General features: G+C 36.9%; 3 protein-coding genes across 8 annotated transcripts; 2 read left to right on the top strand and 1 right to left on the bottom strand.

Moving 5' to 3' along the window:
• Positions 1–24,272: 24,272 nt before the first annotated feature.
• LOC110909804 (flowering time control protein FY) lies at positions 24,273–31,729 on the top strand. 6 transcript variants are annotated; one of them, XM_022154555.2, is made up of 20 exons: positions 24,310–24,473; positions 25,344–25,585; positions 27,154–27,381; positions 27,623–27,711; positions 27,836–27,904; positions 27,995–28,099; positions 28,400–28,495; positions 28,575–28,657; positions 28,746–28,817; positions 28,904–29,001; positions 29,090–29,149; positions 29,751–29,811; positions 29,889–29,976; positions 30,066–30,129; positions 30,211–30,289; positions 30,366–30,455; positions 30,532–30,620; positions 30,706–31,061; positions 31,140–31,292; positions 31,369–31,729. In XM_022154555.2, exons 3-20 carry the CDS (start codon positions 27,171–27,173, stop codon positions 31,468–31,470), a joined length of 1,965 nt encoding a protein of 654 aa, XP_022010247.1. In that variant the 5' UTR covers positions 24,310–24,473; positions 25,344–25,585; positions 27,154–27,170; the 3' UTR covers positions 31,471–31,729. The 6 variants fall into 6 exon arrangements, with proteins under 6 accessions (XP_022010249.1, XP_022010247.1, XP_022010248.1 ...); XM_022154556.2 differs by having other exon boundaries at positions 27,142–27,381; XM_022154560.2 differs by having other exon boundaries at positions 24,311–24,473; positions 30,532–30,608.
• A 9,580-nt stretch (positions 31,730–41,309) lies between these two features.
• On the top strand, positions 41,310–49,163 carry LOC110909805. Its single transcript, XM_022154561.2, has 9 exons — positions 41,310–42,041; positions 42,198–42,488; positions 42,582–42,884; positions 42,989–43,450; positions 43,552–43,620; positions 44,057–44,218; positions 44,728–44,944; positions 45,530–45,838; positions 48,729–49,163. The coding sequence occupies exons 1-9, from the start codon at positions 41,436–41,438 to the stop codon at positions 48,836–48,838; spliced, it is 2,529 nt and encodes an 842-aa protein (XP_022010253.1). The 5' UTR covers positions 41,310–41,435; the 3' UTR covers positions 48,839–49,163.
• Positions 49,164–54,949: 5,786 nt separating this feature from the next.
• Positions 54,950–56,999, bottom strand: LOC110909807 (guanosine deaminase). Its single transcript, XM_022154562.2, has 5 exons — positions 56,843–56,999; positions 55,968–56,027; positions 55,602–55,792; positions 55,330–55,434; positions 54,950–55,251 (listed from the first exon to the last, which is right to left on the bottom strand). The coding sequence occupies exons 1-5, from the start codon at positions 56,856–56,858 to the stop codon at positions 55,063–55,065; spliced, it is 561 nt and encodes a 186-aa protein (XP_022010254.1). The 5' UTR covers positions 56,859–56,999; the 3' UTR covers positions 54,950–55,062.
• Positions 57,000–72,089: the final 15,090 nt, after the last annotated feature.

Genomic DNA, 72,089 nt, shown 5'->3' with positions numbered 1-72,089 from the left:
GTGCAGTACTCGTTGTTTTGGTCAAAAATCACACAAGGATAATGTAACCAAACTTTATGTAAACGGGGTATGATGCTTGGTTAGCTATGAAAGTAAAGGATCACTTCCGTGATAAAGATACAAAGACACAGTGATTTATACGAGGAAAAAGCCCTTGATCAATGTATGATCTCCGGCATAAAAAACCTCGGGTGATGGCAACTACCGATCACCAACTTCAATATAATAAAAATGTAGTTACAACTTCGGATGATAATGAGCTGAGTACAAGGATCACTGAGTGTCTAAGTGTTGAGAGTTGTGTCGTATGTTGTGTGTGTGTTCTTCCGAATGAGGAAGATGGGTATTTATACATGTGTAGGTAACTTATTTTAGGTAGATAGACCACTAATCAGCTCATTACCCCTTTAGAAATAAAGATAATCTAGCCTAAATTGCTGCCCTAAGATCAAGCCATGTTTCCATATCCGGCACAACGTTCATCTTCAATTCAGCTCTTGCCATATTTGTAAAAGCGCGTCCCTGGATCATGATATGTAGGGCATATCCTGCTAGATATTCCTGCAAAATAATATTGTAGTAATCGAAAATGACCGTTAGTACTAGGATCACCTCAATGTCCCGTGATCCTGATCCTGAGGTCCGGCTGAGGATCACTGCCTGCCAAAGAAATAAGGATCACTGGTTAGGATCACGTATAAGGATCATTCATAGTAAAAATCCAGCCCTAACAATTGCCCCCAAAATATAAGGAGTTAATTGTAAATAGATGAGTTATATTTTGTTTTGAGCTTATCTCTAACGGACGATTCCGGTTTACTAGCCGTTGTACATGGACTAGCCGTTAGGATATTTACGTCACTGATGTGACAATCCCTGCGGATCATCATTATAAATAGGAGATAGGGTTAGGATCATTTTGCATTTAAATTCGAAGTATCTTCCTTTATAATCGTCACCGAAGGCTTGATCAGGTATCATCTTCTTCTTTTTCTTCTTTGCTCTGTTCTTTCTTGCTTTTACCCTGTTTTCATCTCGAATATGCTTCTTCGGAATTCACCGCACAAAGGCTCTAAGAAGGATAGTCCCTTGAAAAGCCAGGGGATTATCAAAGATTCTCCTACGGAGAGATGCTGCTTTACCGATATCCAAATAGACAAGATTCGCCATTGTTTCCCAGCGAATGTTGTTTTCAAACCCTTTGATCCTACTGCTCTGAGTGATTTTGTCTCAGATGTCTGGGTGGCTTTTCCTGCTACTCCCTTCCTCATTGGGTATTCATATCCTTTTCCGATGTTCACCCAATCTTTCTTCTCTCTTACCGGCATCTCATATATCCAAGCTATGCCGATGATCTGGAGGGTTCTATATACCTTCGAGAGGATCATCGAGCAAGAAGGGATTGATTTGGGGATGTCAGAGTTAGCTGAACTTTATGATCTCACCACCTTTGGTTCTCACCGGTACTTGTTGAAACGGAAAGCTGGGGAGGATCATCCAATTTTCAAAGTGACCAAGAATGATGCCAACTGGAAACGTAGATTTTTCTTTGTTAAGAGGGATTCCATCCCGGATGGGAAGGATCTGCCCAAGGAATGGGCCACTCATGGTAGGATAGAGGATCCTCGAAGGATCACTATCAGTTCTGTCTCATATGATGAGGATCACTGATGTCTTTTCTTTTTTTGTCTTTTTATGCAGCTATCTCCGTTGCTCACTTAAGGTTGACCCCTGCTGCCAAAGAAAGAGTGTTAGCTTTCAAGAAGCTTGATCCTGAAGTTCGAAGCTTTCAGATTATTATCCAAGATTCTCAAGAGATATCCTCTTGTTTTTGAATTGTGTAGGTGCCGGAAAGTCTGCCAGGTCTGTTAAGTCTGCCTCCATGTTTGGGATAAGTGACCTTGCCAATGTCACGTCTTCTAAGAAAAAGAAGGCTCCTGCTGCCAGCCCTTCAGTCTCAGCTCCTAAAGCGTCCATTCGGGGTAAGGGAAAAAAGAGGAAAACCTCTGATGAACTCCAAGGATTCCCTCTCCTTCGTCAGCAATTTCTTGACTATGTGAACGAGGTGAGGATCACTGCCCCTGTTGGTTATCTAGTATCTTTCGAGGATCACCTGATTCCGAGCTTGTCTTTATTTCTTTTGTTTGCAGAAACTTGCTGAGATTGAAACTTATCTTGGCAATGTTGAGGACCAGGAGAGCCAGATTGCCGATCTTCAGCAAATGGGTGTGTTGAAGGATCTCAAGATAGCGGATCTTGAGAAGGAACTCCAGGCCACCAAGGATGAAGCTGCTCAGAGGCTGATTGACATGGATAATGAGAAGCAGGAGATCATCCAGGATGCCAAGGTCTCTGCCGCAACTGCTATGTACAAGATACAACTACAAATGGCTGCGGAGGCTCAGGATCCTGCCTTTGACAAGAGCTCATGGGATGTTGAAGGTTGGAAGGCAAGGCTGGTAGACTTGGATGATGAGGAGGATGCTGAGGATATCCCAAGGCTGGAGGGAGGTGATGCTGGCAAGGATCATGGTGAAGATGCTGGTGGAGATGGAGCAGCGGAGAAGTAGGCTGCATGATTGGGCGATGATGGATATTGTTGACTAGGCCGGAGCCCAATTTTTTAGGTTTTTGGTAGTGGTTTGTGGTTGATGGTTTGTGAACAATTATGGTTTGTAATCTCTGGACAATAGTTTTTTAGGGTTAAGGATCCTGGATCCTTTGAACAATAGGTAGGATTACACATGGTGGAGGGATCCTCTGTTTGGGGGATGAAGCCGTTGTGATCCTGCCGCCTTCTAATTTCCCTGCAATACTTTTGAACCTATTATCATGGACACCCTTTACCTACCCCAACGGACGGGCCACGTATTGCTGGTAGAAGCTTTGGGTAGGTAATTTTGACAACTTTTTTGAAAGGGTTAATGATCCTTTGGTTTAATAATATAACTTCAATCTTTCTGGCTTATCTTGTGTTGTTATCCTTTTTGATTTTCAATTGTTTTGACACATGTTTGTTTGAAAAGTTTGAGCAAATTATGTTTAAGAAATTTAGGATATGATCCTGGATCAAATATCCTATAATCGAAAGTTTCCAAGATAGTTTATTTTAAGGATCATAGGTTCAGTTGTCAAGGTCTAAAGGTTATTCAAATGAATAATGAAATTAAAAGTAGTTAAGGATCATACCTGAGGATCCAAGTTAGGATCCTAACCTTTAATCGAAATTACCATAGGTAAAACTTTAATGGATAATAAGGATTAAGGATCCTTAATCGTTTAACTTCGAAAACCTGAAAAAATGGAATATAACTTGGGACTAAGCCAATATAAAAGATAAGTTAGTAACTGGGGACAAGCCCAAAGGATAACTGAGAATGATCCCGGAGGATCACTGGGGACAAGCCCAAAGGATAACTGGTGATGATCCCGGAGGATCACTGGGGACAAGCCCAAAGGATAACTGGGGACAAGCCCAAAGGATCGTATGTAAACTGGAGTATGGCCCTTTCTGGCAACTATCCAAACTTAGTGACATGAAAATGTCAAAACCTTAGCTAACGTGAAAACGTTAGAAACCTTAGGAACGGATGTATGGTGCGTCCACCATTATACGTAGGATCCCAAGTATAGCCAGTACGATGAGGTCGCCAGCCCCGAAAATGGGTACTGATCCCAAAGACATGAACTATATCAGGATCATCGTGCGCTGCTGGCGGAAACTGGGGATAATCCCAAGGATAACTGGGGTTGGACCCGAGGATCTGTGATGCTTTTGAAGATCTTTGATGATATGCTGGAGATACCTGAACTATCATAACTCAAATGGTTTGTGAGTAGAGGATGAAGGATACATGATCCTTATCCTTAGGCAAAAGGTAAGAAAATGCAATAGTTTTAGGATAAGCATATTACCTGAGTAGGGATCAACGATATCTCCAGGATCCTTCAAGGATATTTCAATGTAAGGATCACATGCAGGAGGGATCATGTTCACATGAAATATTTCTTTAAGTGAACAGCATTCCAGGCTCTTGGTAACAAGTTTCCTTCCATGGTTAGCAACCTGTATGCCCCTTTTCCTGCTTTAGCTTCAATCAAGTAGGGACCTTCCCATTTTGGTGCTAGCTTCCCGTCAGCAGGATTGATGGTGTTTTGAAATGCTTTTCTCAACACCATATCTCCGACTTGGAACTTCCTTATCCTGACATTCTTGTTGTAGGCACCAGCCATCCTTTGTTGGTAGCTTGCCATCCTTATCCTAGCTAGATCCCTGTTTTCCTCAATAGTATCCAAATCCTGAGCTAGGATTGTAGCGTTTTCTTCAGGATCACGAGCACTTGTTCTAGCGGTTGGGATCACCATCTCTGTTGGGATCACTGCTTCTGCCCCAAATACTAAAGAGAAAGGTGTTTGGCCAGTGGCATTCTTGGGAGTTGTCCTATCAGCCCATAGCACATAAGGTAACTCCTCTGCCCATTTTCCTTTCTTGGATCCTAGCTTCTTCTTCAGATTGTTGATGATGATCTTGTTGGATGATTCTGCTTGACCATTGGCTTGTGGATGAACTGGTGTTGATGTTATCATCTTGATTCCCCAACTGTCACAAAAGTTAGTGGTTCTCCTTCCAATGAATTGAGAACCATTATCACATATAATTTCAGAGGGGATGCCAAATCTGGTTATAATGTTTCTTTTAATGAAGGATATGACTTCCTTTTCTCTGACTTGAGCGAAGGCTTCAGCTTCTATCCACTTGGAAAAATAGTCAGTCATGGCAAGCATAAATACTTTTCCACCAGGTGCTTTAGGGAGCTTGCCAACTATATCCATTCCCCATCTCATGAATGGCCAAGAGGATGGTATGGGGTGTAGTAATTCAGCTGGTTGGTGAAGGATATTGCTATGTCTTTGGCAAGGATCACATTTCTTAGCATACTCTACAGCATCCCTTTTCATGGTTGGCCAGTAGTATCCTGTTCTAAGGATCCTTGAGAATAATGCCCTGCCCCCAGTGTGGTTTCCACAATCTCCTTCATGGAAATCCTTCAACACCTCTTCAATTTCAGGATCCTCGATACATCTCAAATATGGTCCTGCAAGAGATCGCTTATATAATACATTATTCAGAATTGTGAATTGAGATACCTTAATCCTGAAAGCTCTAGGATTTTCTCCCATCGGGATCTCCCCGTGTTGCAAATATCCCATGATCGGTGAGATCCATGATTCTGAATTAGGTTGGGCTTCTTCACTAGGGATCATTGCAGTATCCTCTTCTATTTCCATGGCCACCTGTTTTTCAATAGCAGGAGCCAGGATATGGATGATAGGGATACTTATATCTTCTGGAATCTTCAAAGATGATCCTAGGTTGGCCAATGCGTCAGCTTCCGTGTTATCCTCCCTTGGTACCTGTGTTAAGCTAAAAGAAACAAAAGAGAGTGCCAATTCTTTGACTATCTCTAAATATTTGGTTAGTTTTTCACCTTTAACAGCATAGGATCCATTAAAGTGATTGGTGATCAATAATGAATCTACATATACTTCAAGATACTTTACCCCCATATCCTTAGCAATTTGTAAGCCAGCAATTAAGGCTTCATACTCAGCCTCATTGTTAGTTGCCTGGAACTCACAAGCTATAGAGTGGGGTATTATGTCCCCCTGTGGCGATTTTAGTAGGATCCCTAGCCCTGTGCCTTTGATGTTTGAGGATCCGTCAGTGTGTAGGATCCAAGGATCCTTGGTCTCATCCAGCTGCTGGACCTCCAATTCTGCTTCCTTTTGTAGATCACTACTGAAATCAGCCACAAAGTCAGCTAGTGCTTGAGATTTAATGGCTGTTCTTGGTTCGTATCTTATATCATGGGCACTAAGCTTCACTGCCCACTTAGCCATTCTCCCTGACATATCCGGTTTCCTGAGGACATTCTTAATTGGAAAATTAGTTTTAACAATAATAGTATGAGTTTCAAAATAATGCCTTAACTTCGTGGATGCCATGATTAATGCAAGGATGAGTTTTTCGAGGTGTGAGTACCTGGATTCGGCATCAAGTAGACTTTTACTTACATAGTAGATAGGATATTGTGTACCTTCGTGATCCTTAACAAGGACAGCACTTACAGCGGTTGAGGATACCGCCAGATATAAGGATAACACATCTCCTTTTTCCGGTTTTGCTAATGCTGGTGCTGAGGACATATACTCTTTTAGGGCTTGTAAAGCATTTTCATGCTTCTCAGTCCATTCGAACTTCTTATTCTTCCTTAGGATATCGTAGAATTCTTTGCACCTTTCTGAGGATTTCGATATGAACCTGTTCAAAGCTGCTATCCTGCCTGTTAGTCTTTGAACATCCTTGGTATTGGCAGGAGACTTGATATTTATTAATGCTTTGATTTGTTCTGGGCTTGCTTCAATGCCCCTCTGGGTTACCATGTATCCTAAGAACTTTCCTGCCTTAACACCAAAATGGCATTTTGAAGGATTAAGTTTCATGTTGTAACTATCAAGGATATCGAATGCTTCTTCCATGTCCCTTAGGTGATCCTCAGCTTTCTTTGACTTGACCACCATATCATCTATGTACACCTCCATAGTTTTTCCAATTTGATCTTTGAACATCATATTTACCAGCCTTTGATAGGTTGCACCTGCATTTCTTAGTCCAAAAGGCATGGCAATATAACAATATAAACCGGTTGGGGTCATAAAGGCTGTATCCTCTTGGTCAGATGGTTCCATCTGGATTTGTTGGAATCCAGATGATGCATCCATAAAAGTTAACAGTTCATGCCCCGCTGTTGCATCCACCATGGAGTCAATGTGGGGTAATGGGAAAGGATCCTTGGGACATGCCTTATTCAAATCGGTGAAATCGACACATACCCTCCACTTTCCGTTTTTCTTTTGGACAACAACCACATTGGCTAACCATTTAGGATACTTTACCTCTCTGATCATACCTGCTCGAAGTAGTCTCTCTACTTCTTCTTGGATAATGGCATTCCTTTCTGGTGCAAACTTCCTCCTTTTTTGATGGATTGGCTTGATAGACCTGTCAATGCCAAGTTTGTGAGTAATAATATCCTTAGATATACCTGTCATATCTTCATGTTTCCAAGCAAAGGTAGATTTTCTTCTTTTGAGGAAGGATATCATGTCTTCTTTCATTTTGCCAAGGATCCCTGATCCGATATAGATTTTTGATTCAGGATCACTAGGATCCAAGAGGATTTCATCTACATCTTGTTCCCTTGCCTCCAAGACGTTCCTCGGAGGATACTGTAATTGCTATTGTTCCCTTGGCTTCGAGGTTGGCTTCATGGATGAGGTATAGCAATCCTTAGCCTCTTGCTGATCGCTGTCGATCTTGATTATCCCCCATGGGCTAGGGAGCTTTACACATTGATGGTAGGTAGATGGAACTGCTTTCATGTCATGTATCCAAGGCCTGCCAAGGATAACGTTGCAACAAGATAAACAGTCAATAACACAAAATTTCTGATAATTATGTAATCCTTCCACATAGATTGGGAGTTTGATGTCCCCCAGAGTTTTCTTCGTTTCTCCGCTAAATCCTACAAGCACGGAGGATCTTGGTGTGATGTCTGATTCTGGAATACCCATTTTCTTCAGTACATCAAGCTGGATAATGTTCACTGAGCTCCCTCCATCGATAAGGATCCTGCGGACAAAATGGTTAGAGATAAAGAGAGTGATAACTAAACTATCATGATGAGGATCCTGGATGTTGATGCGATCATCCTCATCAAATGTTATCATCTTTCCTTCTGAGATGCTTGAGGTTCTAATAGGCCTTTCTCCATTATCCATTTTTGATTCTTTTGCATGTCTTTTGGCCGCTGAGAAGGATGTTCCACAAATGTCTGATCCTCCGGATATGAAGTTAATCACTTGTGCATTTGCCGGAGGTGCTGGAGCCTTTTCAGGGATCCTTTCAGGATCCTGGGTCCTTTGCTTTTTTCTTCCCAACAATTCCTTTAGATGCCCCTTGCTTAGCAGGTATCCAATTTCTTTTCTTAAGGCTATGCAATCTTCAGTTAGATGGCCGAAATCCTCATGGTATGCACACCATTTGGACTTGTCTTTAGTCCCAGATGGTTTATCATTCTTCCTGGGCCACCTAGCCTTTTCACCTAGATTCTGCATTGCAAGGATTAGTTCGTGATTGTCAACGGAAAAACAATATTCTGAGATTGGAGGATATTCTTCATCATCCTCTTCTTGGTCGACAGCATGCACATTCTTGTTCTCGTTTCTATGGTAGGATTTGAACTTGTTGTTTTTGAAGGAGGATCCTTGCTTATCTTGTTCTGAGGATCCTACTTGTCTCTCCTGGATCCTCTTGTCATCCTCTAGCCGGATAAACCTGAGTGCTCGAGTTCTTACTTCATCTAAATTCCTGCAAGGTGTCATAACAAGATCATCATAGAATAATGAATCCTTAAGAAGTCCCATTTTGAAGGCTTCAACAGCCGTAGCCATATCCAAGTTGGGAATATCCAAGGATTCTTTACTAAATTTAGTTATATAATCCCTTAACGATTCGTTGTGATTTTGAGTTATCCTGTATAAATCGCTAGTTAATTTTTCAAATTTTCTACTACAAGAGAATTGGTTATTGAATAAATTAACTAAATTAGCAAATGAAGTAATAGAGTAAGGGGGAAGACTTAGCAGCCACTTAAGAGCTGATCCAGTTAGAGTGGATCCAAATCCTTTACATAGGCATGCTTCCTTTAACTTTTCTGGGATAGGATTGATTTCCATCCTTTCCCTGTATTGTGCTATATGCTCCTCTGGATCCGTCGTGCCATCATACAGCTTCATGGTAGGGATATGGAACCTTTTGGGCACCTCTGCATCACAAATTGGTGGTGCAAAGCGTGATACCTTGTGGCTTCCATCTGCAATTTCTGGGATAGGCTTGACTACCCCTGGAACACTTGAGATCATGTCCTTTAGTTTCTGTAATTCCCTGGCCATAGCGTGATTGGTACCTGTATCCTGCATGAATCCATGGTTAGTGGTAGGATAATTATTTAAAGTGTTACCTCCCATTGGGTTCAAGTTAGGGAATCCGTATTGCTGGGATTCTGGAATAACGGAGGGACCAGTGGAAGCAATGGTCTGCATTGGAATGAAGTCCCCTTGATGGACATCTAGATTCCCTGCTTGCAAACTTTTTAGGGATCCTGGCAGCTGTAAGGATCCTGGTATCTGGGATGATCCTGGAACGAAGGAGGATCCTTGAACCTGGGATGATCCTGGGACAAAGGAGGATCCTTGGCCCTGGAACGATCCTGGAATAAAGTAGGATCCTTGAAACTGCTGTGCCCCCGGATAGGCTCCCGGATTCATGAAGGATCCCATATACTGAGGATAGGATCCTGCTGGCTGAAAATACGAGCCCGATGTCTGAGTCATTGCTGCTGATTTGAGATGTAATCCTCTCGTCTCCCCTGTGATCTGTACGTCTGGGATCCCTGATGGCTGAGAGGTGACCATTGGAGTCTCAAAACTCAAGGATTTTGGCATCAGTGGAGAATGATCCTCTGCCGCTTTCTTTTGTCTTTTGAGATCTCCAATCTCCCTGAGGATCCTGTCATTAGTTTCATCCTGCCGCTGCATACGATCCTTCATCTGCAAAATTAAAGCAAACACATCACTAGTACTGGGAATAGAAGAATTCATAGCAGAAGAAGATGGAGGTTTAGAGAAAGAAGGGGTTGGTCTCTTCTCAGCATTTCTCTGGGATCCTGTCGGTGGAGGAGGTAGAGTGGTTTGTGCTGAGGTGACTGCAGACATCGCCGTGGAAGTGTTCTTCGATGATGAAGCCATGTAACTCTTTGAAATGATTTCGAACAAAAGATTTTCTTTATGAATGAAGCACCAATTGCCCCACGGTGGGCGCCAAACTGTTTTGGTCAAAAATCACACAAGGATAATGTAACCAAACTTTATGTAAACGGGGTATGATGCTTGGTTAGCTATGAAAGTAAAGGATCACTTCCGTGATAAAGATACAAAGACACAGTGATTTATACGAGGAAAAAGCCCTTGATCAATGTATGATCTCCGGCATAAAAAACCTCGGGTGATGGCAACTACCGATCACCAACTTCAATATAATAAAAATGTAGTTACAACTTCGGATGATAATGAGCTGAGTACAAGGATCACTGAGTGTCTAAGTGTTGAGAGTTGTGTCGTATGTTGTGTGTGTGTTCTTCCGAATGAGGAAGATGGGTATTTATACATGTGTAGGTAACTTATTTTAGGTAGATAGACCACTAATCAGCTCATTACCCCTTTAGAAATAAAGATAATCTAGCCTAAATTGCTGCCCTAAGATCAAGCCATGTTTCCATATCCGGCACAACGTTCATCTTCAATTCAGCTCTTGCCATATTTGTAAAAGCGCGTCCCTGGATCATGATATGTAGGGCATATCCTGCTAGATATTCCTGCAAAATAATATTGTAGTAATCGAAAATGACCGTTAGTACTAGGATCACCTCAATGTCCCGTGATCCTGATCCTGAGGTCCGGCTGAGGATCACTGCCTGCCAAAGAAATAAGGATCACTGGTTAGGATCACGTATAAGGATCATTCATAGTAAAAATCCAGCCCTAACACTCGTAAAGGATCATGAAGGTCAGCAGTATCCTGTTTATTATGTTAGCAAAAGTTTGTTAAATGCTGAAACTAGATATTCTCACCTAGAAAAACTAATATTGGCTCTAGTAATGGCATCAACAAAGCTTAGACATTATTTTGAAACACATAGGATTCATGTTAAAACTAATTATCCTGTTAAGAATGTGCTTAGGAAACCGGAGATGTCGGGTAGAATGGCTAAGTGGTCGGTAAAATTAAGTGCCTATGATTTGATATATGAACCTAGAAATGCAATAAAGTCTCAGGCTCTAGCAGATTTTGTGGCTGATTTCAGTAGTGATATTCAAAATGAAGTAGACCTAGAAGTGCAACAACTAGGAGAGAACTTAGAATCTTGGACATTATATACTGATGGTGCATCTAATGTAAGGGGTGTAGGTTTAGGTATACTACTAAAATCGCCACAGGGGGACATAATACCCTAGGCTGTTAGATGTGAATTCCCTGCTACTAACAATGAGGCAGAATATGAAGCTTTAATTGCAGGATTAGAATTGGCTAAGAATATGAATATTAAGAATTTGCAAGTATATGTTGATTCCTTGTTAATTACTAATCATTTGAATGGATCCTATGCAGTCAAGGGTGAGAAACTAATTGAATACCTCGGTATTCTTAAAAAATTAGCAGGATATTTCGACATTTTTACACTTGAACAGGTACCAAGAGAGGATAACGCCGAAGCAGACGCATTGGCAAACTTGGGATCATCAATCAGGATACCAGAAGGGACCCCGATACCGATATTACATATCCTGTATCCTGCAACGGATCCTCAGCATAAGGAAGTAGCAAGTATTCAAAATCCTGGAGTGGTGTATCCTGAAGAGGATCCTAAATCCTAGACAACTCCAATTATGAGATATCTCAAGGAAGGACATATCCCCGAAGATGAAAATCCTAAGGCATTTAGGATGATGGTATCACGATTCACTATTATAAATAATATTTTATATAAGAAATCTCTTGCAGGACCATACTTGAGATGCTTGGAGGATAATGAAGCCAAAGAAGTACTTCGGGATATACATGAAGGGGATTGTGGTAACCATACTGGGGGCAGGTCATTATTTTCGAAAGTATTAAGGACAGGATATTATTGGCTAACAATGAGAAAAGATGCTGCAGAGTATGCTCGAAGATGTGATGCATGCCAAAGACATAGTAACATATTGCATCAGCCCGCTGAACCGTTATATCCTATTGTTTCCCCTTGGCCATTTATGAAGTGGGGGATGGATATAGTAGGAAAATTACCAAAGGCCCCGGGAGGAAAAGTCTTTATGTTAGCAATGACGGATTATTTCTCTAAATGGGTTGAAGAAGAAGCCTTTGTCCAAGTTAGAGACCAAGAAGTGGTGTCCTTCATAAAAAGGAATATCCTGACCAGGTTTGTGGTACCAGCTGAAATCATCTGTGATAACGGGTCCCAGTTTATAAGTAAGAGGACCACTGATTTCTGCAAGAATTGGGGGATAAAAATGATAACATCCACTCCAGTACATCCTCAAGCAAATGGGCAGGTAGAATCCTCAAACAAGATAATTGTCAACAATTTGAAAAAGAGACTTGGGGCTAAGAAGGGAAGATGGGCAGAAGAATTACCATTTGTCCTATGGGCTGACAGGACAACTGTGAAGAATGCTACTGGGCAAACTCCATTTTCCTTAGTATTTGGAGCAGAGGCAGTAATCCCGACAGAAATGACAATGCCCACTGTAAGATCTACCCTAAGTGATCCTGAGCAGAATCCTGAAGCCTTGTGTCAAGATTTAGGCACTATAGATGAAAAAAGAGATGCGGCAAGGCTAAGGATGGCAGCATATCAACAGAGAATATCCAGGGCATATAACAAGAACATTAGGACCAGAAGGTTTAAGGTTGGAGATTAGGTGCTGAGAAAGGCTTTTCAGAATACTACTAATCCTGCCGATGGCAAGCTAGCCCCAAAATGGGAAGGACCATATGAGGTTGAATCAGAAGCAGGAAAAGGAGCATACAGGCCCAAAAATATAGAGGGGGATATGCTACCAAGATCCTGGAATGCTATACACCTCAAGCTCTATTTCAAGTGAGTTTAGAATTTAATTTCTAACTCAGGATGGTATGAATTCTACCTTTTTTAAATATGTTTGGTTTAATTTATTCTTTGTAACCCAATACTGACTTAAGCATCGGAGGGGTGTTAGCCAAGCTAACACCCACCTTAGTTTACAATTGTTTTGCAAGATATGTTTCAGGATGTAGCTCCAGGATATGTGCTCAGGATAACTCGAAAGATTAGAGGATTGGCCCCATATCTCACGTTTAAGGGATACTGATCCCTTCAAAGGTTTAAAGGTATTCACCTTTCTTCCGAATTGGGTTTAAACACCCCGCCTGGAGCGCAAGTTATTCAGGGATAGTTCAAGGTGGCGGGACCAGTCCATGTAAAAGTGGCTGACAATTTCGTCACTGTTGGCTATATCCTGAATCCTAAAGGTATATGAGGATTGATCACCCTCTCTCACGAAAGGGTATTTTCATACTCTCTAAGGTTTAAAGGTTTTCACCTTTCTAAGTCTTGGAGTTTATACACTCCCGCCTGTAGCGCATGAAAATTTGGGATTTTCCCCAGTATATAAGGATTTTATCTCCAGTACACCTTTGGGTTTTGCCCTTGGACACAAAAAAATTGCCTAAACAATGGAAACTGACATTCTGAAGATTTCTAAAGTATTTGAAGGCATTGTACACAGGGGACATTCCCATTAAGGTGGTGGTACAAAAGCTAAAAAGATAGGATTTGGAACTAATGCACTAAGTACCTTGCACATGGGACATCTTTATGGGAAGAATGGCAAAGGGATTGAAGTTTGGTAATAGGTCTATATCCTATTTCTGGTATGATTTTTCCTTTGTAAACATCGTTTAAGTTTTTAGTGACATTATGTTTTATAGAAAAGGCAAGTATCCTGATATATTCTCAAAGTCTTTTTCAGAATATTTGATTAAGGTGATCGAAACTAATGGTAGTTTGGGAATGTGATCATTTAAAAAAAACTGGGTGTTTATCGAAAACTTTCTACAAAGTGAAGCGATGTTTGTAAATTCTATCTAATAAAGAGTTTTACGATATATTGCTGAGGATACCAATCAGGATATTTTATAAGATAACAATATGTAATTTTTTGCAAAGCTAAGGGTTACACTAACCAATGCAAAGTAACAGAAAATAAGTCAAAAGATGGTTATATTATTAACAGGTCAAAAATTGTGCTTTTGGTTTCACCTCAAACCGAGGCCCATCCACCAAAAGCACAATAAGTTCTTAACTAGATTTACTTAACAGATCGAAGGTTTCGTCTCAAACCAAGACCCATCCGCCTTCAACTGTTATATTGTTCAAAATAACTATACTAACTGATAACCAAGGGCTTCGTCCTGAAACTCAGGATCCCTCCACCTTTGGTCATCATATTGTCTAAGTGCAGGAAATGTAAATTGTTCAAAAGCAGGAAAAGTAAATTGTTTAGACAAACACAACCATCAAATTTAAAAAGTGGGCTCCGGCCTAGGCATAAACATCCATCATCGCCCACTTCGCTGCTTTCAAGGGGCAGCTCCCTCTTCCATCATGTCCTCTCCGGCAACATCCTCTCCAGCATTCATCCCAGCCTTATCAGCAGCATCTCCACCAGCATCCTTCGTAGCACCAGCACCACCTACCTTCTCGGTCACCTTAGTGGATTCCTCTGCAGCAGGTTTTGAGGGGGGCTCCACGGGGTTGCCACCAAGATCCTTCAGTTTCATCTCCCAGACCTTGATGTTCCAGGAAGGGCATTCAAAGCCCAACGCCTTGGCCTCATATGCCATTTTTAGCCTGGCCTGGAAGAGGGAGATGACAACTGAGTTCTTAAGGCTCTCCCGGTATGAGGCCATATCCTGCTCATGTTGAACCTGGGCTGCGTCGTACTTGGCTTGAGCTTCTTGGGTGATCTTCTGGACGGTGGACTGATGGTCTTGAGTCATGGCCTTGTACTTGGCTTCATAATGCTCCGATTTTGCGGTGGCGATTGCTGCTTGGTCAGCGATGGTAGCCTCAGCCTTCTTCAGTTGGCTCTCCAACATGACGTTCGAGCCACATGCGTCCTCGTAAAGAAATACCAGGCGTTCGAGGCCCTGTAAGGTAGGTAAACAGGTATCAGTCTAAACTAACATTTATAATCAGCATATGATGCAGGATATAAGCCGGGATACTAACCTGATTAAGGAAACCTGTCATGAATTTGCTGGAATCCACGAACCCGTGATGCTCGTATGGGAATACATGGGGAGTAGGAGGATGGTCTGCTTCCTTCCTCTTCCGGGAGCTGGAGGCCCGGGTCCTGGACGCTGGAGGAGCTTTGGGAGCAGTGGTAGTCTTTGAACTGTTGGGCTTCGGAGTGTTGGTTGGCTTTGGGTTAATTTCTTGTTTGATGGGTGCAAGGCTGGAATAACTGTCCAACTCATCAAGCTGGAAGCCTTCGAGGTTGATGACCGGCACTGTGTCAAGGGAGAAATGTTTAATTTATGTTATTTATATCTTATGGTCAAATTGCTCATCTATAATTACCGGACATTTCTGAACTGGATTTCTGACTTGAGCTTGTGAGAGACAGGGAGAAGGTTCTTTCGGAGGCAGGAAGACGGTAAATCTCTTTGATCCTAGACTGTGATTCTGCACTTGGGGGTGCTAGGTCTCTGAAATTCACTGCATGAAAAATAGGATATCAGTCAGAATATAGTTAAGAATATATTTGGGGGTGCTCCTAAAACCCTGGATCCTACCCTTGGTTAGCCAACTAATTGGCAGGTCAAGGCCCCCGTCGATGGAGTCCCTCTTTACGAAAAAGAACTTTCGTTGCCACTGATCTTCGTTCTTGGTGGCTTTAAGTATTAGGGGATTCTTGGAAGTGGAAAACAAGAGAAAACGACTATTTCCATGAGATCTCAATCGGTATGCTATGGGAAGGTCTTCAATGCACAAGTTAGGGCAGTGGCGAGATTTGATTTGGTCAAGCACCATCAAAACCCGCCAGACCATTGGCATGGTTTGGGCGTAACTGAGACCGGTGAGCTCGAAGAAACGAGAAATAAAGGGTGGAAATGGATACCGGAGTCCTAAAGAAAAGGGGTAGGCAAAGACTAAAGGGTGGAAATGGATACCGGAGTCCTCAAACGTCATTTCATCATAAGTGCCTCGGTTTGCGAGACAAGATTTTCGAAATATATCCGTTGGATTGGTACACCAACAGATATATTTGGGGACAATTGTTATGGGTCATTTTCTAAGCATACATATCCTGACCAATATCATGCCTTTGTTTGTTCGCTTATGACCAGGATGCTGGAAGAGGATATTACTGATATCTTGGGTAATATCCTGAGATTTGTTAATTAACCACGCGCAGGTTGAAGACTAAGACTTACCAACGGTCGAAAGGACTTCTTCTCCTTAAGACTCGGACGAATTTGTTGAAGAAGAGACGTTGAGCCCGAAAGACCGGGTCTACAACGTTCAATGAGGGAATATCCGGTGGATCCCGCAAGTTTAGGATAGTTTGTTGGTTTATCTTTACTATAAATAGATGTGGTGGATCAAGTTTAAGGCACACACTCTTTCACCAATACTTCCGTACACTTTTTCTCTCTAGCTACTAGCAACCACTACACACAAACACTTGTATTCAGATTTCATTGTAACACTTAGTTTATCCGCACCACATCCTGCACTGTATCCTGATATTTAAAGCAATAGAAGAACAAGGCAGCTGCGATTGTCAGCTCCCGAGGTTTTATGCCGGCGATCTAGATTGATCAAGGGCTTTCCTCGTACATCTCGTGTCATTTACTTTACTTTCTGCTCATTGTTTGATCAATAATACAGCTCGATATCCTGAGCCGTATCCCGAATACTGTTTTCATAAACAACTTGACAAGCACATTTTCAACAACACTCTCTAGCACACTACCTCACTTAACTAATTTGATCATTAAATTGCTTAGGTAATTTTTGACCAAAACATATGGAACCCACAGGAAGCCCTAGTTCTTCACGCTCCACCTCCTCATGACCAATATCAACCCCATGGTGATCCGGGTCAATCCTCCTCACAAGGAGGCGGTTTTCCTAACTTTCAAAGTTTACATGATCTTTTGCAGGAAAACCTCATGTGCACCAGGAACACTTACAACCTTGCCAACAATACATACCACCGGGTCGGAGCTATCGAACGAAACATCAACGATATACAAGACGATATCGGCAGCATTCGGGAGTATATGGCGGGTCATGGGGATGGAGGTGATGACAGCGATGAGGACATGGACTAGGGGGTTGAAGGAGCAGGACCGGGTTGATGGCAAGCCCACAGGTTAAAGTCCCTTTATCTATCGAAACAGTTTGTGGCCTGCGTGCCAAGTGTTGAACAATTTACTTTCCTTAACTACTTTTATTTTCTGCTTTATTTTTCTTTTACTCTATATTTTGAACAATTAACTATGGTAATTTAGGATGTTGGTATTGCTTGGTGTGGCATTAAGTGATGAAACAGGTACAAACCAAGGCTTAGAGTGCTAAGCATTAGCACTCATGAAGCCAGGATGGAAACCGAAAGGAGGAACCTATTTTTCCGGCTTACAGACTGTCCACACGGGGACGTGTCCAGCTGACACGCCCCCGTGCTCACTTCCCAGACCTGCTGTTTGGTTACTTTTCTGCAGATTTTCGCCAGGCACGGGGCCGTGCCTAGCCAACACGCCCCCGTGTCCATCTTCTGTAAGTTTTCATAACTGGCAGTTCACCACGGGGTCGTGTCCAACGGACACGGGGCCGTGTCCAGACTGCCAGTAACACAAATTTTTGCTTTTAACACCATGTTACACATTCAATCAACCTAAAAATTTATTTTTGGGACACATTGAGGACAATGTGTAATTTAAGTGTGGGGGGGGGGATGCTAAAACCTTGAATTTTGCAAGTCCTAATAACAAGCCTTACACAAAACTCTATTGGAACCGCTAATCACCCCAATTTTTTTTTTAAATTTTCATTTTTTTTATTTGTCTAAAGTTTAAGTTGGGAATTCTAAGACTAAAAAGGGTATATTTTTACAAATTTACAACCGATAGCGTCGTGATAAAAAGAACCAACATAAGAAAATTATGAAACGGCATGACAAGCTTAGTTAAAATTCGATTATATATACTTGATCACATAGGAAAACCCATTCCCACAAAAAGTGAGTTTTGAGCCTTTATTGAGCATATAAATATACATCTTTAAGCTAAATGCTCATTTTTCGTTTCTTGTGTGAATAGCCGCTTGGTTCTTACGACTCTAGAACTTGCCACGACAATTCATTCCCGGTCCTTACCAACTTAAACCCAAGTAAGTAAATGATAGAGGCATTAGGACTAACCCTTTTTCTTTCAAAACCATTATTTTTATTTATCTTTTCACCTACCCAAAAACTCCCCCTAGTTAACCCCTTTGAGCCTAAACCTTTTCATTTCTTTACCCCCAAAGCCTTTTTACCCACCAAAAACCCTTTTTAATTTTTATCCTTTATTTTAGTAACAAGCTCGGTTTTCGTGTGACTAAAAAAAATGAAGTTAGAAATAAACAAGCAAAGCTCTTAAAACAAAAGCTTGTTTAAAGAAATACTTCATTAAGAATAAAAAGTCACTAAAACAAAATGTTCTACGAAAACCGACGCTTTTTACGATTTTCGCCCTTTTCTACTAACCACTAACCCAAATACCCACCTTTAGCCCAAGCCTTTACCCAAAAAGTCCTCTTGATATTTACAAAGGTAAAAAGTTAAAAAGGAGGAGGATTGATTGCTTGGCAAGCCTATGGTAGGAATAAGTTCCATGCCGCTCTCGAGTGATTCACTAAAAAAATACACCTTCGGCCGAGTGTGAGTGATTTCTCCCGTGAGGTATGTGAACTTGTATATAAATGGAATTTTAAAAAAGCATGTTATGCCCAAATAAGTAATTTCTCTTATGAAACGTTCTAAATAAATCATAACGAATAGGATTGTAAATAAATAAAAATAAAACCCAATAAAAATCTTGGATTCCCGACACTCTATGACAAGCCAAAACCTTCTCTTCTACCCATTCCATTTGGGAGTGTAAGCCACATATTAAAGAGTTTTGCTTGAGGACAAGCAAAAATTCAAGTGTGGGGATATTTGATGTGTGTAAAATGCAACATATAAATTACATCAAATGAGGCATAAAACTAACCCTTTTTAAGTACTAATGTTGGAAAAAAGAGTGTTTTTGTCTTCCTTTTGTATTTTCAGGATTAAATGAGCTCAAATTAACAAAAGAAGCAAAAAGACAGCTAAATCTAACACAAATACAAGAAAAGGAACACAAGTGGATTGCCCGACCCCTCAACAACATCATCCCAAGCAAAACAAGAGAAGGCAGAAGACTGAACACGCCTCGTGCTCAGCCAGCACGGGGCCGTGCCCAAGAAGCGGCAGAAAAGACAAACCTATAGAAGCTTCTATTGCCCACCACAGGGCCGTGCCCAGTGAACACGGGGGCGTGGCGAAAGTACTGTAGGCGCATTAATTGTAATTGCGAATTACAATTAATGAGGAGAGAGATTGTCAGACGGGCAGGGGGCCGTGTGCAGCGGACACGGGGCCGTGCCCAGGCTTCTGTTCAGCCTATAAAAAGGAGTGCTTGGTTTCATTGCAACTCATCCCTTGGCACACCACCTCTCTCACACTTCATCCACCACCCACCACCACCATAACACCATCATCCACCACCATCATCCATTGTCCATCATAGAGTGTGTGAGTCGTCTCGGGATCCAAGATTGATCGTAAGAGTTCTTGACAAACAAGGCCATGTTTGCCTAAGTCTCTTACATCACTTGGTGAAGACAAGTGTTTAGTATAATACTTTTTATTTTTAATCTTTTGCACTTTTTTATTTGGTTTTGTATTAATGACTTTAATAACTAGTTGCTTATGTTGAAGGTGACTTTTCCTTATCGTTTGTCCGTGGTGTCTTGTCATTATTTTACTGTCTATATAAAATAAAAGATTTTCACCATTCATATCTCCACGGTCTATATGGAGGTATGTTGGCTACCTGGTCGGGGGTTAAGGGAACGATTTGGTAAGGGTCTTGCCCTTGTTCAGCGTTTAGAGGTCCTGCAAGGGACCTGGGTCAAATTTAGTAGGATCTCCTTCAATACCCATAGGTATTGGATGGTGGGGATCCAAACTCTTTGACCCGCTAATAAGTTAACTACTATTAATACTATAACCCGGCTATTTAGGACTGTATCCCTGCTGACTCAGACTATTTAGTCGAGGGTAACGTCACCTCCAAAAGAGGGGCCTACCATAATTTGCATTAATAACTTAATTCATTATCTTCCAATAATCCGACACTTTAGGATTGTATCCTTGCTGACTCAAACTACTGGGTTGAGGGTAACGTCGCCTTCAAAAGAGGGGCCTACTACAATAACTAAGATAATCTCTTAAACAAGTGCAAAAGTGCGAAAATAATCAAAGGTTATACTAATACACGAGTCGGATCCAAGTGATTCATCTTGTCTATCTGTTTTTATTTTATTTTTCAGCATTTAGTTAGTTTTTATTTTCTTAGTTTAAAAATCTTTTCTAACATTTTGATTTGGTTAGACGTTGAGGATAAACCGGTACTAAACGCTCTTGTGTCCTTGGACGACCTCGGTATCTTACCAACACTATACTACGTCCACGATGGGTGCACTTGCCCATATGTGTGTTTAGTGTTAGTAAATATCGTGTTTTATAAATTTAAAACTTGGCTAAAAGTGTAAAAAGGGCTTAAATTATACATCTAAAACATATACACACTCACACGCATCAGTCATCCGTCCGGATGACCGTCCGATCGGATGGCCATTCGATCGGACTGCCCTCCGATCGCACCACTACACCGCCTCTTCTCTCCTTTCACCTATAAATAGCACCTGTCACTTCACTGTTCATGTGATGTGACAGCTCTCGTTCGACCAGCACACTCTTGGGCTATTTTCTCTCGATTCCTCGCGATTCTTGTAAGTTTCTACCCCAAATTCTGTACTTCTTCAATTAGCACACACTTTCTCATCATTTTCACCATCAAATCTTAACTTTTCACCATGAAATCGGCTGATTTGGGCTGTTCTAGGATGATGTTATCATGGGTTCTCAAGAACTTCAAAGTGTGACCTCATTTCACCAAGAACAACTCAGATCTAAGAGATTTCAACATGTTTAAACACTGATTTCACCTAAATCTAAACATTTTCAAACCAATTTAAACTTCTTTAAACTCTTTTACACTGTTGCACTCAAAACCGATAGAATCTGAGCCCGTGCAGGCCCTTTACTCGTTCTATAGTGAAGTGTCGGTCTGAGAACGGATTTCTACCGAAGAGATGACCGACTTAACGGGTTGAACATGAACAACCATCAAGAATAGTTAATTGATCGGACGGGGTGATTCCCATCCGATCGGATGACTCAGACTTGGTGGAGTTCCCGTTGTTTGACACGTTGTCATACCGTATCGGTCAAACCACAAACTTTTCTAAACTTAGCGATTTTTACAAGTTTCACAACGAACAGGTTACTGAACGGATCGCCGTCCGATCGGATAGCCATCCGATCGAACGACAATCCGATCGGATGACCTGTGACTTCCAGATACTTAAACTTTTCACAAAATTTGCAAAGGTTATCAGTTTCTAACGAATAGTCATTCGATCGGATGACCATCCGATCAAATGACTATTCTATCAGGGGAACTTAGATCTTGAACTTTAAAGATACCTCACTTGGAACGGATTGCCATCCGATCGAACGACCATCTGTCTCGATGACCGTTCGATCGGACGACCTGAAAGGTAGAGATATTTCTTGTTTTACAAAATGCTACAAACGAAACTTCAAAGTCACATCATACACAAACACATCCATCCCAAACGGACGACCCTATGACCGAATGGCCATCCGTCCGGATGACCATTCGTCCGGAAGGTCATCCGATCGGATGACCCTTCGTCACTTAACTCACCGACACGCTGTTCAACGCACTGTTCATCGCTTATGCTATCGTTCTGTAATCAGGCTAACTTTCCAGCGCTCCATTCAATCCAATCCAAGGCTGTGTTATTCATTTAACACAATCTGTGAGTATACTCGATCCCGTTTTGCTTTACACACTTTTGGGTGTTACATACGTTACCTATATCAAACCACATCGATCACACAACGCAAACACTTTTATACGCTAACCGCTATCGCATGTTATACGTGTTATTCGATGAATGCTTGTATGTTATGTTTACACAGTGACTGTTGCCTGACACCTTAGCAACGATAGTACTACAGTTTGGACTCAGCACCTGTCGTGGACAGGGATTGTTAAGGGTATTTCTTCACGTGTCATAGTGGTGATATGTGTTGCGCATTCTACAACACGCAGTCATGTCTGTGCATATTTCATTGTCGATAACCCGCTAGTTTCACTTTTCAACATGTTACATGCTGGTTATGCGTAAACTGTTTTTGCTATCTATTATACTATTAAACTTGTATGCTCACCTTTACACTATGTGTATTGACCTCTATTTTAACGTATGTGACAGGTGTTTAGGATGTTGTGCTTGCCTTGCTTTTGTGGAATCAAGTTTAGGGGAGTCTAGAAACAAAACAATTAATTTATGAGTTGTCGGGGCTGTTTTCTATTTGTCTTTGAGAACAATTTGTCTGTAAAAAATGTGTTACTTTTTATGTTACGGCATGGGACGTAATGCTTAAATAATTGGTAATCGTAGTTGTTATGGAATCTCTTGGACAACCTGTTTCGCTCAGTGCCTCACTCCGATGTTTCCGCCATCGGTTGGGGTGTGACACATCTGCCATCATCAGATACAACAGTTGAGGAGCCTGTTTTTGTGAATGCTAAACAATATCATGGCATCTTGAGGCGTAGACAATGTCGTGCAAAAGCTGAATCTGAAAATAAAGCACACAGGTCTAGAAAGGTATGTGTTATGTAGGACAGCTAGTTGTATTATGGTTTACAAGTGAGCCCAAATATCCTGGTGTTTTCCTCTTATCAATAAATGGATCTCTGGCCTGACCTGTGATCCAACTAAATGGATCTGCATCTGACCTATTAGTTATTGCATCTTGATCTGACCTTGGTTTTAATAAGTGTACGGGTGGATAATGAATCAATATAGATTTCGGGGCTCGGTTTTCATGGACAATTTTCTCTGTTTCTTTGGGTAGCTTTCAACCTGTTTGACTTGTTTCTTATTAACCTATTGATGTATTTGGCCAATTAGTGATAAAACATAGCCTAGATTGCCCACTCATTGCCACCTAGTGATCACTTTTTTGTCCATTTTTTAAGTAATAATCTTATTTTGTTAATAAAGTGATTTAGCTAGACAGGCCAAATTTGCTGCATTTACAAAATTCTTATGCTCAAATAGTTTGTGGGACTTACTCAACTTATTGTGGAATTTTAGCAGTCGTACTTGCACGAATCACGACATCTGCATGCGTTAAGAAGAAGCAGAGGGTGTGGTGGTCGATTTGAGAAAAAGATGAGCAACAAAAGGAGACGGGTTCTGACGAAAATTCTCAATCACAGGTGAAAAATATCAATGTCAACACAGATACAACCTAGAAAAAGAGAACTAAACGCCCCAGCATTCATGTTTATATTTTATCAAAGTTTACGTTCACGTTTCATGTCTAGGATCAGTTTTTGTACTTCATTTCGACAGTTAAAACGCTGTTGTTGAACTCGTATTGTGTTCGAGTGTAGGGAGGAGTTTTTATACGGTTTTGTAGATTATGTTAGGTGGTTCAAGTATGTTGAATAAGATGTAGTGAATGGGTTTTATGTATCAGTGTGCTAATGTTGGCAACTAGTAAATTTCCCCGCGCGATGCAGCGGCTCCAAATGTAAAGTAGCTCGGATTTATGTAGTAAAGACTTGAACCGTTTTTTCACAAAAGTTACATTAAAACAACATAAAAATAAGCACAGAAACGTATTATATGTTGCCCGACTTATTTGCGAAATAAATTTACGTCGAATACCAACCTAAACTTATACCCACACGTACATAAAAATAAGTAAAAAATTATGTTTTTAAGTTAAAAACTGTACCGCGTGTTGCGGTGGGGCCGGAACGTAAAGTAAATCGAATTTATAAAGTCTAATGAAACATATTATATTTGACCCGACTTGTTGTATAACAAAATTTATGCTAAAACATAGTTAAACTGAAAACATACAAAAAAGTACGGAAAAACATATTATATATGAGCTTAACCATTTTCAAAGAAACGTAATAAATAGAGGGAGGAATTCTGACCCAAATACATAAACATGGGTCGTTTTGGACCCTAATTTAATTATTATTATGGGTTAAATTGGCCAATTGGGTTTCCTTGTAATAATTCGCGGGTCCAATTGGGTTATTCTAAACTGAGGAAACAAGTTAACGGGTGAATTTGGGTTTAGAAGGAAAAAGGGTCGGGTTATCAAGTTTAGAAGAAAAAGGAACGGGTTAGAATCTACGGTTTCTTCTCAGTTCTCACTTTCAGAGGATCAAAGACTCTGCAAGCTTTTCTCTAGTGATCCATCAAACAACCGGCAATAGTTCAGCGACCGTTCTCCGACGGTGACGAATTCAACAAGAAACCTCCGTAATTTCTCTATCCTTCTCTTTCTATTGATTGTTTGTTCATCTGAATTTAATCTTCCTTAAGTAATTCCTGTTGTTCGAGCGCCTTAGGGTTTAATAACTCGTTTAATTCAGCATAAAATGTATGGAATTGAATTAGAATGGTGCGTTATTTTACTGTAAATTGCTAACGAAAGCTTGTTGATTTGAGGCAGTTGTGATATAATAAGAAATATGAAGTTTTGTTGCCTAGGGTCTCCTCTGTTCTTACCATTGTCTAGTTTTGTTGATTTTGGTATTTTGCTGATTTCACTATTGGGTGTTTCACATCACATTCTTGCATTTGTTTAAAAAAAACTTCAACTTTGTGCATTTTAGCATCTGGGTATCTCTTATTTATTGGTTTATTGCTAGGGGTGTTTCACTCTAAATTGTAAATATAAACAAAATCCGTTATTTGTGAAATCTAATAGCAGTATAAACTATTGAAATCGAGTCAGTAATGATGCTATGTTGTCAAAAGCGCGCGCCTAGGTGCTTGGGCGCAGCAAGGCGCACCTATAGCGCCTGGTGGTAGCCTAGGCGCAAAAATGGGTTTCTTTTAAAAAGTGTTTGGCTTAGCTTACTCATGTAAATGACTAAAAGGGGCATTCTTTTATAAGTCAATAAGTTGTTTTTTAAAAAGTGTTTGGCTTAGCTTTTTTGTTTCTCTTCCCTTCCTAATAAAATGTTTAATTTAATTAAAAAACCTACGAAACAGTGAGATGTCGATCTTTGTTTCAGAATAAATAAATAAAATGGCTGCAAACCTCACTAGATATAGTGCAAAACAGTGAGATGTCGATCTTTGTTTCAGAATAAATAAATAAATCTATCAAGTGAATACCATCAGGTTAGCGTGATCAAATACAGACATTATGAGGCTCAGATCCATAAACTACAGAACAAAACGGACACATCACCATGGCTGCAAACCTCACTAGATGCAGTGCAAAATTTTTCCCTACACATATATCCTCGCTGCAACCCAGCTCTCCACAACCGCCAACTCAGTTCTCCACAGCGACAGTAGTTCCGGCTTCCATTCTCCACAGCGACTTCCAGTTCCGGCCTCCGGCTCCCAGTTACGAACAGGTATGTTATTTTTGTATCTTGTACATATGATACAGTTTTGGTATGTTGTTTGATTTGTCGAAGTTGTTCAATTTGTTCAATCTCTGCAGTTTCTATTAATTTGTTCAATTTATTCAATCTCTGTTGTTTCAAATTTGTTTCAATTTGTACAATATCTGTTGATTCAGTTTGTTCAATCTCTGTTGTTTCTAATTCTGTTTATTTGTTTAATTTGCTCAATCTCTGCTGCTAATTTGTTTAATTTGTTTGTATTATGTAATTCTTGTATATACTAGAAACCTATAAGAAATATATAAACAAAGAAAGATCGACTTCTCACTGTTTTGCACTGCATCTAGTAAGGTTTGCAGCCATGGTGATGTGTCCATTTTGTTCTGTAGTTTAGAGATCTGAGCCTCATAATGTCTGTATTTGATCATGCTAACCTGATGGCATTCAATTGTTTTATTTATTTATTCTGAAACAAAGATCCACATCTCACTGTTTTGCACTACATCTAGTGAGGTTTGCAGCCATCTTATTTATTTATTCTGAAACAAAGATCGACATCTCACTGTTTTGTAGGTTTTTTTTTATTAAATTAAACATTTTATTAGGAAGGGAAGAGAAACAAAAAAGCTAAGCCAAACACTTTTTAAAAAACAACTTATTGACTTATAAAAGAATGCCCCTTTTAGTCGTTTACATGAATAAGCTAAGCCAAACACTTTTTAAAAAAACCCATTTTTGCGCCTAGGCTACCACCAGGCGCTATAGGTGCGCCTCGCTGCGCCCGAGCGCCTAGGTGCGCACTTTTTGCGCTTTTGAAAACATAGACAAATTTCTAACTACTTTAAAACTCAAAACATTAGCCCTCAATGTCTAGAACCTTTAGGAGTTCCCTAGTCTGACTCATTAGTTAGTTATAACCAAAAAGACACTTGCAGAATCAAGTACCTTGAAGCCATGATCAATAGTTAACAATGCATGCTAAAGGGAAAGGACATAACTTAAATGTGAAGTGTAAACATAACATCAGTGGGCCGGTTAGATAATTTTTTTTTTGTGTTTTAATTTTTTAACTTTTTAAAATTCTTTCTTGTTTTTATTTTTATTTCTATAATTTTTTATAGTTTATTTTATTTTATTTTTATCTTTTACATTTTATAATTTTTATCTATTTATTTTTATTTTTTTTCATTTCGTTATTATTGTTAATTTATTTTTAGCCCATTTTTAACCGAAACCCATCCTGGCCTAAACTCATCATGACCCTAACCCATCCTGACTCAAAACTCATCCTAACCCAAACCCATCCTGACCCAACAACCAACTCACCCATTTTGCCACCTTTAATTATAATATAGTATAGATGCCCTCATAGTATGCATTATTAATAGTATAGGTAGATTAGATTTTAGGTTTTTATATTTTTCCCCAAAAACAACATGAGAGAAAGCCCTTTCTAGGTTTTTATTTTTATATTTATTCAGAAAGATGAGAGAAATCCTATAAATGAATAAAGAGGGTTAGGGGCAAAATCTGATGAGTAAAACCCTAATTGAGAATTGATAAAGGATCTTTCATAGGGCTTGAATTGTGAAGGATGATGTACAATGATCCTCAGCAGCAGCGGCCGCAAATGTATCAGCAACACCACCCACCACCACCACCACCGCAGCAACAACAAATAATGCAACATCACCAATTTCAGCAGCAGCAAATGGGACCACCGCCACAGATGATGCGTCAGCCGTCTGCTTCTTCCACAACTCTCGGTGGTTATCAGGACTACCACCAACAACTCCCTTTCGACGGTTATTCTCTATTCTATATTGTTTCCCTACAAATAACTCAGTGTCAGGATCTTGAACTTTTAAACATGGAACCAAAGGTTTTAAAGAAAAAAATAGGGGGGGGGGGTGACTCAATACATAAAAAATTTCTACTTAGAAGCGAAATAACAGCCAACTAAGATCCTCCTCTGAATATTTAGTTGCCTAAGATGAGGTGTTATGTTGCAAGATGGTTAGTAGCTTTCTTTTCTAATACGTGCAGCCCATGACAACTTTGCTGCCAAAAGGATGCGGAAAATTGGACAACGCAGAGCTGTTGATTATACCAGCACTGTTGTAAGATATATGCAGGTATGTTCATGTATACCATATGTTTTATCTTGCCTCCATGTAGCATGCGTGTTCTATATTCGCCCGCCGCCATAATACTACACCATGTCTGTTATGTTATACTGTGATGTAAATTTCTATGCAGACTCATTTATGGCAACAAGATTCACGTGACAGAACAATATTACAGCCAACACCAGCTGCAGCAATTGATGTCAGTCACCATTCTGAGAATGTACATAATAATAATAATAGTAATAATTTAATATGCTAATCTTAAATCTTAATATTTGGATACATACAGATGTTACCAACAGTTGCCTATTCAGATAATCCATCCACCAGCTTTGCTGCAAAGTTTGTTCATACATCACTAAACAAAAACCGCTGCTCGATCAACCGTGTACTGGTGAGACTCACTCTCTCTGCTCATGCTTTTCTAATGTAATAGACTAATATCACACAACTATATTGCTTTTATTAAAATTACTAAAAATGGCCCTCTTTTTAATGTCACAACTTGAACACATTCACTCAAGGAGAAATGTTAGAAGCATTAGTTATTCTCATAACGGTGAAGTGCTCATGTGCATTGATTTATTAGAAAGAAAACAATAGCTTACAAAAAGAGTAAACCTGTTGAACCAACTAGCACATGCTTATTTCCATTTGAGGGGAATATTCCACCGACACATGTATTTGTTTGTAGTGGACCCCTACCGGTAGGCGTCTTATAACTGGTTCACACAGTGGAGAATTCACATTATGGAACGGTCAATCTTTCAATTTTGAAATGATTCTGCAGGTATGTATGCTTTTTTTTTTATTGTGAATTATGTAGTCTAGCTAGAGAAACTGCTTGCTGAGATTTGTTGGAATTACAGGCTCATGATCAGCCAATCAGATCTATGGTATGGAGTTACAATGATAATTGGATGGTCACCGGTGATGATGGAGGCTCTATAAAGTAATTGCATTTCTTTATGCAACTTATAAAAATCATTTTTCAAGTTGTGTACCCATTTAACCTGTAAGGTTTGAAATATGGTCTTTAGGTATTGGCAAAACAACATGAACAACGTTAAAGCCAATAAATCTGCACATAAGGAATCTGTTCGTGATCTCAGGTATAAATAAATATACTTGCTTTCCATACGTCCACATTTTTGTTTCATTTATTATTAAAAGTTGGGCTTTTTTTACTTGGTAACAGCTTTTGTAGAACAGATTTAAAGTTCTGTTCATGTTCTGATGACACAAGTGTTAAAGTTTGGGACTTTGCTCGTTGCCAGGAAGAACGTTCTTTAACCGGTAATGTTTTTGTTGTTTTAAATTTACTTTCTCTGTTATGACCTTTAAATATTTAAAACTGGAATGTGTTGTAATATGTGTCAGGCAGGCCATGGTTGGGATGTGAAGAGTGTAGACTGGCACCCTACAAAGTCTTTGCTAGTTTCTGGTACCTTTCTTAAAAACGGTTCATTAATTTTTTGGTGTGTACACTTAAACACATATATATAGGCAAAAGATCAAATACAAATAATCTTAACATACTAAACATACAAATTGAAGGAAAACTCAGAAAGACAAGGTGTCATTTTTTTAATTATCAATAACTATCAAAATTACTCTACAAATATACCTAAAAAACCTACCCCCCCCCCCAAGCTAAAATGCTAAAAACTAAACCCCCAAAAAACCTAAAAAAATAAAAAAAACACACAAATTATTTTATTTTATTTTTTTTTACATTTTTTATTCAAAAATCGCTACTTTTAGTGTTTTTTTTTTTTTTTTTTTTTTTTTTTTTTTTTTTTTTTGCCAACAAAATATAGCGATTTTTTAATAAAAAATGCTTAAAAAAATTGTGTTTTTTAGGTATTTTTGGTTGAGTTCACATTTGTAGAGTAACTTTGATAGTTGGTGGTAATTACAAAAATGCCACCTTGTCTTTTTGAGTTTTCCTTCAATTTGTATGTTTAGTATGTTAAGATTATTTGTATTTGATCTTTTGCCCATATATATATATATATATATATATATTCTGTTGTATGTATTAGGTGGGAAAGACAATCTCATGAAGCTTTGGGATGCTAAGTCAGGGAGAGAACTATCTTCATTGTTAGTGCTGCAATGTTTGTTACTTTATATATATACCTCTGATACTATTCTTATAGAGTTAATATTTCCGTTTGCAGTCATGGGCACAAGAATACCGTTCTTTGTGTCAAATGGAATCAAAATGGTAATTGGGTATTAACTGCTTCTAAGGATCAAATTATTAAGGTGCTCTTCTTTTCATACAAGTTTTGAAACAGCCACATTCCATTTCATCGATCCATGATGGTTGAATAGGCGTTTTCTTCTTTTTTCAGCTATATGACATTAGGGCTATGAAAGAACTTCAATCTTTTCGTGGTCATAAGAAGGATGTCACAGGTTAGTACATTTTTTATGCACCTAGATTCACATAAGAAAAAAAGTAAAGAGTTGCTTTTTTTTTTTTTTTTTAAATGTTAGCACTTGCTTGGCATCCGTTTCATGAGGAGTATTTTGTTAGCGGGAGTTTTGATGGATCGATCTTTCACTGGCTTGTTGGGTAATGCATCTGATAATTTCCTTCAGTTTTGCAAGAAATTATTTCTTATTTATTTTAATAATTAATTAATGCACAGGCATGAAACTGCACAAATTGAAATTCAAAATGCACATGATAGTGGTGTTTGGGATCTTGCATGGCATCCCATTGGGTATCTTCTTTGCAGGTAAATTGTTGCGTATAGTATACGTATGTGTGTGTATTTTTAAAATAATACTCAAGTGAAGGAATTGTTGATGCAGTGGCAGCAGTGACAACACAACAAAGTTTTGGTGCAGAAATAGGCCTGGCGAGCCAGCTCGTGATAAAGTCAACACGGGTAATAATCAAGGTTTGTAGTTTTTAGCTTCTTTCATATCTAAAGAAAGATATGCTTATTATTGATTGTTATTCCTTGTTGTATGTTATTTAACAAGGAGGTTACAATGAACAAAATCCTGCTCTTGGTGGGCGCATGCCTGTTAATTTTATGGGTGGGCCAGAGCCACCAACTACTCCTGGAGCCTTTGCTGCTGGATTGAGTCGGAATGAAGGTACTATTCCCGGAATTGGAGTTGCAATGCCCTTGTCTTCAGATAGTTGTACACAGGGAGGAGACCAAAAACCACCCATATCCTCATCAATGCCACCACCTTTGCCGCCAGGCCCCCATCCATCATTGTTTCAGCAGCAGCAAGCAGCATATCCACAGCAGCCACCAAATATGCAGCATATGCCACTTCATTTACCCCGTCCACCGCTTCATAACATGCCCCCCATGCATGCTCAAATGGTAATCCTCCTGTCTGCTGTCTGCACTCACTCCCGTTTCGTCCGATTGATGCTCATTTTGTTTATTGATGTGGTGCAGGGCACAATGAACCAGATGGGCCCACCACCTATGCAGCAGCAAGGCCATTTTATGGGCATGCATTCTGGTACCCCACCAAATAATAACCAGATGTATCCTCCGTCAGGGGGTACGTTTAACCGACCTCCAATGCCAGGATTAGGTCCTTATCAGGTAAGATAATATGTTTCTTTATGGTATTGATGCTTCTTATAAGTAGGAAAGCTGACATGGAATTTGTATTGTGCAGCTTGGGAATATGGGAACAGTCCCACAAAATTTTGGTACGCCTTCGGGAATTGCTCCACCGCTGCCTCCTGGACCCCCACCACATGGACAAACACCTCAGTAGGACTTTGTTGTTCATCTCATGGTCTTTTGATTGAATTTTCAGTGTTTTTTGGGTTGGTGCAACAATGTGGTCAAGTGATCTCAGGTTTAGATGTGCACTTGGATCATATTGATTATATATATTAATTCATAACATACCAACGAATAGTGTCTATTTTGTCTTTTATTACTTTTTTTTTCTTTCTTTGGGTTTTGTTAGTTTTACCTTAACTTTTAACATCGACACTTATAGCCTTGTTTCAATGAATTCTCCCATCGTATCTCTCATTTTGTCCTTCAGTTATTAAAAGCCAATGGGTGTTTTCTTTGGTTCGAAATATTACCTATTACTAGGTTAGAACTCCGTGTGTTACACGGGTTGAATAATTTTTTTCATAGTAAGTATTTCTTAAAAAAATCTCATATGTTGCACATGTCGAATAATAATGTGCATTACACAAGTTGAATAAAATGCAATTTAGTTTATTAAAGCATCCGGTCATCAAAACATCTACTCTTTGAAATGAATTTGAAATGAATTTTGATATACTATTTACTAATTATAATATTGTATGTTGTTTTGTTTACTTATTATTAGGTTGGATCAATAAAATATTAAATTAACTAGTTATTAATAAGCCGAAATAATAAAGAAAATAGTTGAAACAAAAATACTAAATAAATAAGAGAAAAAAATTATGATTTGATAATTTATATTTAATAGGGGAATGATGAGAAAGCACTTGAGGGTAAACGCGTTAAAAGAAGATTGATAAAACGCGTTAAAAGAAGATTTTCGTATAAGAAATTTTTTATACAGAGGGAGGCAACGTACATATTAATCCAAGACTTCGAATTTTTTTATATGAACGGAAAGGTTACTAAAGTTTAAGTTTACAATTTAAATAAAAAAAGCAAAGGAAAATAATAAGCAAAAAAAAAATGAAAGAAAAAACATTAAAAAAATCAAATAAGGGAAGTAGTAAAAGTGGTATAACAGAAAAAAAAAAAAAAAAAAAAAGTGACTAATAGATGAGATAAGTCCTCAAGTGAATAGTAAGGTGTTAAAGTGGTGTATTTTTTAACCAAATAGTTGTGAGTTCAAATCCAGTAAAGAGAAAGTGTGATGTGATTTAACTAACCGTTCAAAAAAAGTAGATGGGATGAACGTTTTGTTGGATTTAAACCTTTATCTAGTTAAAGAGATCATGTGGTGATCTAGTTGAAGAGACTCTTTGGTGGTCTATTTAAAGAGATCATTCGTTGATCTAGTTAAAGAGACCCTATGGTGGTCTAGTCAAAGCCATCACAGGATTATTCGTTTGATTTTTCTTCCCCTACACATCATAAAATGAATTGTGCGGACTGTGCAATGAATTACGTAATTATGGATGCATACATAATTATGGAATTCAGTGCACAGAAATGATATTCCCCTTGGTCGGACAGCTGGCACCAACTGGCTAGCTGGCAGGTCTCTTCCTCCTCCTTCATCCTTCGGCTATAAATAGATAACTCATTAACTCCAGCTCCAGGTTTAAGGATCATGTTCTCTCACTCCTTTACTCCTAACACACACTATTTCCTTAGAATAGTACTTATTCTCATGTCGGATGGTGGTCACAAGGAGAACCCCCTATTCCCCTCCTTGTGGCGAGTCACAAGTGTTCTGTTTTACAGGAGATTCAGCTAACGGTGAGTGGAAGAAGAGATTGAACCCCTATTTCACGAGACGACCAACTGGGATAACCTAGTGTTAATCAGTGTTTCATCAGATACTCTACAAAATTACTTACGCTACAAGACCATTTTACAAAATTACTCTACAAGATCAATATTACCTACAAGATCATTTGTAGAGTAATTTTGATAATTACTTTACGAGTAAATAATTACGAAAATGCCACCACTTTTTTTTTGGCTTTTTCATGCGTTTCGTACGTTTTGTACGATAAGACACTTTGTACGTGAAGATAACTATAGGAATGATAATACTTGATTTTTTCAAAACCAATATTCATCTCAAATCTCGATTACACCTTGAGAATAATAAAAGAATGTAACACATGTTATGAATGTATCATTTATATTGTGACTCTCCACATACATAACTTATCTAACTCCTATCTCTTTAGTTCCTTTAATATTAATGTATGTGCCTATATGTATAATGGCATTTGTGTATGGTGAAAATAGATCAATCAATAAGATTTACAATCTCATTTTCTTATTCTTTCCTACATATTGCTAATAGGTTAGGTTGTTTTACAACACGTTATCAGCACGAACGGCTCAAAGCGCGATAGACCGATGCGTTTGAACTAATCGGGATAAGACGCGGAGGACCGAGGCATATTTTCCGTGAGGTTTTTGAGTCTTTGGAATCTACCGGAATCCATGGCCACCTTAATCCTTAAACAAGGTAAATTATTGAGAATTGTTTAACAGGTAATTTTGACAAAAAATAATAATTTTATTATATCGTTAAAGTATCTAACTTGCATGATGATTGAATCTATGTCTTGTTTACTGGCTATGAATTATTATTTTATACCACTAATTTATTTTATTAGTTTGTGATAAAATAGTTTTTCAGTTATTTCAATAATTGTTGTTTGAAGTATTAAAATTGAATTCAATGTTATAATATTAAAATTTAAAACTGAAATATATTCTTAGCTTTGTCTACAAATTTGGTTTTGTTTAATGAATTATTCATTTTGATGCAATACGTGGTTTTTGTTATTATTATGTCATGATAGCTAAATTATTTTGCTACTTGAAATACATTATTTATGATTCAACTTGACTAAATTTGAAAGTGTTATTAATTGGATTTATCTTAATAAAATAGAGAAAGAAATTTATGTTACCACTCCACGTCTCGTGTATTGATTCACAATTCGTATATATATGTTTTGGGGTGATGTCTGGCAACCAACAGCTAGGATTGATAATTGAAATAGAACAATAATTGAACAAATCTATAGGATAAAGAAGTGAATTCAAATATGATATTTCTATAGTGTGAAGCAAAATTTATTATAATATTCATATAATATTAAATAGGTTATTTGTGATGCAAACAATATCATAAACTAATTTGTTTGTACATCATGGTGGATTAATTATTAGTTTTTCTTGTATGCTTGAATATTCCAAAATGCAGGCATGATATTTAGAGATTCTCAGTTTGTTGTCTCTTCATGTTTTGATAGTGTCAAATTATTAACTTGAGAAGAATGAACGATTCACAAGTCAATATATCCACTTTTGCATTTATTTGATGATTATATGTCCTTAGGATTCTAAATTCTTTAACAAGTAATAAAAAAAAAACCAGGGATTCCTTGTGTGATGAACAGTCACAATTTTTGTCGACTATTGATATGAGATTTAATTTACATCAACATGACTATATAAAAAGTTTAGCTATGATTCTAAATTGATTTCATGATATCTTTTGTCTTATATCATGGAATATTAATATTTTAAAGATTAATGTATTTAATATTGAGAATATAAAGAATGGTCTTTAATGGGTTTTATTGAAAAATTATCACTATTTCAATTTTGTTTAATAACATTACAGTAAATATAACTTGTTTTACATGATATCTATAATGTTAAAAGTTACATACTTTAACTTTGTTGTAAATAGGTGTCTATTACAATTCTATATGCTTTATGGATGCTATTGAATATCTATATAAATATTACTTAATATTTACTTGTAACTGACAATAACATATCTTATTTTATAAAGTTTTATCATAATTGGTTTTATACGAGGATATGTTATAAAAATCATATAATTTGATTTGATGTATAATTTGTATTCTATATGTTGTTATTTATTTATATAGCTACTATAAAGTAGAACAATTAAACTAAAGTTGTGATTTGTTATGACTTTCATGAAAGAGTATATGAATATGTTTAGATATGACACCCGAAGTGTCATACTCATGTTAGATTGATGAATCTTATATTACTCGGATATATAATTACTTCTCAATTGATGTTATATATTTGGAAGGGAACATCAAAGTGGCCATAGTTGTGGTATATGATCACAAGTTATAAACACGATTGAATTGTGGTCAAGTTTTATATAAAAAGACACCTGAAGTGTCCAGCTCCTCAAAGCTTATTATGAACTTATCGAAGCTTGTAAGATTTTAAACCGATAAGTATAAATGTCTCGGTTATATAACTACATCTCAATTTATATCATGTGATGAGAAAAATATATATCATAATCCATTGAGCAAAACAATTTCCATCGTCAAATATCATTGATTGTTAAAGAATATATATAAAGTTTGAAACAACAAGCATGAAAGTTCTGTGGTACTAATCCATTCCTTGATGTGAATGTGATGATATAATGATCAATTCAAGATTATGATCATATACATAACTCAGAAAATTGTAATGATGCCACCATGAATGTTGTATGGATATAATTTATTCCTTGAATAGAATGTGACGATATAATAATTGGTGTAAAGATTGTAATCATGGTAATTGAGAAAATTGTTATGATGCTCATGTAATGAGATCAACCATGTTAATAACGAGATGACTATACAATGATCCTTATAAAGGTCGTAAGATATAAGATTGATAAATTTTATACGACTCATCTAGTTCTCAATTGATGGCAAGCAAAGAGAACATTATTTACAAGGAAAAATCGATTAAACTCTTTTCATTTGTCACACTTGAGACATATGCTCCTAAAGTAGCAATATCATTATAAGAGTTATGAAAAAATGAAATGATTTTATACTCATGCGACCGAGTAAATAATGAAAAACTATGAAGCTTGTTTTGGTTCTACCCCATTCTCAAAAGTGAATGTGATTATATATTAATCATTGTATAAGTAATGATGGACCTAATTGAGAAACTTGTAATGATGAGAATGACTTAAGAATTGTAATGATGGTCATTTTAATAATGAGATGGACCACCAAAAGTGGCAAACTAAGGAGTGATTGCATAATGAGATGTTTTTAACTTTGAAGTTATAGTATATTCTCTCGTATCATACGTTTTGTATTACATACGAGCAAGTAATACACATACGATCATAAACCAGGAGTTTATGGATCATAATTATTTAATTAGTTGGCATGACCTGTTAGACCACACCGAGTCAATGATGATGTGAAACATAATGAAGAACTAGAAGATTCTTAAAGATAATAATTAGCATGTAATGTTTGCTCTCAAGGGAAATTATATATTTTCAAAATAAACAAAGGTGTGTATACCTAAATATTATGGAAGCGATTAAAGGATATGCATATCCCAAAATGATACCATTTAGTTTTTTTAAATCGATGCATCGTCTAAATTGTTATCAAATCCACAACCTGAAGTTTGTGTGATTGTGGCTTAGCTAATGTGATAGCAAGCATATTAATCCGGATTAGTATATTTATTTGATAATTGTGAATTTGATTCCCAAGTTATTAACGATCATTGGAATAAGTGTTATTGGGATCAATAAACGTCTACTATTGGTTACAAAGCTAGTAATCATGAGATGAGCAAAAGTTCATTTAGGTACATGTAATTTTATATATAGTACCATCAATTCACATCAAGCCAATAAGTTATAGTTCTCCCCATACAGTTGGTTTTTTGTCAGGAACCAAATATGTCTCATCAACGATTTTGGTTGTGCGACATATATTGAAACTCATCCACCACACCGCACAAATATGGGACTTCTAAAAAGTTTGAGAATATATTGGGTATAAATAATCGTCTATGATTAAATACTTAAAGCCATTAGTGAGAAATTCGTTTATGGCTCATTGGTTTTCACTTTAGTGAATGAATGTTCCCAACATTAGGGGGAGATAACAAGCAGTTGGAAAGTGAAAAGTGAAATGAATTATCATGTCATCTTGATCCTCAGACTATAAACTAGAAGTTTAAAGTATAATTTATTTACCAATATTAAAGAACAAATTTACCAGACAAGTTCACTGACCTAAATAGAGTGACTAAGTAAGTCACATAATCAACTGCTTATGCTCCAGTTATATTTGTGTCCAAAAGGACAACCACATATTTTGTAATGAGTCTATTGCACGCCTGAAGCGTGGTAGACTAGTCGATTCCAATAATAAAATTCCTCGAAAATTGGAGCAAGTAATTAAGATGGTCAAGTCGAGGTTATAGTAATAAGATCTAAAGACGAGACAATAGACATGATGGTTCAAGAAGAACCTCAGGTACCTGAAAATAAAGAGATCTCGATAAGTTGTATCATGTCTAACATATGTATTGAATCGAAATAAAAATCGACGTCGTTATACTTTTGTATATAATGTAGCGCTTAAAATGATTAAATGATAAGGATCAAGATTTAAGATCTGCCTATGAATGAATATTAAGAAATGATTGGTCAAAAATAGAAAGACGCAAATAAGGCAGAGTTTAGTTCTCTAATGAACTGGAAAGTCTCTGGACTACAACTAAAGTTGTAAAATATGTTGGATACAAAAGTGTCTTTTACGCGAATCATGTGAAAATAAAATTAAGTGATATAAGTCAAAATTGGTGGCACAAGAATTTTCACAAATACCTATGATTGATTATGAGAAAACGTATTCTTCAGTGGTGGATGCATTGACTTTCCAATATCTTATTAGTCTGGTAATATATAAAAGAGAATTGACACGCGTCTTATGAAAGTTATGTATCACTTGATACTAAGTCATATAAAATAAGTTCTCGAGAATATTATGAGTATTATATAAATTCAGATCTGAATACATATACATGTTATATATGTTATTGAATTGAATATAATTGGAACTCCCCATGAGTATCCTAAAGCATTTGAGTGCTTAAGAGGTTAATTGAAACACCTTATGGATGTAACAATAGTGCACCAATACTCCAATAAACATACCTAGAAAATGTGTACCTGGTTATTATGGAAACTCAATGTACACAGTGTACAAACATGGTACAATATGGATTTTGGAGATAAAAGCTAATGTTTATGGCATTTTTGCATATGATATAGATATCAATGTGTTAAATGCGAAAATTTATGTAGCAAAACTTCTAAAGAGTGAAAGCACATGCATATTTGGATAAAATGGAAAGAATTCCCTCATGAATTGATAATGCTAGAAGCTTTAATGATGTCAAAACTTCAAGAATGTATTGTATGAAGTTGACAAAATACGCATGGACTAAATAGTCGAAACGAGTGTTGTACAACTCGAGATATTCGCATAAAGAGGAATATAAGTTTGATTAAATTAGCCATGTTCTATGAACATTCTACTTTTAAAAGTTCACTATAATCGCAATTTACAGTAATGATGTCTAGGCATCATTGAGAGAAATTGTTGAGCTTTTAGAGGGAGAATTTTTGAATGACCTTGGCACGGTCTAATTATTACTCGAACTGCAGTTCAAGTATATATGTAATTATATTTTACTAATCTACATCTAGAAGATGATGTTTGGATATTTTAGTATGGACATAGTTAAACCTTAAAGTATGTTAAAGGTTGTTAAGTCATTTGTTATAAGAAATGACTATTAATCTCCTACCAAAGTAGAGATTCTCATTCTAGAAGTACCATCCTTAAATGCATAAGTGCATTAATATGTTTTGCTAGCTATGTATGGTTATAATATCTTTTACTTGAGCTTATTGTCATGATATAAACTTTGTCAAGTAAAGAGACATTGGAATGAGTTCAAGGAAATATTTCAGGTATAAACGATATTTGATTATATTTTACTAACCCATCAAAGAAAGTTTTGTTAGTCTTGTAGATGCAGGAATGTAACAAAACATAGTCGTGCACATTAAGGGATCAAGCGACAAATCATTGGCTACAAAAGCTTTGTTCGACTTTCAAGGAAGATGGACACACGTCACTTAAAGGATATATGTTAAAATGAGGGGGAGACTTATTCAAGTTGCACTCTTTTTCCCTTAACTAAGTTTTGTCCCATTGGGTTTTCTTAGTAAGGTTTTTAATGAGGCAACATACCTGATCCAAAAGTATCAGGAGGAGAAAATACACGCTGCACTCTTTTTCCCTTAGCTGAGGTTTTGTCCCACTGGGTTTTCCTAGCAAGGTTTTTTAACGAGGCAGCATCACCAAGCGTATTAAAGGTATGTGGATAGTCAAGGAGGAGTGTTATGAATGTATCATTTATATTGTGACTCTCCACATACATAACTTATCTAACTCATATCTCTTTAGTTCCTTTAATATTAATGTATGTGCCTATATGTATAATGACATTTGTGTATGGTGAAAATAGATCAATCAATAAGATTTACAATCTTATTTTCTTATTCTTTCCTACATATTGCTAATAGGTTAGGTTGTTTTACAACAACACCATTATTATATATATTGTTTTCGAGGGATGATGAATAGTAAATTTATTTTTATAATAATATGTAGTTTTTTATTATTTTATTATATAATATCTAACAAAAGACTCCAGATAATGCCGCATGTCATTCTCTCCTTCAATCTCATAAATTTTATTTATATTTGTTTAATAAATTTATTTTACTATTAATATTAATTGATAACCAATATATAGATATCACTTATTTTTATCCTTATCTTTATTTAAATTTAAAATTAATAAATAACTTCAATTTTTGCAATTTAGATCTTTTGTTTTTTTTACCTTTAACCCAAAGTTTTTCATCTTTTGCAATTTAATCCTAATTCTTTTTTATTTTCAATTTTGGTTCACCATACTTTTTATCTTTCCCAAGTTTTTCGTTTCGTTCTAAATTTTGTGAGTTAACGCACCGCACCGCAACGTGCGTGTGGGGTTCAATATTTTTTTCGTATATTTTTTCCCGCTTGATTGGCCCGTCGCGCCACATCTTTTTTTCGACGATGGACTTAGTTATTTTTTTTTATGTTTTACGTTTCGGTTTAATTTCTCAGCAACGAGCGTGCGTGATTCAAAGATTTTATGTCTGCTTTTCGCTCGGCGTTATTTTTTTTCCCTTTTTTGTTTATTTTGTTTTTACGAGTTTTTCCAGTGTTGGCGGTCGCTGACAAATCAATGGTATAGTATTGCTACTACTTAACACAGTTTTATGACAACCGCTGCAACGCAGTGGCTTAATACTAGTATTTAAATATAATGGTTTATTATTATATTTACTTTTAATAACACATTTTTCTTTTCTTAAACATATATTTCCTTTACCTTTTTAATAATTTTTTTTTTCTTTTTTGAACATATATTAATTTATCGATTAATTTTATACTTCTTTAATAAGTTACGTTTATAACTTTTTTTCTAAAATCTTAAGTACGTAGTTGTGTGCTTGATTTCTTCAAAATAAAGTATTTATTTGTTATTATAAAACGGTCGATGATAAACTAAATCTTTCTAAGGGTCGACCGGGCGGTCCCGTTATATCATCACGGGAAATCATGCCAAACATTTATAACGCGTGGAACTATATCTCCCCCACCCGCCTCCTTGCTATAACGCATGATGCTATAACGCAATTCCATTTTCGTGATATTTTCAACGTTTTATTGTTTTTGCTTTGTGAGTGTAATTGTTGGTTGGGAGGAAATTGTTGGGTGTGGTGGTGAGTGATGACCACCCCGACTAAAAAAGGTTGTGAGTGGTGGAAAAATGGTCGATGACATGACGGAACTTGATTGATGCTTGTGAGTGATAGAATTCTATCACTAGTAAACCACCCCCCTCCCCTAATGGTTTGACTTTTTAAACATGCTTTATTTTCAAATCACGTATCATTCGCTTGGTTCCGGCGTAACACAAAAAAACTAGTAATGATGATTGGTACAAAAATACCCACCATATTGTAACGCAACACCCAGGAGAGAGGGGGAAATCTTTGAAGCCCCACAATTTGCGATCTCGTATCATCTTGCAGGCGGCATCATATCACCCCAGATCTCGTTAAACCAACCGGCAATAATGGCCGACATCGACGACGATGACGACTCTTTCGGTGAATTCACATTCGCCCCTACCCAAATCCCAATCACCACCACCCCAAACGACGACGTTTGGGGCGATTTTAACTTTTACCAAAACAACGCAACCGATCACACCGTCAAGCCTCTGCCTCCGTCACCGCCGCAGACACAGACACAACCTAAGTGGGAGAAGATTCAAGGAGCTTTGCCGCTATCACTTTTTGGAGATGATGAGGAGCAGGATGAGAAATTGGTTATACCTGTGGTAGGAAATGATGTTAAACAATTGAATTATTCCGGCAGTAGTGGTTTTGTATCCGGTAACAATAGTTACAAAAGCAATGGGCAATTGGGGATTAATGACCTAATTGCGGATCTGTATGGTCCTAGACAGTTGCAGCCGCAGCAGAGTGTTAATGGCAGTGAATTGCTTGTATCCCAGGATCCACTTTCAAGATCAAATTCGAATTCAGTGACTTCTTTTGGATTGGATACGGTTTCAGCAGCTGCTGGGGATCAAGGATCTGTTGATGATGAAGGTGGTTGGGAGTTTGTTAACGCGTTTTCGGACTCCAAAGTAGCTCGAAACGAGAAGGATCATAAGGTTATTTTTATAAAGTAACTTTTAATCATATGTTTGAATGAAAAAATGTGACAGCTGCATTCGAATAAAGTTATTTTTTATATAAAGTTGTAGGTTAGAATTTTGAGCTTTAGGTGTAGATTCGACAAGCTTACATGAATTGACTCGTTGTTTTAGGAACTTTCTGTGTCTTCATCGGGTGTGCAAGGCGGTTCACGTGGGGCTATTGATCTATTTGCAGCAACAAACAATGGAGTTTTTGTTGAATCTCATGTTACAGACAGTGGGCTTGATCCCAAGCTGATTACAAACTTTCAAAATGGTTTTTCTGCGGACTTAAAACCGGATTCCAAAAGTACCACAAATGAGTTAAGTTCAAATCCACTTGGTGGGACTGGGAATGATGATTTTGATGATACATTTGGGGAGTTTGAGACTGCATTTACGCAACATTCGTCCGTGAAGAAGGTAAATGCCTTTTTTTTACTTTACTGTCACGAAAATCTTTTGTTATTACTTGAAAATATGTATGCAAGTTTGACCATCCGTAAATTGATGCAGGAATCATCTGAAGAAAGGTTCGACCCATTGGGTTCACATAACAAATCCCATGGATCAGTTGATTTATTTCCGTTTTCAAACGGAGCTCCTAGCAGATCACACATGGAGAACAACGGGTTTGACTTTAGTCAAATCAGTCACGCCCCAGCGGTTGAAAACAGTTCTGCATCAGATCCATTCTTTCAAACCGAGTGGAATGAACCTAAAGATGACTCGGATTCAAAACCTCCTGACGTGCGTGCTAATGATGAAAGTTTCGGGAAATTTGAGACGACATTTCAAGAGTCTGTATCAAAGCCGGAGGTAAATCAAAGTTTTTTTTTTTGTTTTGTTTTCTACCACTTTATCTGTATTTAATATGTTTCGTTCTTATTAGTATCATTCTTCCGTTCTATAATGGTTAATAGGGATTTGAGGCAAGTAAGAAGAATTACAAAGAGCCAGTGCCGCTTTCGATTTTTGGCATTGAAGAGGATCCCGAAGCTGATAATTCCTTGAATCTTGAGCATGAATTGTTTAAAACATCAACCAAGCATACACGAACTCTGAGTTCAAATTTATCGATTAATGATATCTTATCAGATTTGTACAGCCAAGCGCAGCCAATCAGTTCCGACACGAAGAACGATTTACTGCATTCTACCGGCAATGAATATGGTTCTCGTGTAGCGGATCATAATGATAACGATAACGATGACGATGATGATGATGGTTATGCTGATGATTCATGGGAATTTAAGGATGCTTCCTTTCAAGTTGGAAACCAGAATTTGTCGTTTGAAAAGAAACGGGACGATTGTGTGAATCTTTATTCCAACTTAAAAGACGAGTTATGTGTTGTTGCAAGACGACATCTTCACAGTTTAAAGGTTGATGATCTATTTAAATATTGTTCAACTCGGGTTTTATCAATATAAAATATTGTGAGTATACACGTGTATAAATTTATGATATCTGCATTTCTGTCTAGAAAGCTCAAAGTACCGCTACTCTTGCTGGAGAAGAAACGAAAGTTGCATCCCTCGATAAAGAAATCCAGGTTTACATTTCGTTCTGATTGTTCAATATACGAATGGTCCCTGTGGTTTACAAAAAGATTGAATTTGGTCCTTAGCTTTTCAAAAATACACAGATGGTCCCCGTGGTTTGCACTTTGTAACGCATTTAGTCCCCAGCTTTTTAAAAAAGTACGTCGATGGTCCCTGTGGTTTGCACTTTGTAACGCATTCAGTCTCTAACTTGAACCTGCTGAAACCTGTGGATTTGTTGGCTGGGGACTAAATGCGTTACAAAGTGCAAACCACAAGGACCGTCCGTGTACTTTTGGAAAGCTAGGGACCAAATCCAAAATTTTGGTAAACCAAAGGGACCATCCGTGTACTTTACTCTTTCCGTTTTAAAGTTAGGTTTAACACGATTGAATTTGTTGATTTGTAAGATTTTGACGTTATAATAATCTATGTTTCCTATTACAGGAGGCCTTGGAGAAGATTCACCAAAAAGATATATCCACAGAGATACAGCTAGATGATCATTCAGAAAGCGTTATTTCTCTTAAAAAATATATCGAAACTTTCCAAGAGCCAGATTTTCAAGTTTTGGATTCAGAATATAACATATCAAGAAGATTATTATTAGTATGTTCTTTGCTCTACATTTGGATGACTTCATGTCATTACATGTTATCTGGTTCATAATTTCACTTTCTTACAAAGAATATATGTTAATACGAAATTAGAGTAAAGTACACGGATGGTCCATGTGGTTTACCAAAATTTTGGATTTGGTCCCTAGCTTTCCAAAAGTACACGGATGGTCCCTGTGGTTTGCACTTTGTAACACATTTCGTCCTCAGCCAACAAATCTAAAAGTTTTCGCATGTCCAAGTTATGGACTAAATGCGTTACAAAGTGCAAACCACAGGGATCACCCACGTACTTTTGGAAAAAAGGTAGAGACTAAATGTGTTACAAAGTTCAAACCATAGGGACCATCTATGTACTTTTGGAAAGCTAGGGACTAAATCCAAAATTTTGGTAAACCACAGGGACCATGCGTGTACTTTACTCGAGAATTATGTCAGTATTAAATTTATTAATTGGGATGACGGGATTAGCATACGACCTAACTTCCTTTATGTGATTAGGCAGAATCCGATTTGTCAGCAGCCGTTGATCTCATCAACCACTTTACAACAGTACTAAAGGTTCTAACACTAGCTCCGAAGTGCGAACCAGCTGATTACGTCTCCCTATGGTTTAAGGTGATCACAGTATGTTCTCAAGAACTGAATCATGGCACCTGGATTTTGAAGCAATCGTTTGAAAAGAATGTTCATAGTGAAATACTCTCTGAGAAACAAGGTACTACGCAATATCGATTATGTTACTCGAGATAGTAAGCTTGATTTTCGAGACCAAATGCCTTTTTAACATCTAAATTCATATGGGTTTGTTGCACATGTTTTGCCATTGGTAGCATTTGTTATTAAAGTTCAGTCTATTTAAAGTGGTCTGCAAGAAAAACACAAATCATGCCTTTTTATTTGAAACTAGTGGGTCGCTCGGCAACGGGTTCGAAACGTAGATAAAAATACGCAAATCGTGAGAGTTAAAGTTGTTTGATGTTTCAGTTAAGGGACTAAACATGTTATTATTAAAGTTGAAGGGCTAAACATGTCATTATTAAAGTTGAGGGGCTAAAGTTGTTTTAGTTAAGGGGTTAAACATGTCATTATTAAAGTTGAGGGGCTAAAGTTGTTTATTATTAAAGTTGAGAGGCTAAAGTTGTTTTAGTTAAGGGGCTAAACATGACATTATTAAAGTTGAGGGGATAAACATATGAGGGACTAAAGCTGTTTATTATTAAAGTTGAAGGACTAAAGTTGTTTGATGTTGACAAAGTAGCCTTATGAATGAATTTACTCGTCATCGTATTTTTGTCTTCAGGCAGACAGTTCATTATTGCCCTTGGAGAGATTTACAGAGCTGTAATGATTATGGAATTATCAATTAAATTTTACAGACCGTGGATCTTGTTAAGCGGTGCTGATATAGAGGGAGTTTCCGGTCTTCTAGAAGAATGTCATGCCCTCTGGTCAACTTCAAGACTCGAGGAATTCATCCCTGTCGATTATTTGTTAGAGTCCATCAGGCATATTCAAAACCTTGATGAAATTGCAATGGCAGAAGATCAAATTCTTTCTCAAGAGGAAACGCAATGTGGGATATCACTTTTATCACCACGAGTGGTGCCAGGTGTGTTAATATATATATATACTAGAGTTTCATAGAATAACACTGACAACTCAACTCGTTAAGAAATAAATGTGTTCACGAACTGTTCATGAACACTTACCAAACGAGATTTTTTGTCCGTGTTCGTTCGTTCGTTAGCTTTATGTAACAAATGCAAACGAACATTCATGAAGACAAATGAGCACAAACAAATGTTCATGAACACAAATGAGCACAAACAAAAGTTCATGAACACAAACATACACAAACACGCGTTCATGAATGAAAACGAACGCAAATGAAAATATATTAATTTTCGAATAAAATCAGCGTCTTTCATCACAAACATTGGTAGATCCACCCACAGTTTAGTAACCTAATATGAAGTAGATAATCGAAATAAAATACAATCCACTAATAGGGTGGGGTTATTGTAAAAAGGATTTAATTTTTGTGAGAAGTGTAAGAAGTGTTTTAAACCCTTAGATCTTGTAGTTAATGGTTGAGATAAAAAAGGGCTTAAAATGTAAATTATGTTTTTTTGACTAATTTGGCTAGATTAGGGGTAATAGTGTCTTTTTGTTTAAATAAAGAAGTACCATCAACCTCCATGCACATTCAAGTCCCCCTGTCTTTTTTAAACGTCAATAACTTTGTATATGTAACTTTTTTTTTAAAAAAATACACCATAATTACGAGCGTTTTTTTATCTTTAATATAAGTACCATATTGCTATACTTATATAGAGAAAAAAATTACGTTTCAATCGGATGTTTTAGTCCATGGTGTTTTGTCTATGTTCATACAATGGTGTTTTAATTGTATTGTGATTCAAGGCGTGATGTTTTAAACATTTGGAAACATTGTATTGTGATTCAAGTTATGGTGTTTTAACATCTGAAATCTTGAAACATTGCATTGTGATTCAAGTCACGGTGTTTTAACATCTGGAATGATTGTATTGCTATTCAAGCCATGATGTTTTAACATCTGGAATAACAATACAATCATCCCCCAGATGGTCTTAAAACACCATGGCTTGAATAGCAATACAATTATTCAAGATGTTAAAACACCATAACTGTATTACGATTCAAGTCGTGGTGTTTTTGGAATCTGTATGGTGTTTTATACCTGCAAAATAACAAAAAACATTCTAGATGTTAATAAAAAGAATTGTCTCCCAAAATAACTCCCAAAGCGGTTACAATCGATTTTATAATTAAATTGGTTTTTGAAGTTAATTACCTTATTACCCTTAATCCATAAAATTAAATAATGTCACGTGTTGTCTCCATAATATTTCTCACACTTCTTACAAACTTCATCCTTTTTACAGGAATCTTAACCTCCACTAGTATTTTATTAGTGGGAGTTTTGAAGAATATAAATAATAATAAACAATATAAAAGCAAAGACCAGAATGAACTATCGAACACAAATGAACATAAACGAACACATTACCAAACGTTCACGAACATAAATGAACGAATGCTACCTTTGTTCATGTTCGTTCATTCATTTAAACGAACCGTGTCCGTTCATTTATTAAACGAACAAACACAAATGAACTTCCTGTTACCCTGTCGAATGGTTCATGAATGGTGCGCTGAACGTTCGGTTTGCAGCCCTGTTAATGATCACATAAAATTGCGAGTGTAGGACCCACACTTAAAATTGTACCCATTTTGATCCAAAGCCTTTTTGATTCGCTGTGCAGCCCACAAATATAATTATGGATGGCAATGGGTCGGGTATTGGTAATCCTAGTTAAATACCCGATCATAAAACCGTCTCCCTATAACGGTACCCGTTACTCATTACCCATCATCTTCGTGGGTATACTTGTTTATGGTCTTATGTGGTTAAATGTTACCTGTTGGAATCAATGACCATCAACCAGGAACCCGATCTTAAACTCCCCTAAACCACAACTTGAAATATCAAATGCTAAACTACTGTTCTAACAATTCTATAATATTAATAATTTCAAGTTTCTAACAACTTCAACATACTATTTATAATATATTTTAAGATTTCATATAATATATTAGAATATTCGGTTTTGATCACCTAATACCATTACGGCTCCAAACCCACGATTTTTGAACAACTAAGGCTACACCTGGTCCCATACCCGGTCCTAGAGGTGAGTAGAAAACCGAAAAAACCGATTCAACCGAACTGAAAAAAACCCAAGTGCACAAAAAACAAAACCGAAATTTACGGTTCGGTTACGGTTTTGAATTTATGAAAACCGATAAAAACCTAACCGAACCGAATACACCTAAAAATCATTTTTTTTTAATGTTGATATATATTGATTTTGGAATTATTAATTTTATTCTTGAATGTTAAGTATTTATAAGAAGAAATTAACATATTTATTTATCTTTCAAATGATTTATCCATTGTCTACAAGAAATAACAAAATTGAACATAAAAGTTAAAATGATTTTCAAAGTATTATAAAAGAAATGTCTTATTATAGAACTTTGGAGAAACATAAAAATAGATTAGAAGGTTAGGTACTTAGGTTTATGTGAACAATATTAATTAAAAATGTTAAATATAATAACTTAAACGTAAACATCTAAGAAAAACTTTAAGACCTTGGATTATACTTTTTATTTTTGAATTTTACGTAATTTTGTTCTAAAACTCGAAAAACCGAACCGAACCGTGCACACCCCTGCCCTACCCGAATACCCGTCTTGTTACCCATCCTGAATGATTTATGTTTCGGGTTTTCAGTCAGGTTCGGCGTCTTGTCATACCTAGCCACTTTCCACTTGTTAAGCTACACACAATCTGGCATATGATAAAGTGCAAATTTGTGTCATCTACGTCATGTCTAGAATCCAATATCTCTTTTTGGTGCAATTGTAATCGCCTTTTTCGTTCTACGCAGAGATGAAAATGGTGACATGGAATGAAGATAAATATTTTGTGACGCTTGCAAATTTGTGGGCGAATTTGATCAGCTCTGATCCCCCAAAGTTGTCTATCCATGTTGGCTGACATACGAGAATGCCCTTCTGTTTGACAGAAATTACGCATATGCCCGGTGCATTTTTTTGCAGAAGAATATACTTAATCGGAATGCAGTGGCCTTCTTCCAACATGATCAAGGTTTGTAGATGTCGTCCCTTGTATAAGGATCATTTGGTAATTAGTGCAGCCATTGTTTGATAAGTTTGCAGGTTGTTGTGGACTACAATTTATAGGAGCTATTCTTGGAAACATTTATATATAAATTTTTTTTTTTTTTTTTTGTGATTTGGTTTGGAAACATTTTTATTGAAGAAAAAGAATGAAAAAAAGCTATGACTAGCTCCTAAAATGACGTGGCAAAAGTGTTATTAATAATTGTTTTATTTCTTTAGGATTGTTCTGTACGTACTATAGTAGTGATTTAATCTGTAAATTTGAAATATGCACATGAAATCAGTGATGTAAGTTTTTATTTTGACTGCATTATGAACTGCAAGCTCAGTTTGTAAATGGTGTTAGTCGTGTCAGGTTGGCGGGTTAAATTGTTCAACCTACTATATCTATTTTTATTGTGTAAAAATCATCAACCCAACCTGCACACACTTTATGAATTAGTCAACAATGATTGAAATGTTTAACTTACTTCCCCAAATGTTGGGAAACATAAGGGTATAAGGAGTGGTTAATCACTTGAGAGTGGTAAAGTTAAAAATCAACCAATTAGAGTGTGTCATGTCAATCAATAAAAAGTGTTTGAACTATGCTGAAAAATGTTAGCAATGGTTAGACACTTGGTGAAGTGTTAAACTTAAAAAAAAAAAATAAGGTGTGATTGGTTGAGATGACATGGACCCCACCACACACACACCCTCTCTCTCCTTCCTCCCTTCACCGCTTCGGCAACCCCTCACCAATTCATCAAAGTTTACCGCGCGGCAAAGGGGTCGGGGGCGGTGTTCCCGCACGGCAAACACCCTTTGCCGCTCAACTTTGCCGACCACACCGGACGCCCTAATATTTGGTGTAATTGGTTTTAAATCATTTTGTTAATTTTTGTAACAAACTGTTTAAGTTGAAAAATGATGATTTATAAAATTCATGGTTAAACTCGCTAAAAAAAAAAAAAAAAAAATGAATGAATGAATAAACAAATAAAACTTCGACCACAGTTTGAAACGCTTTTCTACAAAGATGCTCCCCTTGTCATAAAGATGATATGGTTGATCAAGTTATATGATTGAAAAATATTTAATAACTCTTTTTTTAGGAATTTTATGCTAAAATATTCATCTTCTATATTACATTTTCCATTACTTTGATGCAATTGGCATGTTTGGCGGCAATATTGTTTTTCTTTTCTTTTTTACATCTTTCGTTTAATATTACCTATACCACAAAAGGTAGGTCGGATACTTCCTCGTTACTTCAATCAAATTACGATTTTATCCCCAGTTTAAAATTATGATTTTATCCCTAGTTTAAAATTACGATTTCACCCAAGTTCAAAAGAAATTATTTTTTGCCCCCAGCTCAAAATGATGATTTTGTCCTCAGTTAAAAATAATGTTTTTGCCCACAGTTTAAAATAAAATTATGGTTTTGCCCCGCAACTAATGTTACAATTTTGCCCTTAGTTCAAAGCACTACAAAAGGAAGGTTGGGGAATAGTGCAAGGCATTCCCAATTGGTCTAGCCAAATTACGATTTTATCCTCATTTTAAAATTACCATTTTAACCCATTTCAAAATAAAATTTTGGTTTTGCCCCGACTCAAAATTACAATTTTGTTCTCAGTTAAAAATTACGTTTTTGCCCTAGATAAAAGTTACGATTTTTCTCTTGGTTCAAAATATGATTTTGCCCCAAGTTAGAAATTACAATCTTGCCATCATTTTTTTTTGTCAAAACTATTGACTCAATGTAGTTTTTATTCGTGTCAGACAGCTGCCTAGCACTCGTTCATTGGTCCTGACAAATTACTGTTTTGCCCCAGCTCTAAATTACATGTTTGCCATTGTTTTAGTTTTTTTAGCAAAACTATGGTAGTGTTTTAGTTTAGTCGGTTGACTCGGTGTATTTTTTTTAGATAGTGTTATAAGTAGCATGTACAAGTAATCGAAATACATACATACATGTTATCAAACTAAGAAATATTCGGTTTAATGCTCCGCAACACGAGCGGTGCATACCACTAGTTATATATAAAGACGAGTAATTTGTTTCTATCTTCTTGACAGCAAAAGAATAATTATATGAATAAAAAATCCATATATAATTGGAGTTTAAAAGATAATATATAATAAATTCATATTATGCCCACGTGATACTTGGTTATAATCAGCTTCTTTTTAAAAGTAGCCATGTGCTACACGTGGTTAACAAAATCAGTTGATCCAAAACAAATGAATAGCCAACAACTTTCACCAGTTTCTTAACAGGAATATTAAACGACTAAAAATTGTTAAATGTTTAGAAACTATTTGGTTTACGCGAATAGATTGATTAGAAATGCATCTAGTGTATTTATCAAGTGATACATTATTGGTATACAAATTTACAAGTCGATCAACATTGATTTGATTATTTTTGTTCAATTTTCATTTTCACATGTTATAACGCAATTACACACAATTTAAAACAATGTCATATTTACCCGTGAATCAAATAATTACTGTATAGTGATTCTTATTTAAACTTTTTTTAACAGCAAAAATTACACTCTTAAATTACTAAATTACTCCTCACCTCAAGAATTAAACTTGGGTTACTCCTCAAGAGGAAAACCCTCTTGACCACTAGTACACATGCTAAGTGGCTAAATCCATATTTAACCTACTCTGCGCCTATGATATAATTGGATTTATCACCTAGAGATGTGCATTATGATTAGCTAGATTAGGGGGTGTTTGGACATGCATTTTAAAGTTTAAAATGTTAGACCATGGGTAGTGGTTTGGGTAGTTCTTTTGGAGACTATCCGTCACGTAGGTGCCACGTCAGCATAAATGAAGGACCATCCCTTTGGGGACTACCCAAGGGTGTGAGGATAGTCCTCCCTCCCTTTTTATTATTTGTTTTTTCTTTAGTTAAATAATTAAAACAAAAACAATTTCAACTCTCTCTCTCTCTCTCTATGGGGTGGCCCACATTCAAGCTCGTCCCAAACGTCCAAACTTCACGGGCTGCGCCGCGACGAGGGGGAGGGGGCGATGATGGACGAGGGCGACGACCCAAAGCCGGGGGGGGGGGGGTAGGGGACGAATCCCACACCCCTTGGTCTTATAAACTAGTTTTGCTATTTCTCTCACAATATATACGTCTGTGCTTCAGTTACTTGTACATGCTACTCATAACACAATCTCAAAAAAAATTATATCGAGTCAACTAATTAAAACAAAACACTACCATACTTTACTAAAAAAACTAAAACAATGGAAAAACTACAGCTTGGCATGAATAAAAAGTACATCAAGCCAACCAATTAAAACAAAACACTGCAATAGTTTTGTCAAAAAAAAAACACTAAAATGATTTTGCACTAGGGGGCAAAATCGTAATTTGAAAGGGAAACAAACAATGACAAAACAATAATTTTGAGCCGAGAAGCAAAACCAATAACAAAACTGTAAATTTAAACGGAACAAGTGGTAATTTGAATGGACCAAGGGAAGTGTCACGCAGCACTGTTTCCCCTCCATGGCATCTATATTATATAATAAAAGAAACCACTTTGGGGACACATGTCACTCATTGAAGTCATCTATTTTTTAGCTTATTAAAATTAAATAATTATTTATGAGATATACGTAGAGATATATTATTTAATATATATATAATTATGAGATATACGTAGAGATATAGTATAGATTAAAAATTTATTTAGAAAATATACTATTAATATTAAATTATTATTTTTATAATATATTTCCTTAGATATAGGAATAGGTTACATTATAGTTATATGATATCGTAGAGAGATTTTATTTTAATATTTAGTTTATACTTTTACATCCAAATTTAGGTAACATAATTAAATTGTCTATGACTCTTTATAATCAGTAATATGTTTTAAATATATTCAACTCTTTATAAGCAGTAAATGTTTTAAAGATATCTATTTTAAATAAAATATTATATATTTTTTAAATATGTTTTATAAAAATAAGAAGAGTTAATTACTGTTTTCGTCCCTGTGGTTTGTCAAAAATCACTATTTCAGTCAATTAGTTTAAAAAATGTGATTTCAGTCCTTGTGGTTTCATTTTCGTAACCATTTTAGTCCTTGTGGTTTCACTTTCGTAACCATTTCAATCCATTATTCTATTAAGTACATGGACTGAAATGGTTACGAGGTGGACTGAAGTGGTTACGAAAATGAAACCACAGGGACTGAAATCACAATTTTAAACTAACGGACTGAAATAGTGATTTTTAATAAACCACATGGACGAAAACAGTAATTAACTCAAATAAGAATATGACTTAAGATGTAATTTTAAGGAGAGAAAAATTATTATTATTTAATAGGAGAGAAAATACAGGAAATCAAAATCTGAAATTAATCAGAACTCAACTCGTGTAATACACGAGGTTTTTTAAACATATAAGTTTTTATTATTTACTATATAAAATTACATTTATTCAACCCGTGTAACACACGGGGTTTTTTATGATACAACTTTTTTATCATTTACTATACAAAATTACATTTATCCAACTCGTGTAATACATGAGGTATTTAAAAATATAATTTTTTATTATTTGATATATAAATTCAACCCGTGTAATACACGGGTTTTTTTTTAAAGATATAACTTTTTTTATAAATTACTATACAAAATTACATTTATACAACCTGTGTAATACATGAGTTTTTAAAAATATAACTTTTTTTTTATTATTTGATATATAAAATTAGATTTATTCAACCCGTACAATACACGGGGTTTTTAAATATATAAATAATTTATTATTTAGTATTTTTTTTCATTATTTAATGTATAAAATTATATTTATTCAACCTGTACAACAATACAAGGGGTTTTAAAGATATAACTTTTTATTTTTCAGTATATAAAATTATATGTATTCAATCCATGTAATAAACAAAGTTTTTAAAGATATATTATTTTATTATTTAATATATAAATTCACATTTATTCAGCCCTTGTAATACACGGGGTTCTAATCTAGTACTTTAATAAAATATTATCCTTAAATCTAAATTGTTAATTTAATATATTTTTAAAACAGATACCTCTCTTTTCTACTTATCTTATATTAAATATATAAATAATAAATTAAAATTAAATGTTATCCTAATTTATTAAAATTATAACTTTTTTTATTATTTGGTATACAAAATTATATTTATTCAACTCGTGTAAAACACGGGGTTTTTAAAAATATAACATTTTTTTAATTATTTACTATACAAAGTTACATTTAAATAACTCGTGTAATACACGAAGTTTTTAAAGATATAACTTCTTATCATTTGCTATGTAAAATTAGATTTATTCAACACGTGTAATACACGGGGGTTTTAAGGATACAATTTTTTTTATTATTTGGTAGATTTTTCAACCTGACTATACACGGGTTTTTTTAAAGATACGACGTTTTTAGTATTCAACATACAAAATTACATTTATTTAATATGTGTAACACACATGGTTTTTAAAGATATAACTCTTTTTTAGATCTATTCAACATGTGTAACATACGCGGTTTTTAAGGAAGTAATTTTTTTTATTATTTGGTAGATTTATCCAACCCGATCATACACGGGTTTTTAAAGATACGACGTTTTTAGTATTTAGTATACAAAATTACATTTATTTAATCTGTGTAATACATATGGTTTTTAAAGATATAACTTTTTTTTTATTATTTGATATATAAAATTACATTTATTTTAACCGTACGAGGTTCATAAAGAAATAATTTTTTTTATTATTTAATATATAAAATTACATTTATTCAAACACGGGGTTCTAACCTAGTTTGTAGATATATAAAATAAAATTCATATCCAAACACTATCTCACACGTCATAATTATATGCAATATATCATAATCACTTTCAAAACACACGCCCAAACACTATTCAAACTTAAACAGGAATAACCCAGAACATGAATGAAGAAACATTAGATTTTATACCAATTGAATACCATTAGTAAATATGCAACAAATTGTTTGTTCAGCAATTGAAGTGTTAAATATCAAATTCATGTGCGAATTTCGAATCAATACATTGAAAATTTAGCTTTGGTTTTCTCAAATACTTGTTCAGCAATCAAGGCTTCAGTACCATCTGCTTTCTTGATCTCCAAGTTAGCCTTCTGATAAACACCAGTACCTCTCAATGCATCCGCTATAAAATCATCAAACCCGATCGCAATCGCTGCTTCAGCTTTAGCACCGTAAACCAGCCTCTGCAAGCAACACAAAATAAAAATAAATAATTAAACCCGAGCACGACCCATTTATTATTAAACAGTTAAAAACGGAACCTTAATTCTTGAAAGATGAATGGCACCGAAGCACATAGGGCATGGCTCACAAGACGCGTATATCTCACAATCAGAAAGCTCGATTCGGTTGAGCTTTTTGCACGCCTGTGATAAAGTACAAACAATATCAACTTAACTTGCAAAATCAAAATAAAAAAATAGCTTAGCATGATTGTTAAGCAAAGATCAACAATGCTTATACTTCAAACAATTATCATCAATTTGGAGTATCAAATATCAGTAATGGTTAGAAACAAGAGGCTGTATATAACCTCTCTGATTGCAGTGACCTCTGCATGTGCAGTGGGGTCCGTGTGGTGCAGAACCATGTTGTGACAACTCACAACAACTTCATCGTTCTGAACCACAACTGCACCAAACGGGCCACCGTCTCCATTTTCCACGCCTTTATACGCTTCGTCAACGGCTTTTGTTAGAAACTTATGGTCTCTGTCTTGGACCGCTACATAACCATAATCAGATCATCACTCGAAACGAATTATAACCATAGTCATAAACTTATAATAATCAGTTTAAATGTGATTATAAATAAACATTCACAGAAAACTGATCAAATAAATTGAAATCGAAGCTTCTAATTAACCAAATATTCCAGAAAGATGTGTATCTTATCTGACCTTCTTGATGACCCGCGAAAGCAGAAGCAACAGCAATTGTTCCATCCTTACTTTTGACAACTAACCAACAATAAAGAATAGCAGTGAGCCTGATTGTTATAAGACACATTAAACACAATAAAATAAAAGTTACCAAAAAATACAATCCATATTTAACTACTTATTATAAAACCAATAAACTATGTTGTTTCGATAAACGGGTCACAAACTCGTCGTGTCAAATATTAAACTATTGAACCCGTTTAGACACGTCTTATATCCTGTCGTTAACGTGTCGACCCGTTTATGACCCAAACCCGTTTACCCTAAACACCAACCAGTTTAAATTCGTTTCGAGTAATGTCGTGTTAGCGGGTCATGTCAAAAATTATCAGCCCTTGTCTAACAAAGTTTTAAAGGCCCAATTTGTAGATCACAATATATAATTCAAATCAGATCAAGAGCAATGCAGAAACCAAAAAAACTGGAAGATTCCCAGCCACCAAGGTTGACTTTTCAAATCCAAACAAATTTCAGTTCCAAGTTCAACAAGTTTGACCTTTCTAATTCAAACAAATTTCAGTTTCAAGTTCAAAAGTGATATGAGTTTGCAACATAAAGGTCACATTATATAATAAAAAATCACACATTTATAGCTCAAATTTTGGAATATAGATACATGATTTGAACTGAAGTTTGACCATATAATTGACTTAATTCCATCAATTGATTTAAGACAAGATTAAACTCACATACATAATGGGGGTTATTGAAACAAAATTCAGAGCATAAAAGAAACCGATTTTGATGATATAAATGAAGATCGGAAGATCGATATGAACATACGATGATCAACATTAATGGGAAAGAAAGATGAAGCAAGCAGATAGACTCACCGTTTGTATCCTCCATGTGGGTGGGATTGAAGAACGTGAGTTTGATCGGTTGAAAGAAGGAGAGAAAGTTGGAAAGATACGTACAGGTGACTTGGCGTGAATGGATCGAATTTGATAAACGTGAGAAAGAGAGAGTACACGTTATATAGATAGATAGATGCAGGGGTGTTGGTTGAGACCACCCGTAGTTTTGGTTTTTTTTTTTTATTTTTTTTTTTATTTTTCTTTTTTTGTGTGTTTTTTCCTAAAAAAGAAAAGCTCAAACACGTCTCGGAACCACTCTCGAGGTGTTTCTTTTTTAAAAAAAAAGGGGTGGGCGGTCCTTTTTTTAAACGTCTTCACTTGTTTCTTTGGACCAATAAGAAATTTCCAAGTCATTTATGATAATATTATATGTTTTATTTTTCTAAAAAGTTAATAATTAGGAAATCATTGTTGGGACATTATACCACCACATCCATTTTATTAAAAAAAAAACGCCCCATAAAAGCCGACTAGAACACAGGACATATATGCCTAAAGGAACTAGCATAAGTGCATAACCTCTATATTTATTCATGTAAAAATTATAACAAAAAAAAACATTTTGATTCATAACTGGTAAAGGTTTAAATACATATGCTTCTAAATATAAGAAGCTATACGAATGGCATCAAACAGGTTTCAACCGAGCTCAGCTCATTTTCGCAGTATTGGAACTGTCTTGTCAAACTCTACGATCTTAGATTTTAGGCATTGTGTCTTTTTATTTTTCTAGATCATTGTGTCTTTTTATTTGTTATTGTGTCTTTTATTTTATTTGTGTCATTGTGTCTTTTTTGGGATTCTTTGTGTCTTTTTTTCCTCCGTATTGTGTTACATTTTACGATCCATTTATGATAAATTTTGTGATTCATTGTGTTTTTGTACATTTCTTTGATTTAGAATACTTTGCTAAATAACTTTACCTTTGAAAAAAAGTAGTTAGACAAAATGTTAATACATGAATTAAAAAAACATTTAATAAAACGTTTTATAAGATCTCACTCTCCGTATTTGATTTTACTATAAGTTGTTTCCTTTAACTCTCGCTAAATAACATATTTTTATATAAGTTTTATTTTCATCCATTGCTAAATAACACGTTTTTAAATAGGTTTTATTTTCATCCATTATAATTAGGAGTGAGAAAAAAGCAAGTTTATATAAAACACTTATTTTGGCAAAATATTTTTCAAATAATTAATTTTGGTAAATAAATTTTACAACAACACAATATTGAGAAAAAAAAAATCCTAAACAAAACTTGTTTAACAAATATATTTTGAGGAATTGATAAAAAATATCCATAAAACAAGGTAAAGATCGAAAACTATTATACCAAAAAATTAAATTCAACACATGAGAACAAATCAAAACTCTAAAACTCTTTCAAGGTTTACATTTAACACGTTACCCATAAAGGTAAAGATTTAAAGTTTAGGGGTGTGATAAATATACCTAATATAAAGATTAATATACCCAAAAGTCAAATTTAGTAATAATTTAGTAATGATTAACTACTTTATTATATTATTTTATTATAAAGTTTAAAGTAATAATTATGTTTTATTATAAAGTCAAAACTAATAATTATGTTTTTTTATCTTATTTTATTTTATAATACTTTTGTTAATTTTTTATATTTTGTTATACTATTATTAGTATTAATATCAATATTAATAAATAAATAATCAAGACACTTTATTATAAATACGAAAGTAAAAAAGTTAATCATAAATAAATAACGAGTCTCTAATAAAACAGGAAACGTGCAAACATTAAAACAATTAATGTTTTAAGACATAATTAAAACAGTATTAAAAAATGAACTGAAATTTCATAAATCTTTTATTTATTTCATAATATACAGTATTAAAAATGAACTAAAATTTTCAAAAGTTTTTGTTGTAAAAATAGTTTTTGTTGTTAACTTATTTAATTGGTTATTATTGAAGTGTGTGATATCCATTATCCAATAAAGGGGCTGCTAAACGTACTCCGTTTCTCTTTGTTCCTACTAAACAAATACCTCGTTTCAACTTTTTTAGAAAGTGTTTTTTTAATAATATTTAAAGAGTTTTGGCGTTTTTTTAGAAACATTTTTGTATCTTTTGAATGTTATGAGCATGTGAACTGGTCCATTGGACAAATAATATTTGATGAATTTATAATGAGTACATACGTATTATCATTTTATAGATACTTGTATCACAGAAACAATATATTAATTGATAGTCCAAGAGTTTCGTAACATAAATAAATTATTATTATTATTATTATTAAATTTGAATCTCGCATTCAGATAACATGTTTTATGTATATATATAACTTTTTCATCATACGTATTTTATAAAAAATAAAAAACTTAAAGGTGTATTTTTGTTCAGAAAAGTTTATTTCTTATTTTTTTGGAACATGTTTTTATTTATAAATAAAAAACGTATTTAGTTTTCTTTACCTAAAAAAATATAGGGGGAAACATGAAAAAATTTAATGTATTTTTTTTTTTTAAAAAGGGGTGTGTAAATTAATAAGATTGGGTATATTTCATCCAATAAAATAATTAGGAGTGAGAAAATAATATAAAAAAAGTTGACTTGTGGTTTCATTTATTGAATTGTTTATATTCAATAAAGTTAGGTGTGAGAAAATAAAATAAAAAAAAAGAGTTGACTTGTGGGTATATTTAACAGAACTCAAAATTTAACACGTTACTCATATAAGTAAAGATTTAAAGTTTAACACGTTACTCATAAAGGTAAAGATTTAAAAATAGTTCAAATTATCATTATTCCAGAAGATTACGTTCACATGGCAACAAATCAAAACTCCAAAATACTTTCATAGATTCAAGAAACCAAACCCCAGATTACTTTCAGTAAAAAATAAATAAAAATGAAAGCTTAATGATGACTTTTCATTGGTAGGAGCCCAAAGAACGAAAACAAGTCCTGTAAAGAAAATGGAATTTGAAGAAATTGAAATGAATTATTGCTGTTTTATATCATGTTTGATTTGCAACTTGCAAGCTTATTAAAGAAATTGAAATGTTAAAAATAATTAAATATCATAAATGTCCTTAATAGGGATTGGTTCAAATAAAGAAAGAAATTGAAGTGAATTCTTGTTGTTTTTATATGATGTTTGATTTCCAAGCTTATTTGTAACATCCTGATTTCTCGGTAGGCTCAGACTCAGGGTTTATGTGTGACGATTGATATACATTTTCACATTTAGCACAACGGAAGTCTTGGGATTATAAAATAATTATTATAAAGTACAAGTGTCTGAAAGTTCAAAATAAATATACAGACGGAAAATGTACTAAAAGATCCACAGGCGGATCGGAAATAACAAAAATGAATACATAAAGGCTACTAGGCTTTGCGTGGAGTCGCAAATTGGAATATGCAATTAGCGACCAGCTCCAGTCTATTCCGTATTTGCTAACCTGCGTTTAGTCTTTTGAAAATACGTCAGTTTTCACATGTAAATACAATTAACCGACACGTTTTGAAAATCTTTTCAAAACCATTTTATACCATTTGGTATATCTTTTTTCATTAATAACTTGGGATAAACTATATCTCTTGTTACCAGTATTACATGCTTGTCAATACATATGGGGTACGGAACTAAACTCCGATACATGATTAACCGACACAACACTTTTTAATAAAAAAACATAATATGGCATAATAGCGTCTGCCAGGTGTATGCGTACACCCTGCACATAGGTGTATGCACAGATTTTCAAATCGAACCGAGCCGAGCGGCTCATTTACAAACCGAGCGAGAATCGAACGAGCATTTTTCGGGTATTTTTCGAGCGATCCTTGATCGTCGAGCAGTTTGGACAGCCCTAAAAAGAGGTTATCAAAAGTAAAATAAAAAAGGAGAGTGGTCTATATGATTTGAGACAAATTACAGATTTAATCCTTAAACTTAAATTTTATAGATTGAGTCTCAATTTTGTTTTTAATAATATTTTTTTCTTGTTTTAAATCTATCTTTACTTTATCCGTTAATTTGATATTTTTTAATAACTTATGTTCGTTAATTTTTTTTTTCCTAAAAACTTAAGTACGTAGTTGAGCTTAATTTTTACCCTCGATTAGTATAAGGTGCTGTTTGTTTTTTCAGAGGTGAAACGTTTGTAGTCTGCGGACCACATCTACAAACATCTGTAGTAGAAGAAGTGGACCAAACCTCTGCAATCTACAAGAAAAATATTGTTTGTTTTTAACTTCTACAAACAAATAACATCTGTCTCTCTCTCTCTCTAAAAACAACCACCACCATAACCATCATAGATTTGCATAATTCGGTGACCTACACAAACAAACCAACTGAAAACTGAAACGTGCCATTCATGATCAGATTCGCATCTCACTTCCGGTCCCCAGAAAAGTAACCACTCATCTCTCTCACTCAGGAACTGTTGTTTTCTCTCACTAGATTCCATCTTTCACTATCAATTTCATCCACATATTTGACGCAATTGATGTAGATTCAGTTTCGCAAGTACATGTGTAACGGCTGGGAGGAGGAGAGGGGTGGAGGAGAGGTGCTAGGGTTTTGATAAGAGATGTCTGTATTTTGAGATTAGGAAAGAAGAAGGGGTTAGAAGGGTTGGACGAGGTGGAAAGAGGTGGGAAGACATTGGACCATGTCTGCGTGGGGAAGAAGACGCGTAGAGGTTTGAAGACATTTTTTAATGAAATGTCTTCTAAAAAACAAACGGTCTGCAGAGCTAAACGTCTGCACGTGGTCTACACGGCGCAGACACAAGAGGCTAGAAGAAGGTTTTTCTGAAAAAAAACAAACACCACCTAAGTTTTATTAAAAAGGAATTTATATTCAAAAATAAAGTATTTATTTGCTATCGTAAAATGAGATGATAATAAACTGAACCGATTCTAACGGTTTGGCTTTCTAAACAACATATAGCATTTGTTTTACATTATCATTTGTTCCGTTTCGAAGCAACGTGTGTGACAACCCTCACCAAATCAGGTATCCGTACGACTTAATTAATATTTAATTACTGCTTAATTACTGTGCTTACTTGAAATTGTGGATAAACTGCTACTTGAATTCTGATACGTACACTTACTTGCATCATACTTTATTAACTGTCACTCTACCATTTACAAACAAACCTTAGTGACAACCTTGATGCACAAAAGCACAGTGAGCACAATGAACGGATAACCCATTAAACATGCTGGTATAGCCAGCATCAGGCAGACACTGCCTCTAAGGCCTGTATGAGCCAGAGATAGTTTACTATACTAGTAGTGTAGGGATATGAGGGTTGTAGAACTGTGTCACTAGGTGATAGTTATAGTGACCGGGTGTGCCTAAAACGTACTCTAAGTACAAAATTCAGCACTTTAAATAAAAATTCAGCATTAAGCTAACTAATAAAGTGCCAAAACATGAGAAAAATATTACTAGACACTTTCCAAAGTGTCGGGAATAAATTGTGTCACTAAAATAATAATAACGACACTTTAAAGCTTTGTTAGGCACTTTAATGGATCACTATCCAACCGAACAACCGGACTATACCCGGAACACAAAAATATTGTCATTAACATTGTTTTCCTTTTCTGAGCCAGTTAGGGTCCCCGAATACCCTAACACCCGTTACAATTTACAACACACTGGTAACTAGTCTTAACCCACTAACTTAACATAACTAAACTCACTAACTACTTAGTTGGAAATGAACCATGAACCCCCCCCCCCCTTGAGCCGAAATCGTCCCATGGGGGACACCCCTTGTCCTTGCAAGATTATTAAAATCCATTTGTCTAATATCTTGACAACACCAAACCCTTTGGATAATTAGAAAGACATTGTCTACAAGTAACAAGCTTATGTCCATTATCACTTACACAACACTTCAACACAAAATCACTCTCTCTCCCCTCTCCTTGGTTCTCGGCCGAAGACACAAGCACCACCACCACCACTTTTCGATTTTGATCAAGTCATTCCAAGCATACACAAGCGTGAAGGATCGCGTACGAGGAAGCCCGGTGCTTGCGGATTATCAAGGACCTCACTACATTGCTTTTAACCGCCTATTTTTTGACTAGTTTCTTCCCTAGCCTCGAGCTAGTAGTAAGTGACTCTAAACGTCTTCTTGATCTACTCTAAAGTGGTTAATATGAACTTTGTCGGTTGAAAATCATGAACCTACAAGATTACATACTAAAAGTTTACTAAAATGATAAACATGTTGGATAAAAGCAATGGAGTTGTGTAAAACTTGTGAGACTTGTTTTATTATGATTATTTAGTGTTGATTTATGCTAGTAGTAGCTCGGATCGTCATCTAACCCGGCTAAGTCATGTTCATGTAACATGACCTAGAATATGTTAAAGTATGAAAGAGGTTAAATGATGAACACTACTACATATCAAACATGAACTTGTGTAAAGACAATTTTTCTTATGAAATAGACTTGTAAACTAGTAGATCTACGGATCTACAAGTGGTATTTTCGAAGAACCAAGTGTCAAATGAAATCATGTTTTTAAACCGGAATCTTTACTAAATAAAGGTGATTTTTGTGAACACACAAGTGTGTAGACACTTGTGTAACACAAAGTTTTGACTAAGAATCATTTTTGTAATTTTTGACAAGAAGTTGTGGAAATGTATTCTCCTTAAAAACGAGATTCTCAAGAAACCGAGTTGATTTATATAAAGATCCACTAAAAGTAATGGAAAGTTACTACATATTTTAGATAAACCACAAGTTCATGTATTTTTGCGTTTTATATCTATTTTGACTAGTTTAATGTTGAAATATTGTTTGTTAATGTTGAGAACATTGTTGGTTGGATTTTAAAAGAAAATGATACGCTAGAAAGCGTGGCCACCTCCAGTTACAGGGGAAACTCTGGCAAATTTTTTTCCAAAAATCTAACACTTGGAAATATTTTTATCACAAGTGTTATAAATATATTTTTAACTTGTTTTCAAAAATGTAAATTTCACCACGATTTTTATTACAAAATTTTTAAGTGTCGGAGGTGGGATTTTCACAAAATAAAACTTGATAAATATATATTTAGTATATATTTTTTTCATAACAACACTTGTGAGATTTTTATGATTATTTTGTGAACTATACAAATATTATTTTTAGGGTAAAAATAATATTACCGAATGTTAACGACTCCAAAATAATACGAACGCCTTCACAATAAATATTAAGTTACAACGGTATTATTAATACCACCCGATCTTTAAACGTAACTTACGCATTTTCGGAAAAATACTAGTGAACGCGTATTTTGACAAAGGTATTATTTTGGGAAAAATTATATGTAATAATATATAATATTTTTGGGAAAAATATTTATATTTTGAAGAAAGAATTGAAATATATTTTAAGTGAGACTTAATAATATATTACGAAAATTCACAAACGCACATGTATTAAAGCCCCCATCCTTGGGAAGGAATATATCTACCAAATAACTACGAAGTGTAAACACGAAATAGTTGTCTAACTATTTCCCAAAAACTTAAACCTTAAGCTAAGGCACGGCTGTTCCTCTAATAAGAGTTAGCACGTGTAGGTCGTCGCACAGCAGGTTGACCAGGAGATTTCTTGATAGAGACGTACCACAGTGAGTTCATGTCCCCCTTTTCTCTTAACTGTTTTCAGTTTTCTAAACTGCGGGGGTGAAATACATGTTACTTTGATTACAAGTACTTTTTCCATGGTATGGTTAGCGTAAGGAGGGTTACTACTTAGATCATGTGAGTGGGTAGGCGCAACTTGAGGCCATTAATCCTCATTGTAGGACCGAGGGACAGTAGCGGTAGATCTATCTGGGTGTAGCGAGCCCAGCCCCAGGCCCAGCATAACGGACCTCGGGGTGACTTTGTACCCAACGCAAAATCCGCTAGGTTTGAGTCTTCCTACTGCACATCACACATATCAATGGCCTTGCAAACCATTGGTGATCTCTTTTTCCTTATTTGCTACATACCAGGATTTTTATACTGACAAAGGTTTTATTTCTCACTACACATGAACTCACTCAACAATTTTTGTTGATTTTTCCAACTTACATGTATTTCAGGGAACTAAGGATTCTGGCACGGTATGCTCCGTTTTCACGCTGCGTTAAAGTTATGAGGTCATCCAAGTTTAAGGGATGTGACTTTTTCCTGGACGAGTCACAGTTCTTAAACTGCGTTTGTTTCATGTTGGTGTTGGTGTCTTTTGAACAATATTTTTATTTTGTAGTATTGTAATTTCCGTTGCATGCGTCAACGCATTAAGACAATGTTGTGGTGTTTACTTTTCAAACATAAATCAATGGATGATCTGCATGGTTTTATTTTCATATAGCTTTGTTATGATTAAGCTATAGTATTAAGAAGTCACACCAAATAAACCCACGCTTCCGCAAAGCCAGGGTGTGACAGCTTGGTATCAGAGCTCTGATCATAGCGAACTAGGATTCCTTCTCGAGTCTAGACTATGATCACTAGGGCTCTCACGAAAACATTTTTACACTGCATACCACTTAAGTCCAGATCCAAAACGTTTTTACAAACAAATGTTGAGCACATTTTATTTATTAGTTATAGGCTCAGTCTGGGAGGCTGAGGCTCGGTCTGGGAGGCCGAGGCTCGGTCTGGGAGACCGAGGTAGTTGTCTAGTGGGACTAGGGAGTCAGTCTAAGAGGCTGGGAAAATTGGCTAGTGGGACTAGGGAGTCAGTCTGAGAGGCTGGGAGAATTGGCTAGTGGGACTAGGAAGAGCAGTCTGGGAGGCTAGTGGGACTAGGAAGATCAGTCTGGGAGGCTAGTGGGACTAGGAAAACTATTTGATTGCTTACTTGGTGACTAATATGCTTATCTGACTATATGATTGATTATTTGTGCATATTTGTGTTTGTGTTACAGACACTATGGATTCATCAGGCACTGGTGAGTCAGACACTACGGGCCCTATGCCCATCGTATCAGACGACCGAGTATCATTGGAGCATGAGGTACACACTTCGGATGCCACCAGCACGGATGAGGATGATTTCCAGCCATTCGCGCTACCCCATGTTGTCGCCGAGCCCGCTGATGGCCCTTTTGCCGGGGATTTGCCGCTCGTGGAAATCCCTGCCCCTATACCTCTTGCCGCTTATCCTATTCTTGATATGCTCCTTGACGTCGACGCTGATGACGACGTTGATTTATTTGACGACGAGCCACTAGAGGATGATGTTGAGGGCGAGGCCCTTATAGCTGACGGCGGTCTTTTGCTGCTCGCAGATGCTCCTGCTGAGGAGTCACCTGCTCATTCACCCGTCCCAGACTCTTTCGAGTCTGTGGCCTCTGCACCGTCGCACACTCAGGGTGCGCAACACTATTCTCATGATTCAGATCCCGATAGGGCATCATCTGCTGCCCCTGCCCCGAGCTTCGCCTTTGATCACGACATTGATGAGGGTTCCGACCATGTCTTTCCCCCTAGGTTTGATCCAGATCAGGACATTGAGTTTATACACCTGGATCAGCCTATGGAGGACCCGGTTGACCCTGTTGACCCTGCGTTTGCTGACCACGCAGATTTCGAGATGGAGTTCGATGACCCAGAGCCTGCTGTGGCCCTTGAGCCAGCTGACGCTCCTGACCCCGTGTTCGAGCATGACCCTATTCATGCTGACGTACCCATTGTTGATCCTGTGATTGCTGATCTACCTGTTGATTATCACCCTATTGATGCTCCACTATTGGAGGGTGATCATGTTGTTGCTGATGCTCAGGTTGATGCCCCTCTCATCGCTGATGTACCCGCTGAGCCTGTTGTTGTCGCTCCTCTTCCTGATCCTGTTCCTTTGGAGCCCGACCATGCACTATTTGCGACTCATATTGATCCCCGTTATGCGCACACCCGGAATGGGTGGATTGATGATGATGATGAGTACCCGCCTTTCGTGGTACCAGTTGCGCCCGTTCCAGCCCCTGTGTCAGTTCCTCCTGAGGTTCCTCTGCATCCCGTTCATACTACCGGTGTTCACCACACCGACTTACCTGTTATGTTCCATCAGATTACTCCGCCATCGCGCTCGGGAGAGGGTTCCTTGACTCATCCCTTCGGTCATGTGCCGACATCTGTCCCGGTCATACCACAGTTTTCTTCTGTTGTCCCCCTGTTCCCCCATTTTCTGTGCCACCTTCTACTCCAGCTAGTGAGCCTTTTCTTTGGACGTCACCACCTATCATGCCACCATCCGATCCCTACCATCCTTTTCATATGGGATATTCTGTTGAGGACATTCTCATGTCATTCGTAGTCCAGCAGGAGGCACTTACGCGACGCGTACAGGAGCTCGAGAGAGCTCAGAGACTCCCATGCCAGTGCCAGGGCCAAACTCACCCTGCTATTTCGCATCCCCCTCGACCGTTATCACCAGACTCTGCTGCACGTTTTTGGACACAGGAGCAGCATATAGCTTCTTTGTTGCGTTCTCACCGAGCCATGGAGGAGGATTGGCTCCACATGCGCCGTTTGTTCTATTCTCATTTTCCCCCTCCCCCACCACCATCAGCGTAGGGCTATTTTGTACAGCACGGGTGGACTTTTGTTGAGAAGATGGCGATTGCACAGGCTGCACAACTTTTTGGAGACTGCATATTGACCCTGACTTTTGTTGTTATGTATATGGATGTATTGACACTGATTTGATATTTTTGGACTGGGGTGATGTAGCCCTTAGTCGTTGATGATTGTATGATACAGTTATGTACTTGCACACTTTACCTTGTGGTCTCGATTTATGGCAATGCAATCGTAGTATTCTCATCATATGTGATGTTTGGTTGATTATTTATGTTTTATGACATGGGATGTTGTGTGATTGATATATTTATAACATGGGATGTTATGTGATTGGTTTATTAACATGAGATGTTATGTATTACTACTATCGTTATGCACGCACACATTACTACTATGACCTGACCAACGTGAACACATCTTTTAGAAGATGCCGCCGAGACGTCAAACACGAATGCCTACCAATGAGGCAGAGCTTCAACAGGTCATCGCTGCCGCCATCGCACAGTACGCCGCCTCTCAAGGAGGAACTAGCGGAAGTAATTCTGGCAATACTGGCAACAACAATCCGCCTCATGGTAATACTAAGTCACTAAGACATACCATGATACAATTGGATATCTCTAGCAAGGATGCTAATGCCATTCATATGTTGTAACGTATGTGCAGGGTGCACCTATAAGCAGTTCCTAGACTGCAAGCCTGTCAACTTTGATGGCACCGGAGGTGCTGTTGCTTTTGTTCGATGGGCCGAGAAGACAGAGTCAGTTCTCCGCATGAGCAAATGCGCTCCAGACCAGCAAGTTACTTACATCTCTGGGCTATTCGTGGACGGAGCCCTGTCATGGTGGAATTTACAAGTCCAAACACTTGGTGAAGCCGCTGCATACGCAATGACATGGAACGAGCTGAAAGAGCTCATGCGCCGAAAGTATTGCTCTCGTGCAGAAATTCAGAAGTTGGAAACTGAGTTTTGGCATTTGAAGATGGAAGGCTCCAAGATCGCGGAATATTTTTAAAGGTTTCACGACCTGTCACATGTGGTACCTTATATGGTCACACCAGAATTCAAGCGGATTGAGCGCTTCATTTGGGGTTTAGCTCATTAAATCATAAGTATGGTGACCTCATCCAAGCCTGCAACAATCACTGAGGTGATTGATCTGAGCGTGGCTCTCATCGAGGAGGCTATCCGCCTAAACAAGTTTTCTGATGTTGAGTCAAAGAAGAAGGAGACTCACGTTGAGTCATCCGGGGGTAACAAACGAAAGTTCTCGAGCTTCAAACAAGGCACTAGTGGGGTTGTTAAGAAAGGAGAGTCAAGCACGCCAGCTCAAGTTACAGCCGGTGGTGGAAGGAAAGGAAAGGGATATATGGGTACCCATCCCAAGTGCAACACCTGCCAGCGTCACCACTCAGGCCAATGTGGTTTAAAAGTATGTGAAGCTTGTGGAAAAACTGGTCACTCGAAGGATTCTTGTTGGGCTATTTCTGGCCGGGGAGGCCAAGTAGGATATGGGAATAGAAACAATAACCGGGGTGGAAATGGAAATCGCCCACAAGCAAACAATGGAGGAAATGGGAATCGTGGCAACAACGCAAATCAAATTGGTACTGGAAATGCGAACCGTAATCAGAACAACAATCAAGCTGGGAATGGTGGAGGAAACGGGCAAAGACCGGGATGCTTTAACTGTGGTGATATTGGGCATTATAAGAGGAACTGCCCAGAATTGAACCAAGCCCGAGGGAGAGTGTTTAATATCGAAGCAAGGGAAGCGCGCCAGGATCCCAATGTCGTTACTGGTACGTTCCCTGTAAACCAACGCTTTGCATCCGTTTTATTTGATACTGGTGCCGATTATAGCTTCGTATCGTTAGAGTTTAAGAATATGGTTGGGTTAGCCGCTAGTAAGTTAGATATTCCCTACTCAATCGAATTGGCTAATGGAAAGTTGGTAGAAGCCAATGAAGTTGTCAGAGGTTGCGTAATCGAGTTGGGAGAGCGTGAGTTTGCTTTAGATCTACTACCAGTCCAGCTGGGGAGCTTCGACGTGGTGGTAGGAATGGATTGGTTATCAGGCAACAAGGCAGAAATTGTTTGTCACGAAAAGGTGGTTCGTATCCCAACCAAAGATGGTGAAACAATTGTGGTTCATGGAGAGAAGCGGGATACGCCTTTGAGAATTATCAGCTGCCTGAAAGCGCGAAAGTGTTTACAAAAGGGATGTGCTGCCTTCCTGGCACACATCGTGGATAAGAAAGCTGCTGAGCCAAAAATCGAAGACATCCCAGGCGTGAGGGAATATCCTGAAGTCTTTCCAGAAGACTTGCCAGGATTGCCACCCCAGAGGCAAGTGGAGTTCCATATTGACTTAGTTCCAGGCGCCGCGCCTGTAGCTAGGGCACCTTATAGACTTGCACCGTCAGAGATGCAGGAATTGTCGACACAACTTCAAGAGTTGTTAGACAAGGGATTCATCAGACCAAGCTTCTCACCTTGGGGAGCTCCAATCTTATTTGTCAAGAAGAAGGACGGTAGTTTTCGTATGTGTATCGACTACCGGGAGTTGAATAAGTTGACGATCAAGAATAGGTATCCTCTGCCAAGGACTGATGATCTATTTAACCAGCTGCAAGGTTCAAGCTTTTACTCGAAGATCGATCTGCGATCGGGTTACCATCAGTTAAGGATACAAGAGGAGAGTATCCCGAAGACAGCCTTTAGGACTCGTTATAGACACTACGAGTTTCTAGTTATGCCGTTTGGGTTAACAAACGCACCTGCAGTCTTTATGGATTTAATGAATAGAGTTTGCAAGCCGTATCTCGACAAGTTCGTGATTGTGTTTATCGATGACATTTTGATTTATTCAAAGACAAAGGCTGAACACGAACAGCACTTAAGAGCTATTTTGGAGTTGCTGAAAAAGGAACAATTGTATGCCAAATTCTCTAAGTGCGAGTTTTGGCTACGTGAAGTCCAATTCCTTGGACATGTGGTGAATGGAGATGGGATTCATGTGGACCCCACCAAGATTGAAGCGATCAAAAATTGGGAAACCCCAAAGACGCCAACCGAAATTCAACAATTCTTAGGATTGGCTGGCTACTATCGAAGATTCATTGAGGATTTTTCAAAAATCGCTCAACCACTGACTGCGCTCACACAAAAGGATAAGAAGTTTGATTGGGGAATCAAACAGGAGGAAGCGTTTCAGTTGTTAAAGGATAAGCTCTGCAATGCGCCGATCTTAGCAATACCGGAAGGTACAGACGATTTTGTGGTATACTGTGACGCTTCGCGCCAAGGATTGGGTTGCGTGCTGATGCAACGCCAAAAAGTTATTGCTTACGCGTCGCGCCAATTGAAGGTACATGAAAAGAACTATACCACACATGACTTGGAACTAGGCGCAGTGGTATTTGCTTTAAAGATCTGGAGACACTACCTATATGGTACGAAATGTACAATTTTTACAGATCATAAGAGCCTACAACACATATTCGACCAGAAGGAGTTGAATATGAGACAAAGACGATGGGTCGAATTGTTGAACGATTACGACTGCGAGATAAAGTACCATCCAGGGAAGGCGAATGTGGTCGCTGATGCCCTAAGTCGTAAAGAAAGGATCAAGCCCATAAGGGTTAGGGTTTAGAGATGATTATCCAAACAGATCTTTTCTTGCGCATTTGTGCCGCGCAGAAAGAAGTACTTAAGGAAAGAAACCTTGAAGAAGAATATCTCCGTGGGATAGAGAAGCAATTAGTGTCAAACGAGGAAGGAACGTTATGCTTTATGAAAAGGATTTGGGTTCCTCTGTTTGGTGGTTTAAGAAAGGTTATTTTCGATGAGGCACACAAATCACGGTACTCCATCCATCCAGGAGCGGATAAGATGTACCAAGATCTTAAAGATTACTATTGGTGGCCTAGGATGAAAGGCGACGTTGCTGTTTATGTGAGCAAGTGTTTAACGTGTGCCAAGGTTAAAGCTGAATACCAGAAGCCTTCGGGACTTCTGCAACAACCAGATATTCCCAAATGGAAGTGGGAACAAATCTCAATGGATTTTATTACAAAGTTGCCTAGAACACCAAGCGGTCACGACACTATTTGGGTAATAGTGGACCGATTAACAAAGTCTGCACACTTCTTACCTATCAGGGAGAAGGATAATACGAGCAAGTTGGCTGAAATTTACATGAGAGAAATCGTTACGCGCCATGGAGTACCTCTCTCGATCATCTCTGATATAGACGGAAGGTTTATGTCAAGGATATGGCAATCCTTCCGAGAAGCTTTTGGCTCGCAATTGAATATGAGCACCGCATTTCACCCACATACCGACGGACAAAGCGAGAGAACGATACAAACATTAGAGGATATGCTGAGAGCATGTGTTGTGGATTTGGGCGGTAGCTGGGATAAACATCTGCCTTTGGTCGAATTCTCGTACAACAACAGCTACCACACCAGTATTGGTGCCGCGCCATTTGAAGCTTTATATGGCCACAAGTGCAGATCACCGTTTTGTTGGTCTGATGCAGGGGATAGACAATTGGTTGGTCCTGATATGGTCCAGGAAACCACAGACAAAATTGCACAGATCCGGGATCGCATCAAGGC

The sequence above is a fragment of the Helianthus annuus genome, chromosome 15 (assembly GCF_002127325.2).
Source record: "Helianthus annuus cultivar XRQ/B chromosome 15, HanXRQr2.0-SUNRISE, whole genome shotgun sequence".
Classification (NCBI taxonomy): domain Eukaryota; kingdom Viridiplantae; phylum Streptophyta; class Magnoliopsida; order Asterales; family Asteraceae; genus Helianthus; species Helianthus annuus.
The sequence above is the reverse complement of the archived record's forward strand: the minus strand, read 5'-3'. Positions and strand labels throughout refer to the sequence as shown.

What these genes read in the sequence shown, in the direction of transcription:
- LOC110909804 (XM_022154557.2), top strand. Translation starts at nt 27,171, where the DNA reads ATGATGTACAATGATCCTCAGCAGCAGCGGCCGCAAATGTATCAGCAA. An exon ending in GGAAGAACGTTCTTTAACCG is followed by an intron (nt 29,002 to 29,089) that starts GTAATGTTTTTG and finishes TGTGTCAGGCAG; the next exon opens with GCCATGGTTGGGATGTGAAG. An exon ending in CTAAGGATCAAATTATTAAG is followed by an intron (nt 29,977 to 30,065) that starts GTGCTCTTCTTT and finishes TTCTTTTTTCAG; the next exon opens with CTATATGACATTAGGGCTAT.
- LOC110909805 (XM_022154561.2), top strand. Translation starts at nt 41,436, where the DNA reads ATGGCCGACATCGACGACGATGACGACTCTTTCGGTGAATTCACATTC. An exon ending in AGTCTGTATCAAAGCCGGAG is followed by an intron (nt 42,885 to 42,988) that starts GTAAATCAAAGT and finishes AATGGTTAATAG; the next exon opens with GGATTTGAGGCAAGTAAGAA. An exon ending in CCCTCGATAAAGAAATCCAG is followed by an intron (nt 43,621 to 44,056) that starts GTTTACATTTCG and finishes TTCCTATTACAG; the next exon opens with GAGGCCTTGGAGAAGATTCA.
- LOC110909807 (XM_022154562.2), bottom strand. An exon ending in TTTCGCGGGTCATCAAGAAG is followed by an intron (nt 55,793 to 55,967) that starts GTCAGATAAGAT and finishes ATGGTTATGTAG; the next exon opens with CGGTCCAAGACAGAGACCAT. An exon ending in TTCATCTTTCAAGAATTAAG is followed by an intron (nt 55,252 to 55,329) that starts GTTCCGTTTTTA and finishes TGTTGCTTGCAG; the next exon opens with AGGCTGGTTTACGGTGCTAA.